At 40.2% G+C, this 72089-nt stretch overlaps 5 non-coding genes across 5 annotated transcripts; 2 read left to right on the top strand and 3 right to left on the bottom strand.

Moving 5' to 3' along the window:
• Positions 1-6523: 6523 nt before the first annotated feature.
• On the bottom strand, positions 6524-6597 carry TRNAI-AAU (transfer RNA isoleucine (anticodon AAU)). The gene has a single exon. It is a non-coding gene; the product is annotated as a tRNA-Ile (tRNA).
• A 10240-nt stretch (positions 6598-16837) lies between these two features.
• TRNAV-UAC (transfer RNA valine (anticodon UAC)) lies at positions 16838-16910 on the bottom strand. Its single transcript has one exon. It is a non-coding gene; the product is annotated as a tRNA-Val (tRNA).
• Positions 16911-26798: 9888 nt separating this feature from the next.
• TRNAV-AAC (transfer RNA valine (anticodon AAC)) lies at positions 26799-26871 on the top strand. The gene has a single exon. It is a non-coding gene; the product is annotated as a tRNA-Val (tRNA).
• Positions 26872-35776: 8905 nt separating this feature from the next.
• On the top strand, positions 35777-35849 carry TRNAV-AAC (transfer RNA valine (anticodon AAC)). Its single transcript has one exon. It is a non-coding gene; the product is annotated as a tRNA-Val (tRNA).
• A 29414-nt stretch (positions 35850-65263) lies between these two features.
• On the bottom strand, positions 65264-65336 carry TRNAV-UAC (transfer RNA valine (anticodon UAC)). The gene has a single exon. It is a non-coding gene; the product is annotated as a tRNA-Val (tRNA).
• Between the last annotated feature and the right edge of the window lie 6753 nt (positions 65337-72089).

The raw sequence follows: 72089 nt of genomic DNA on the forward strand, positions 1-72089 counted from the left end.
AAATAATGAAATTACAACATATACATTGTAACTCAAGTAAAATGTGGTAATGTTCTCATTACGACAATATGTTTCCTGTAATTCATATTACATAAACTTCTTACGCATTTTTCTCTTTATGAAATGGAAACAAATCTTTTCTGGCTTTCTATGAGATTTGAAAATTGTCAAGATATTGAAATTATCATATTCAAAAATTTATTGTATTAAAACTCTTGCTTTTAAGGCAGGTTATACAAGAATAAAATTAACTCTTCAACCCATTAAACAAGGAAAATTTTGTTTTATTAACAGCAAGAAATTAATTTCTTTGTTTTCTATGTTATTTGATATTTAATTTTTTTAAAATTCTCATGGATTAACTCATCAAACTTTAGCTTCAACAGTATAAGAACATGGACTACATCAAACAAATTCCTTCTTTAAGAAAACTTTCAAATTTCTTGCCTTTGTTGTATATTTCTTGCGTTATAATCCTTAAGTAGACAAGCACAAACCCTCAATACACATAAATATGTACTTTTTCTGTGGCATACTAGCTTTCTATTTGACCTTCTTTCAACATTCTATAATGTTGAATAATCATCTAAATTGTTTTTCCATGTTTTCATCTTTCTCATCTAGGTTACTTAAACTCCTTTTAATTTTCTACAGCTTTCCTCTAGCCTACTACAAGTTTCTATATCCATCCAAATTCTTTTTCTAAAAGACATTTCATATGTTTAATCTAGCCTTAGTTACTTAAGGATATGTTGGAAAGTGCTTTTAAGTTGACATATTACAAAATGTCAAAAATTGTGTCAGAATGAATTCATTTTCATTAATTCTCTGGAATATTAGAATTACTCAATTTCTATAAGTGCTCATTCACATCAAACCAATCAGAGAAAGTTCCTTGAAGAAATATAACCTAATTTAGTAATACCATATGGAGGTTAGAAATTATTATATTTTCATAACGTTGTCTTTGGCATGCACTATACGATCTTTAGAAAAATAATTTAGAATAATTTGTCCTTTTTTAAGGTCTTTTTTAAAGGAATTAAAATAATTTACTTTTTTAGGTGTGTTTTTAAATAGAGCAATTAATGTCAAAGTTTCTTAGGGTAACTACTAAAAGCCTAGATTATAAAACAGGAGTAAGAAGTGGTTTTTCCTGTAAGAGAAATGAGCTGAAATTTTAGAAAACCCTATGAAAAAGTTTAAAGTGTTCAACAGCGAACATGTCACTTTCACGATTAAGGTGCCCCTGACTAGCCATGATATTTTTCATTGCCTGATATGCATGTTTAGATGGATGGTTTTTATTTAGATTTTTTGACTAAAGCTGAAAATTAAACAAAAAGTTACTCAGAAGACAGAAAAGACACTTACAAATAGGATCTCATTTTCCCAGATTGATTCCTGGAATTCTAAATTAGTGCATTAAGACAGATTTTAAAAGGCACTTGAAAGAGAGGTTTATTTCCTAGTTCCTTTGAAAAGGAAGGAAGTTCAGTCAGCTTTGTTATCAGAAGCAAAGAAGGAGGAGCCTTTGGCAATGAAACAGAGGGGGTAGGAATTGAAATTTAACCCTGAAATTCTTTATTCTGTTTAGTAATTAAGAGACAGTGTCTTGCAAGAAAGGAAAAACCAAAAGAGCAAAACCTGTCTTTAAGGAGCTCAAATAAAAATCCAAATATAAACTTTTGCTTGCAAGAATCAAAACAAGAACCAAAAAAACTACACAAGGACCAAACAAACAATAAAAATCGCAAGAACCAAAACAAATCTACAGTAAAACTCAAAAAACTTTGACGCAAGCAAGCAGAGTTCATTTTCAAGAGTTTATTTAGGTTAAGCAGACTCTGAGAAATTATGGAATTGGAGACCAGAGTCTCGGTCCTCAAATTCTTTGGTGTGTGAAAGATAATGGAACATCAAATCCCACTTGTGACACCGAATACATCAAAGTGCAAAACTAACAAGAAATCTGTAAGGAGAGAAATGGTAGATTTTATTGTAGAATAGAAAACAACCCAGTTTGGGGATAGCACTGAGAAGGGCTCTTGTGTTGCGGTACCACTGGGAGGTGCTCCAAACTCTGAAAGGGAGGAAGATTTTTATGCATGAGGACTGGGTGTTACACATGTGTTGCATATGAGTGACATATCAGTTAACACATCAGTTAATCATCATAGATTTTCTGTGAGCAAACTGTGTACATAAACAACTTTCTATGGAACATTATGATCATTACCTTCCCTGAACATTCTATTGCTTCCTTATTCGTGAACTACAACTTTGCCATACATCAGTTACAAGTGTTTTTCCTGAGAACAAAACATATTTATCATAGTATGAATACGTACTTGTTCACTCAAGATGTGAAGGGTGCACGTATGCTGAAAGCAGAAGAAAAAGGGGATATAAGACAAAGGGAAGTTTCGATTCAAACCTGAGTCAGACAGTCATGTCAAGCATCTCAGTTTTAATGTGTTCTTTTGCAAGCCTTTATTTATTTATTAGAGTGAGAGAAGTGTGTTTTGGCTTCTCTTTCTTGCAGTGAATTGGGAACACGCATGTTCTTTTTTTTTCATTGAACTTTAGATGAAGGTTTACAGAACAAACTAGATTCTCTTTAAACACTTAGTACACATATTGTTCTATGACATTGGTTAACAACTGCATGTCATGTCAACACTCTGCCTTCTCTACCTTGGGTTCCCTATTGCCAGCTTTCCTGTCCCATCCTGCCTTCTAGTCCTTGCCCCTGTGCTGTTGTGCCCCTTTAGCCCTGTTTTGTTTTCTGAGCCTGTCTAATCTTTGGCTGAAGGGTGAACCTCAGGAGTGACTGCATTACTGAGCAAAAAGATTTCCCGGGGATCATACTCCAGGGTTTCTTCAGTCTCTGTCAGGTCAGTAGGCCTGGTCCTTTTTTGTGAGTTACAATTTTGTTCTACATCTTTCTCCAGCTCTGTCCCAGATCTATTGTGATCTCTGTCAGAGCAGTCAGTGGTGGTAGCCGGGCATCTTCTAGCTGTACTGGGCTCAGTCTGATGGTAGATGTGGTCCATTAGTCCTTTGGACTAATCTGTCTCTTGTATGTTTAGTTTTCTTCATTCTTCATTCTTCCTTGCTCCCGAAGGGGTGAGACCAGTGGAGTATCTTAGGTGGCCGCTCACAGGCTTTTAAGACCCCGGACACTACTCCCCAAAGTAGAATGTGGAACATTTTCTTTATAAACTATGTTATGCCAATTGAGCTAGATGTTCCCCGAGACTATGGTTCCCACAGCCCTCAGCCCAGCAATTCGGTCCCTCAGAGAGTCTGGATGTGTATGGAGCTTCCATGACCTTGTCACAGGCCATTTTTGAAGGCCACCTTTACTCTAATAAAATGGGATGATGGGATTTAAGAGGTGAAGTAACTCCTTTTTTAAAAGTCCCTTTGCCTATTCTGTGGAGAATATTTTTTATGGAGAAAAGAATAGATTCGACGAGATCTCTTAAGTCCCTTTGCTCATGCTACATGTCAGAAATGCCAATGGCTTGAATATGACACCCCACCCCAAAAAAGTCAAACTTTTTGCTATTGAGTTTAACTGTCCCAGTAAGGTTTCCAAGGAGTGCTGGTGAGTTCAAACTGCTGAGCTTTTGTTTAGCAGCCATAGCTATTATCCACAGCTCCACCAGGGTTCTTGAGGTTAGAGGACCTTAAATTTATATAGGTGCCTGGCCAGAAGTAGTGGGGCTGAAGTAAGGTCCAGGGGCTAGAATCTATTTTTATACAAAAGTTTGTTAAAGAGTAATAGTTAAAGCTGGAATCCATTTGGTGTGAACATTTGTTAAAATCATTATGAATAGTTCCAGAAAGAAATGAGAGTACACACTGAAACTCATGGTTTCATTTTTTCTTATACCTAGGGGAAGGATTGTCCATAAAGGGAACTTTATCTTAGCCAACAAAGAGGCTATGCTACAGGGAAATTATGGTCTCACAAAGGAGCATATTGCAATTTCCTTGTGACTGACCTGACAACCCGTTCCAAGCCACTAAGCCTAGAGTGGATATTGCTGGGTTGTTCCTAAGGAACCATCCCTGTAGTAACTAAGTGGCACATAACCAACATAGAATCCTTAAACCAATCATGTATCCCCATATGTTATGTCTTCTGCCTTTGACAATAGTGTAATTTTTATTAATTTACTTCCTTCTGTAATACTATATTAGAGACTCTCTGATTGTGATTCCAGGGATTCTGCTACTCCCTTGTGTCTTGTGTACACTGGCAAATCTCTCCTGGCAATGATCATCTTTGTCTTTGCTCTTTTGATTAAATTTGATTCTGGGGTCTTTTACCCCCATGGCAGACAAGATGGTGACTGTCAAGGTGGTGAGAAGTAGTCAGAGACTGGATATATTTCGAAGACAGAGAGAAGAGAAATTCCTGACAAAGTGGATATGAGATATGAGAGAAAGAGTGAAATAAATGATGATTTTAAGTCTTTTTTTGCCTGAAAGAGAGAAAGAATAGGGTTGACATTAACTGAAACGGGGAAGATTGGATATAGTAAGATTATTATAGAAAAATGGGAGTTCAGTTTTAGACATGATAACTTTTAGATGCCTAGTTTAAAACATCAAAGTGGTAATGCCAAGGAATCAGTTATATATACAAGACCTGAGGTTAATGGAGTGGTCTAGTCTGCAGATACACATTTGTGGGTTGTAGGCATAGAAACCAAAAAACCAGTTTTAGTCAAGCGGTTAAGGGCTTGTCTCCTACCCGCAGGGTCACCAGCTCAAAGCCACCAGCCACTCCATGGGAGAAAGATGTGGCAGTCTGCTTCCATAAAGAGTATAACTTTGGAAACCCTATGGGGCAGCTCTACTGTGTCCAATAGGGTCCCTATGAGATAATGTAGGCATACTGATGATGTAAACCATGCGAATGAGTGAGATTACCAGGGAGTGTATATAGAGAAACAGTTCAAGGACCAATCCGTGAGATAGTCTACTAGAGAACAGGTGAGGAGAGGGGAAACAAACAAAAGCTATTAAGAAGGATGAGCCAGTAAGGTAGAAAGAGGGTCAGTACAGCAGTGTCTTGGAAGTCGAATTAAAAAAAAATTTTTTTTTAAGACAGTAAGTGTGTTTATTGACTCTGATAAGTTGTCTTACTTCCTTACCACTACTGTAACAGAAATACCACAGTTGTTTTCTTTAAGGAACAGAAACTGATTTTCTCACAGTTTAGGAGGGTGAAAGTCCAAATTCAGGGCACAGCTCTAGGGGAATTCTCTCTCTCTCTGTTGGCCCTGGAGAAAGATCCTTGCCTCAGTTTCCATAACCTCAGATTTCCTGGGGTCCTTATTGATCCTTAATGTGCTTCTGTCTTCCTCAGTTTGTCCTCCCTTGTCTCAGTGCCTAATCTGTTCTTTTTGTATCTCAAAAGTGATTATATTTAAGACATATCCTACACTGATAATGGCCTCATAACATAACAAAGAAAACTGATTCATAAAGGGGATCAAATCCCCAGGTATAGGGGTTTGGGTTTCAACACAAATTTTAGGGGGACACAATTGAACCCATAATAAAAGTCAAGGAAGAGAAGATCTTGAAAAAGTGAGAAGTCATTGGTGATCTTGACAAGAATTTTCCGTGAACTAGTAGTGTCAAAAAAACAGAATATAGTGGATTTCAAAACAACAGGAAAGAAACCGGAGATAGGAAATCTGGATAACTCTTTAGAGGAGATTTTGTTATAAAGCCATAGGGATATGTTGAGTCAAGTGAAACCTTTTTAAGATAGGAGACAAAGAGCATGTGTGAATGTTCATGGGAGTAACAGGATAGTTAGGAGAAAATCCAGAGGTTTCACACATTCACTCTGACTTTGGCACCTTTCTAGGTCCTGGAGATCCAGAGGAAAAAAAACAAAACAAAACCTGTCTTCACGGACAGAAATTATACTGGAAGCCAACCCGTAGTTAAAAAAAAAAAAAAAAAAAAGGAAAAGAAGAAAATGTGCGTTATATTTGACTGTCCATATTTTAATAACTAGCAATACCATGTTCAAGGGTAGGAAAGTGCAGTGTAAGGGATGAATAGACACTGAGGTAGAGGAGATAATCAGGTAGATAAAGCGCTTGACGGCCACACGGAGACACAGGGAGCTGGACCCTGAGGAAGGGATAAGGAGAATGAGATGCTCAAATGGACAGCAGCCATCAGAAACACACCCCATCTCCAAGACCATCCCGACTCCTAGCTGGTTTTCTTCACTAAAATTTCTATCTTAAGGCTTTAAGTCAGTTGTTCCAAAAAAAAAACCTTTTTTCTTCCTCTGCCCTCCCCTCCGCCTCCGAAAGAAGAACAAAGAAGTTTTAAGTGTCACTACTGAGGATTAAGGAGATAAAGACGACGTTTGATAGAGATTTGATGTCACAGAGGCTATTTTCAAAGTGCATCAGGGGTGTAAAACGAGGACACCAAGATTTTTTTTTTTTTTCCTTAATGAAAAAGGAACTTCTTTCCGTGGCCCGTACGGGGATCGAACCCGCGACCTTGGCGTTATTAGCACCACGCTCTAACCAACTGAGCTAACCGGCCGGCCGTATAACATCGGCCTTTATATTTAGGAAGTGCATTGCTCGCTCTTCACTAATTCAAAAGATGCTCGGTTTTAAATAATCTTCAAACCAAACAAACCCACTGCCGTCGAGTGGATTCCGACTCATAACGACCCTATATGCCCCATAGAGTTTCCAAGGAGCGCCTGGCGGATTTGAACTGCTGACGTCTTGGTTAGTAGCCGTAGCGCTTATCCACTAAGCCATAATCATAAAGAAAATAGCTGTGATTAAACGACACTATTTTTTCAAGCTTCTCTGTATTTTTTCTATTTCCCCTTTCCTCAATCCCGCAAGAAGAAAAAGAAACACAAAATCTCTACCTCCAGCAGAGGTGAATTCGCTTCTTCTATGGAAAATAAGACTTACTGGAGCTCTTTGATTTCGTCCCAAGAGAAACATTCACTAGAGAGGGCTCCTTCATCCCACTCCAGGAAGACTTTGAGAACCATTCGGACACCCCCTCCTCCCCCACCCCCCCGGGAAGGATCTGGTGGATTTGGTCCCCGCTCACGTCGTGAGAATTTCCCACCAGAAAGGAAAGGAAAGTCCCGGGTGGATCTTCCCTGCCTGTTCCTAAATCCTGGCCAGATGCCCCTTCTCTGCATTCCGTGAAAACGCCCTGCCGCGTGGATCTCTGTGGGTCCATTTTGTGATTTTATTGTCATTAAACGCTCATTTCCCTCTTTCCTTTCCCTGAGGCTGAGGACTGTGTTGTCTAGTTCTTTACTCCTCTGGTATCCCTGGTGCCCACACAGCATGGTGGGTTGCTCAATAATTTCAGTTCACGAATGGGAAAAAGCGTACAGAATATCATCTTTGCTGAGGATCAGGTTATAGAAAAATAAACGAAGGCTCTAGATTTTGCTAACTGGCCAATATATTCTTTTAATCATTACCTACAATATTCAAACGGTGGAGGTGATGACGCTCTGATTCCTTCGGAGGTTTCAAGCTGCTCTCTCTGTCCCAGCCATCTCCAGAAAAAATGGACTGCGGAGTGAAGACGCGCAGACACTGCCATCTTCTCCCTATTGACCTGGGAGCAGCTGCCACCTCTAAACTAAGTACAGAGTGTGTGGATCGGCTATACCAGGCAGAACCTGGAAAAAAGCAGCTCTCTCCCAGCTAAGCAAAAAAAAAAAAAAAAAAAAAAAAGGAACGTTAAGGGAAGATAGTGAAAACGGAGGGAGGAAGAAAGAAAAGAAAAATATAGTTTTCCTTCTCCTCCAGTAAATCAATTAAATGTAACAACAAACTGCAAACAAATTTCATATAATTAGGCACGTGGGAAGCCAAACATGAAGGTGTGTGATGTCCCAGGGCTGGACAATGTAGAGTCCAGTCTTGAAATTCACCCCCACCCAATGTATCTAGGCTTCGGCTTGACATTACAGGGTCACATCCCTGCTGCTGCCCGGCCCCTAGAGAGACCTACGGGCTTCCAGAGTTCGGTCCTGAGGGCCTGGGCTCCTGGATCCTTAAGGATAATTTTCTTTAACTAGAGAGGTATACACATGGGACAATATTGAGGAGTTTCTTGAAATCAAATGATCCCTTCCCTCTCGCCAGCCTGCCTGTGTTTGTAAAGGAATCCGGCCCATGAGGAAAGACTTTGATTGTTATGAAAGGTGGAGTTCGGTAGTTTATTTTAATACGAAGAAAGTATGAGTGAAAGAAACGTACCATCACTGTGACTATTTCCTGGAGGAAAAGACAGGTTTGAGATTATCCAGCTTGGGGCATGTAGAAAAACTCTATTCTGTAGAGGGAACTTGCGACTGAAGGCTAGTTTCATCGTAATTGCGGTGATTCGGTTTGTCCAATATAGGAAAGACCTTGCTATGAAACAGGATGGGAAAACATCTGTTTTTTGAACTTAGAAATGAACTAATTTTATAGGGGAGATTGTCCCTGCTAACCCAACATATAAGAACGTATATATTGTGACCAACGCAGGAACTCTCCTGCCCTCTGTGTGGTCCTGGGCTAGAAAGCAGTACATCTTGTCCCTAGATTCGCTGAAACTCTGGTCTTCCACCCGCCCCCCAGCGATTGCAAGCTCCTCTCCTGCCCGGTTACTCTGTTTCGGTGGTTTCCAAGCGGGCGGAGGCGGGTCTCAAGAGAAGATGGTGCCCGCCCCATAGATCCCCGTCTGCATGGAGCCGCTGGACCTGGCTCCCTCCAGATTCAGAGCGTGGGATTTACAGGTTTTTTCGGTCAAGTGAGGATTTCAAATGCTTAGAAGAAAACGGCTCCGCTTTGAAATCGAGCACCAAGGCCTCGGTGTCAAGTGTCATCAGAGGTCTCCATCAATTTGCTTCATCTTTCCAAAGGTCTTGTTCATCTGGTTTAATTAACATGATGTCGTTAATATGTTAATTCTTAAAAGTGAATGACTTTAGAGGAATTATTTATATAACTAATGTAAGGCTAAATAAAGTAAATTTTTAAAAATTTAGATGAAAATATTTTTAAAACATAATGATTAACGTTAATTTCAGAGACCTTCTGATACAACATATAATAATCCTGGAACATAATATTAAATAGGACATACATCCAAGGTTGTATCAAGATTATTAGGTTTTTTAACTTCTGAATAATAGTAAAAAATTTCATGGGTAAACAATGTGGATTTCCCAGTTAAAACACTTTCGTGACTCTTTGGAAAGAAAGTGTCCACATTTTGGGGATCTTAGGATTCTTGGAAGGGGACTTTCCCACTGAAAGCATTTGCTGCCCTTCAGTGGGGGTTGGTGTAATGCTGAAAAATGAGAGAAATGTTCTTGGGAGTATTCACTAAGGTGGGAGGTTTAGGTATGAGGCAGTGCATCCAAGAAGTCTGGCTGGGTCAAACCTTTGTCTCTTTTGGCTTTTGTATAGCAAAGCAAGTCTTATAAGCATATTTATGGATTCCTGCGTGTGATAGGGAGCCCTGGTGTTTTTGGGTTGTGTGTGTGTGTGTGATATTCGAAAAATCAAGGCAACTAGATGGATTTTGCAGCTTGTGTTGGATCGTGTGTTGCCCACAAATTATGTATGAAAATTCGTGACTCAAAAAGTAAATTCAGAGACTTCTTGATTCAACATGACTGAAAACACATAGCATCTAATTTTTTTTTCAAAGAACAAAGTAATCATGTCTTGAAAGGCAAAACTATTGACACTGAGGATGTTAGATTTAAAGGAAGCAGTAACTTTATCTAAGTCAGCAACTGAAATAATAAAATCATGACATACAAATTTTAACTCAAAGAAAATTTGGTAATCTCAATTTGACAATGTGTTTCATGTAATTCATAACATAGTAAAGAAACTTTTCTGGTATTTTTCTCTTTATGAAATAGAAACAAATCTTTTGTGGCTTTCTATGACATTTCAAAATTGTCAGGTGTTTATCATGTCTGGGAAATTATTGTGTTAGAACTCTTACTTTGAAGGCAGATTGCACAAGAATAAAACCAACTCTTTAACCCAGTAAACAAGGAAAAGTTTGTTATTTTAACAGAAGAAACTCAATTCTCTCTTCTGTTTTTTGATATTAAAGGTTTTAAAATTTCTCATGAATTAACTCATCAAACCATCAGCTGTAGCAATATAAGAGCTTTGACTATATCAATCAAATTCATTCTTTTAACAAGCCTTTAAAATTTCTTGTCTTTTTTCGTATTTCTCATTTCATAATCCTTCAATACACATGCACAAACTCCCAACACACATAAATATACCCCTTTTAAGTGGCATACTAACTTTCTATTTGACAGTCTTTTAACTTTCTATAACTTTGAGTACCCATCTAAATTCTTTTCCCATGCTTTTCTTTTTCTCATCTCAGCTACTTAACCTCCTTTCATTTTTTTACAAGTTTCCTCTAACCTTCTACAACTACCTATATCCATCCAAATTCTTTTAAGAAAACACATTCCATATGTTTAATCTAGTCTGAATTACTTAAAGACATGTTGGAGACTGCTTTTAATTTGACATATTAAGAAAATGTTACATATCATATGAAAGATTTTGTCAGAACAAATTCACTTTCACTAATTCTTGGCGGTATTAGGACTACTCAATTTCTATAAGCACTTTTTATCATTTTATAATTTAATGTCTTACAATAAGGTCTGTGACCCATTGAGTTAATGTTTGTGAATGCCTTGAGATAAGGCTCTAAATTCAGCTTTTTGGGTGTGGTTATCCAATCGCCCCGGCACTATTTGTTGAAAAGACAGTCCTTTCTGTGTTGAATTGCCTGAGGATCGTTGTTTAAAATAAAACAATAATCAATTTCCTCTGATCAGAAGATTCTGTGTTTGACTCTGACTGCCTAAATATGTTACAGAAAAAACAACTTGTATTTTTCATTTACAGAAATTTATTTAATTTTATAAAATAAATATTTTTGGTTGTAAAAAATAGCATTAACCTGATTTTGTTAATATTTTTCTCTTTGTTTTATCCTTTAAAATGTTCCTAAAATGTCTCCCTGAGAACAACGGAGTCCTACAGTCTGGGGAAACAGGTTCTGCTTTAGACTTTGTCCTCAAAACTGGTTTCGTTCACAGTCAGACAGATCTCCTTTGCACCACTGGCCCTGACTAAGGGCTACTTATTCTTCTTTGTGGGAAAAGAAGCTATTTAAAAGAATATTGAGGAATAGTAATCTCTATCAGTTTATACGGAAGCAAGCCAGTGGCACAGTAATCAGTTCATCTAGTACCACCTTCATCTAAACCTGTTATCTTAACACCATAACTTCTATGTTTCAAAGTTATAAAGAAAGTCATAGCTTGATTATACTTATAGGGATTATAATTTTCTATTTTAATTACCTATGAGCATTTCAAGAATTGGATTAGTGGTAGAATTTCTAATTTCATTCCCATTATTTTTGAGTATGAAGATTCATGTGCATATTAATTATAAACTAGATATAATGTTGTTCTATGACTTACCTATTCTCTAAAATTAAAAGCAGTACCATGAACTACATTTCTCACGTAGGCATCACAACCTTTCTTCCTGTTAGGATGTCCTGTCGGTGCCACTTCAAAATGATGCAACATTCTCGACCCCTGAGCTGCTACCAATCTGGCCCAAACTACCTGCATCTCTTCCCTGAATTACTGCAGTAGCCTAACAACCTTCCTACTGCTGGTTAGCAGCTGTCTGCTAAGCCTGCCTCCAACCTTGTTCTCTGTGTTGTGTGCTGGGTTGTGCTACCAGATCCCCTCCTTTCAGGACCAAGGCATTCTTTTCCCCAGCTGCTAGAAGTGTTGCTTCCTCATAGCACAAAGTGGAGGCCCTTTCAAGGAATTGCCCTCAGCTGAAAGGAACTGCCTCAAATTCATCCCCCCTCTCTGAAAGCAGCCCACCATAATGACTGCTTAATACGTGCCTATAGAGGTCTGACTCTCCTGCCTCAACTCTGATGGGCCATCCCATTTCCAGAGATCCTCATGGGATCACCTCTGGCCTCTGTTGCTTCCTGCCAACTTTTCCCCTTCTAATCCTGCTTCCCTCACTCCCTCACAGTTACTGTTCCCATAATATTCCCTAATAAACTTCCTGAACACAAATATCTAATCCATGTGAATACAGATTGTGTCAGGAGTAGTCCAAGGAGCCTCACACTAAGTGGGGTTTTGTAGTTGGCTTACTCTCCATTCATATGACAGTGAAGACCGCATTCCTAGTGGTAGGTAGAATATGGATGTCCTCAGCATGTCGTAGTACTGCAATTGTTAAGACATGCATCCGTGTCAAACTGAGATAGGATGCCAATGGATCCAGTGGATGCAATAATGCAGACATTTAAGAGCTCTGGGGAAGTAGGACTGATGGCTCTCCTCGAATGTCATTGAACCACTAAGAAAAAAAAAAAAAGAAAAGCTAAAGTTGATTAATTTCTAATTTATAGCAAAATAAAATAGGCAGAGTACCTCTGTGAAGGCATATAAACAGACTTTTATCTCCTAAGCCTTATATTGTCCATGGATGTTTGGACTGTCAGGACATCTGTATAGGATAACAGTATATTAATAAAAAATTAATACATCATGTTAATTAGACCAAATGGACAAAACTTTTGGAAAGAAGAAAAGAAAAAAATGATGGAGACTCCTTATGTCTACCTGCAGGGCCAGATACATGGGGTGCAAGTGGTTTGCAAGACTAGACTCTATACAGTCCATCCCTGGGACATCCAACATCCTTATATTCTGCCTCACACATGCCTAACTCTTTGCAGTGAGGCAGGGAAGTTAAACTCTCACAAAGGAATGTATTGCTATTTCCTCGCGACTGAACTGAGAAGCAATTGCAAGTCGCTAAGCCAAGAGCAGGTATTGTCAGGTTGTTCCCAAGGAAACCTTCCCAGAGTAACTAAATGGAACCTAGACAACAAAGACTCCTTAAACCAATCATGTATTCCCATATATTATGTTTCCCACCTTTGACAATGATGCAATTTTCCTTAATTTACTATTTTCTGTAATAGTATATTAGAGACTCCCTGATTATTATTCTGTGGATTCAGCTAGTCTCTTGTGCCCAGTGCACACTGGAAGATACTTCATTGCAATCATTGTCTTCATCTTTGTTTTTTCTTAATAAAAATCTCTTTTGATTCAATTTGTTTCTGGGGTCTTCTATGGTGTAGAAGGTGGTGACAGTCAAGGTAGTGAGAAGTAGTCAGAGTCTGCATATATTTTAAAGATAGAGACAAGAGAAATTTCTGACAAAGTCGATGTGAGGTGTGAGAGAAAGAGTGGAATCAATGATGACTTGAAGTTTTTTTGCCTGAGACATTCGAAGAACTGAGTTGCCATTAATGGAAGTGGATATAGCAGGATTTTTAAAGAAATATTGGGAGTTCAGTTTTAGACATATTAACTTTTATATGCCTAGTATAAAACATCCAAATGGTAATGCAAAGGAATCAGTTGTATATACAAGAATGGAGTCTAATGTAGGCTGCACCAGGAGCTGTTTGTTGTCTCCTTCTTCACTCATCCAAAGGAGACTCTCATTAACCTAATCTTAACTATGACTAAACGACAGTATTTTTTTCAAGCTTCTGTCTATGTTTTGTAATTCCTCTTTTCGCACTCCCACAAAAAGAAAAAGAAAAGAAACTACCTCCAGAACAAATGAACTTCTCTGCTCCATTGCAAAATAAGACGTTCTGGAGCTTATCTATTTCATCCCGAGAGAAAAAGTCACTAGAGAGGGCTCTTTGTCCTGACTACCCCAGGAAGACTTTGAGAAGATACTGAGACCTGGGAAAGCATCAGGTTGATCAGGGCATGAGGATTCTTCTCCGGATGGGAAGGAGGATCTCTGGTGGATCTGCCCTGTGTATTCCTAAGTCTTGGGGAGATGCCTCTTCTTTGTGCTCCGTGAAAGGCTAAAGTTGATTAATTTCCAACTTATGGCAAAATGTAAAGGCAGAGTACCTCTGTGAAAACATCTAAAGATACTTCTTACCTCCTGAGCCATACATGGTCCGTGGATATTTAGAGTGTCAGGACATTTGGAGAGGATAACATTGTTTCACTATTTTAATGACATATAATTCATTGGCATATCAATAGAGAGTGATCCAGCTCCAAAATCCCATTGTGTGTATGGTTTCTTGAACACTCCTGGCACAAGCTGCATTCACGTGGATTAGATATTTGTGTGCAGGAAGTTTATTAGGGAATGCTATCAGAACAACACCTGTGAGGAAGTGAGGGAAGCAGCTGTTGGGGGCAGCAACAGAGGCCTGAGGTGACTCCCTAAGGAGCTCTGGAAATGGAATGGCCCTTCAGAGTTGAGGCAAGAGAGTCAGACCTTTATAGGCATGTAGTGAGCAGTCATTACTGTGGGCTGCTTTCAGAGAGGGGACAAACCTTGAATGAGACAGTTCCTTTCAGCTGAGGGCAATTCCTTGAGAGGGCCTCCACTTTGTGCCATGAGGGAGCAACACTTCTGGCAGCTGAGGAATTGAATGCCTTGGTCCTGAAAAGGAAGAAATCTGGGTGGCACAAGCCAGCACCCAAAACAGAGATCAAGGTTGGAGACAGGCTTAGCAGGCAGGTGCTAACCAGCAGTGGGACGGTTGTTAGGTTACTACAGTAATCCAGGCAAGAGATGCAGGTAGTTTGGGCCAGACTGGTAGCAGTTCAGGAGTTAAGAATTTTGTATCATTTTGAAATATCACCGACAGGACATCCTGACACAGAGAAATGTTGTGATGACTATGTGAGAAGTGTATTTTGCTGTCCTAGTTTTGATTTTAGAGCATAGGTAAGTCATAAAACAATATTGTACCCAATTTATAATTGATATGCACATAAATATTCATACTCAAAAATAATGGAAATGAATTCAGAAATTCTACCATTTATCCAATTCTTGAAATGCTCTTAGGTAATGAAACTAGAACAATATAATCCCTAAAATTATAGTCATCCTATAACTATTTCTTTTATATAGAATTTGCAAATATGGAAGTTATTTACTATATTAAAATAATATTTAAGTAAATGTGGTATTACATGAATTAATTACTGTGGCAATGGCTTGCTTTTATTTAAAATGTAGAGATTAATATTCTTCTATATTATTTGAAATGGCTTCTTTTCCCAAAAGGAAGAATTAGTAATCCTTAATTGGGGCCAGTGGTGCAAAGGAAATCCATGTGACTGTGGATGAAATCAATTTCGAAGACAGTGTCTAAAGCAGAATATGTCCCAACAGGCTGTAGAACTCTGCTGTCCTTAATGAGCTACTTTAAAAATATTTTCAAGATTAAAACAAAGAGAAAAATATTGAGAAAATTAAAGTGGTGCTATTTGTTATGACCCAAAATATTCATTTTAGAAAATTAGATCAACTTCTATAAATGAAAAGTAGCAACTAATTTTTTTTTTTCTGTAAGATATTTGGCCAGTGAGAGTGAAACATAGAATCTTCTGATTCGTAGCCAAGTGATGGTTTCTGACTCATCGCAATCCATTTCACAAAAATACCCAGGTAATTCAACACAGAAAATGTAGCTTTTTCAACAAATATTGCTGGGACAATTGGATATCCTCACACAAAAAGATGAATTTAGAGCCTTACCTCCAATGGTACACAAACATTAACTCAGAATGGATCATAGACCTAAATATAAGAGCTTAAATTATAAAACTTTTAGGTGAAAATGTTGGAAAAAATCTTTGTGACACTGGGTGAGGCAGAGTTCTTAAATATAACACCAAAAGCACTATCCATTAAGGAAAAAATTGACAAACTGGACTGAATCAACATTAAAATCTTTTGCCCTTCAGAAGACACCATTAGGGAAATGAAAAGAGAAACCATAGGCAGGGAGAAAATATCTGTAAATCATGCAACTCATGAAGGACTTGTATCCAGAATACGTAAAGAACTTTTACAAATCGATAATAATAACATAAATGACCAAATTTAAAACACACAAAATATTTGAATAGACATTTCTCCAAAGAAGACAAAAATGGCTAATAAGGACAAGAAAAGATGTTCAGCATTACAGCCATTAAATCAAAAAAAAAAAAAAAAAAAAAAGCCTAAATCCGTTACTGTCGAGTCAATTCCAACTCATAGGGACCATAGGACAGAGTTGAACTGCCCTATAGGGTTTCTAAGGAGTGGCTGGTGGATTCAAACTGCTGACCTTTTGGTTAGCAGCTGTACCTCTTAACCACTATGCCACTAGTGCTCCTCACAGTCAACATGCACGCACAAATGAAACCACAATGTCTATAGCAAGTAGGTGTAGGCAATAACCTGTGTTGCCAAGGATGTGGAGAAATTGGCACTCTCATACAGTGCTGGTGGGAATGGAAAATGACACAGCCACTTTAGAACAGTTTGACAGCTTTATAAAAGGTTAATTATAATTTTAATGTATTGTTACAGATTGAATTGTATTCTCCAAAAATATAGGTAGTAAATTCTAAACCCTATACCTGTGGATGAAATCCCATTTGGGAATAGGGTTTGTTTCTTGGGTCAGGAAAGCCAGATCAGTGTAGGGTGTGTCCTAAGCCTACTAACATTTGAGATAAAAACAGCAGATCAGACACAGAGAAAAAGGAGCACACTCTGGGGGAAGACAGATGCTACCAGAAAACAACAGAAGGAGGTGAATCTATAAGCAAGCACAGGAAGTAGAAGGATTCCAGGCTGCTAAAAGTTTAGGTTGGTTCCACTGGGGATTGAACCCAGGATCTTCTGCGTGTAAAGCAGATGTGCTAACCACTACACCATGGAACCACAGGAAATATACTGCCATGGACTGTCAGAGGAACTAACAAATCTGTCTTGGAAGAAGTAGACCCAGAATGCTCATTAGAACCAAGAATGGCAAGACTGCATCTCACACACATTGGACACATTATCAGGAGGGACTACTCCTGGGAGAAGGGCATTATGCTTGGTAAATTAGAGGGTCAGCGAAAAATAGAAAGACCTTCAACGAGATGGACTGAGGCAGTGGCTGCTACAATGACCTCAAGCATAACAACAATTGTGAGGATGGTGCAGGACCTGGCAGCGTTTCGTTCTGTTGTAGGGTGTGCCATGAATCAGAACCAACTCCACAGCACCTAAAAAAAAAAACAGAAAGCTGAAATAGAAGAGAAAGGACCTCCCCCTAGAGACACACCTAGAATTTGGCCTTCTAGACCCCTGAACTGTGAGAAAGAAAAAAACCATTCTGTTCTTTAAGCCACACACTTGTAATATTTCAGTCACAGCAGTAATAGGAAAGTAAGACATCATTATGTCAGTATGTCAGGAACCACTTCTGTTTTGCTACCTTTGTATTGGCAGTGACTGGCAGACAATAGTACATCAATACCCGTTGTCATCAAGCCCAGTCACTGCTCCGCAGGGTTTCTATGCAGCAGCTGACATTTTAGTTTTGCAGCTGAGCTCTTAACCACTACACCACCAGTATTCCTAGTACATCAATGTCTCAGCTAAACATTGCAGGAAACCCTTCAGCTGTCTTGGGGAGGTGAGATAGACACAAAATTTTAGTGTGGTATGAAGCCCATGGAGATGTGGCTAGTCTAAAGATTAAATCTTTCCCTCAGGAGCGACTCTCTGCAGGGCCAGTCTTCTCTCAGAATCAGTTCTTCACTGATTTGAAAACCCATTTAAATAAACTTATCATTGGTCTGGGACAGTGTCTTTACCCCAAAAGTATGAAGGACAAGTATGTAAGCTGTTGGATTTAAAAACCAGCAATATCTGGATGGAATTATGTTTTTATATTTATCTTGTCTGGAAATGCAGAAATAAATTGTTCATACTGGATTATTGTGAAATCCAAATCTTTCAGAAGGATGATGGGCCATCCCAAGTTTTGTAATGAGTTCCTGTGCTAATCAGGCCTCCTTGTCCTCATTTACCCCAGAACTGAACTCAATCTGTTTAAGTTGTATTTCCAACACCCTGAAAACTTTGATGCTTATCTCGTGCACTTTTAAGTCAAAGAATCTGTGAGTTTCTTATGCATGGGATGCTGATTCAGGCTAGCCTCCCCACATGGTCCAGTCTGCATGTTCAGAAATGCTGGATGTCATGTGAGGAAGTTGTTACTTGATAAGTGCTGATGGGAAAGCTGATCCCAAACAGTGTGAAGGAAAAAAAAGTTAAAAACCTATCTTTGTGATAATAGAAACTAACCTGGAAGTGAGGGCTTTCCTGGGGTAAAATCACCACAAAGGTATAATAAAGCAAGAAGAAAGTGTCTGCTCCGCAAATGTTCAAAGAGGCAAAAATGGGAAACAGACAAGCATAATGCCAGAGCCATGTCTGTCCAAGTACAAGGAGTGTTACAGAATCATCAGTATATAATAACATTACAAATGAGTAAAATCATTAAAGGTTTCACCTTTTCAGATTGAGGAAAAATGGCTGAGTACAAGTGATTCTACATTTTCAATTGTCTTTCTTAGTAATCCTTGGTTCTGGTTTGAGTAATGACGGTCAGGAAGGTCTTAGCTAGTCCAAGAAATCTTGCTATTTACTAAATGCTAGTAGACAAGGATAACAGTGGAAAATATGTGGGTCTTTTGTGCTCTGTTTAAGAATTGTTTATGTGAAAGTTTCCCTATAAGATGTTTTCTAGGTTTTCCTAACTATTGTTTTTATATCTCAGGAACCCAGTTGATGTGTCCTTGTGAGTCCACCTATAGCTAGGTCACATTCTTCATATTCAAGGACAGAGAATAATGGCTCCAATTTTAACTTCTAGATCAAGAGGACCCCATCCCCTTCACCTCTTCTGCCAACACATTCAGCTATGATAACCATGGTTCAGTAAAAGGAACCCGAGGCATGAAATCCAGTTACATCTGTTTCAATATAAGTTATAATATATTGTTACAGGAAAGGGAAAATCAGTAATCATCTAGATCGCATTTTCTTCATCTCCTAGGTGAGAAATTTAAGCCAGAATGCTCCTTAGAATGGAAGATGGTAAGACTTTGCCTTACAGGTTTTGAACACGTTACCAGGAGAGACCCTGAACGAGATGGATTGACAAAGTGGATGCAACACAGGGCACAAATATTGTAAGGATTGTGAAGATGGTGCAGGACCAGGCAGTGTTTCCTTCTGTTGTATGTGCGGGTGTTATTTGATGGCACCTAACAACAACAACACTCTGTGCCAAGGATTGTTTTATTTACAAAGGCTACAGTAGTAAACAAACACAAACGGAAGTCTGCCCTCATAGACCTTACATTTCAGTGATAAAGAAACACAGTACACAAAATGATTTAGTAAATTACATTTTTGTTGTTGTTAGGTGCCATCAAGTCGGTTCTGACACCTATGGACCCTATATACAACAAAATGAAACACTGCTTGTTCCTGAGCCATCCTCACAATCTTTGTTATACTTGAGCCCCTTGTTGCAACCACTATGTGAATCCATCTTGTTGAGGGTCTTCCTCTCTTTCACTGACCCTCTATTTTACCAAGCATGACATCCCTCCTCAGGGACTGACTAACCCCTCCTGAAAACGTGTCCAAAGTATATGAGACACAGTCTCACCATCCTTGTTTCTAAGGAGCATTCTTGTTGTTCTTCTTACAAGACAGATTTGTTCATTCTTTTGGCAGTTCACAGCTTATTCAACATACTTCACCAACACCACAATTTAAAGGCAACAATTCTTCTTTGGTCTTCCTTATTCATTGTCCAGCTTTCGAATACATACAAAGCAATAGAAAACACCATGACTTGGGTCAGGTGCAGCTTAGTCTTCAAGGTGACTACTTTACTTTTCAATACTTTAATGAGGTTTTTTGCAGCAGATTTGCCCAATGCATTGTGTCTTTTGATTCCTTGACTGCTGCTTCCGTGGGTGTTGATTGTGGACACAAGTAAAATGAAATCCTTGACAACTTCAATCTTTTCTCCGTTTCTCATCATGTTGCTTATTGGTCTAGTTGTAAGGATTTTTGTTGTCGTTATGTTCAGGTGTAATCCATGCTGTAGGCTGTAGTCTTTGATCTTCATCAGTAAGTGCTTCAAATCCACTTTACTTTCAGCAAGCAAGGCTATATCATCTTTATAATGCAGGTTGTTAATGAGTCATCCTTCAACCTTGATGCCCTGTTCTTCATATAATCCAGCTTCTCATGTTATTTGCTCAGCATACAGATTAAACACGTATGGTGAAAGGATACAACTCTGATGCACACTTTTTCTGACTCGAAACCACTCATTATCCACTTGTTCCGTTCAAACGACTGCCTCTTGATTTATGCACAGGTCCTCATGAGCACAAATAAGTGTTCTGGAATTCCCGTTCTTCACAATGTTATCCATAATTTCTTATGATCCACACAGCCAAATGTCTATGCATAGTCAATAAAACACAGGTAAATATCTTTCTGGTATTCTCTGCTTCCAGCCAGGATCCATCTGACATCTGCAATGATATCCCTGGTTCCGTGTCCTCTTCTGAATCTGGCTTGAACTTCTGATCGTTTCCTGTTGATTTACTGTTGTAGCCACTTTTGAATGCTCTTCAGCAAAATTTTACTTGTGTATCACATTATTGATATTTTTCAACAATTTCTGTATTCGGTTGGATCACCTTTTTTGGGAATAGGCATAAATATAGATCTCTTCCAATTCGTTGGCCAGGTAGTTGTCTTTCAAATTTTTTGACACAGGTGAGTAAGCACTTCCAGTCCTCCATTTGTTTGTCAAAACATCTCAGTTGGTAGTAGAGTCGGCCTTAATGACGTGGATGGACTCAATCTTTCGGGGCCTTCATTTGCTGATGTGAAATGACTCAAAAATAAGAAGAAACAGCTGCAAACTTCCATCAGTACTCAGAACGTGGAATGCAAGAAGTATGAATCTAGAAAATGAGAACTCATCAAAAATGAAATGTAACACACAAACATTGATATCCTAGGCATTAGTGAGCTGAAATGGACTGGTATTGGCCATGTTGAATTGAACAATCATATGGGACACTATGCCAGGAATGACAAATTGAAGAGAAATACTGTTGCATTCATTGTCAAAAAGAAAATTACAAGATCTATCCTGAAGTACAATGTTGTCAGTGATAAAAATCCATACTGAAGAAACTGAAGAAAATTAGAATAAATCCTCAAGAGCCAAAGTACGACCTTGACTATATCCTACTGAACTTAGAGACCATCTCAAGAATAGATTTGATACATTAAAAACTAATGACCGAACACCAGACGAGTTGTGGAATGATAACAGGACACCATACATGAAGAAATCAAGAGGTCATTAAAAAGACAGGAAAGAAAGAAAAGACCAAAATGGATGTCAGAAGACACTCTCAAACTTGGTCTTGAACATCAAGTAGCTAAGGCAAAAGGAAGAAATGATGAAGTAAAAGAGCTGAACAGAATATTTCAAAGGGCAGTTCGAGAAGACAAAATAAAGTATATAATGATGTGCAAAAGCCTGGAGATAGAAGACCAAAAGGAAAGAATAAGCTCATTATTTCTCAAACTGAAAGAACTGAAGAAAAAATTCAAGCTTTAAGTTGCAATAGAGAAGGATTCCACGGGGAAAATAGTAAATGACGCAGGAAGCATCCAAAGAAGATGGAAGGAATACACAGAGTCGGTATACAAAAAAAAAAAAAAAAAAAAAATTCAACCACTTCAGGAGGTGGCATATTATCAGGAACCAATGGCACTGAAGGCATTGATGAAAAACAAGGTTCCAGGAATTGACAGAATTTCAAGTAAATGACATAGTTCATTAAAAGCAGAGAAGTGTTATTCAGAAGAAGATGGCTTTTGATGGTTATGAGGGTGGGGAGGGAGGAAGAGGGGTATTCACTAACTAGATAGTAGAAAAGAATGATCTTAGGTGAAGAGAAAGACAACACACAAAACAGGGGAAGTCAGCACAACCGAAACAAACCAAAAGCTAAGAAACTGCCTGAATACAACCAAACACTTCAAGGGACATTGTAGCAGGGGCTGGGGTCTGGGGACCATGTTTTTAGGGGACATCTAGGTCAACTGGCATAGAAAAGTTTGTCAAGAAAACATTCTGCATCCCACATTGGTGAGTGACATCTGGTGTCTTAAGAGCTAGCCAGTGGCCATCTAAGATGCATGAATTGGTCCCAACCTGCCTTGAACAAAGGGCAACAAAGAAGACCAAAGAAACAAAGAAAATATGAGCTCAAGAGACAGAAAGGGCCACATAACCAGAGACTCCATCAGCCTGAGACCAGAAGAATTAGATGGTGCCCGGCTACCAAGGACCGCTCTGACAGGGAACACAACAGAGAGTCCCTGATGGAGCAGGACAAAAGTGGAGTGCAGAACTCAAATTCTTGTAAAAAGATCATACTTAATAGTCTGACTGAGACTGGAGGGACCCTGGAAGACATGGGCCCTGCACTCCCTGTTAGCCCCAAACTAAAACCATTCAAGAAGCAAACTCTTCAGACAAAGATTAGACTGGACTATAAGACAAAATGATACTCATGAAGAGTGTGCTTCTTAGTTCAGGTAGATACATGAGACTAAATGAGCAGTTCCTGTCTGGAGGCAAGATGTGAAGGCAGAAATGGATAGGAACTGGTTGAATGGACACAGGCAATCCGGGGTGGAAAGGAGAAGTGTGCTGTCACATTACTGGGAGACCAACTATACACATAACAATGTGTGTATAAATTTTTGTATGAGAAATTAACTTGAACTGTAATCTTTCATTTAAAGCACAATTTAAAAAAAAGTAGAGAAGTGTTTTAGAGAAAAAATCACAGATGAGAATAAGGAGTTCAGGAGTAGTGGAAATCAGGAAGTTCAGGCTATCTTCACTAATAATGTGATATTTGAAGAAGTAGAGTTAGTTATATACTAAGCATTACAACCTAAGGGAAAAGTCAGTGCAAAGGCCCTGAGGCAGAAGGAAGTCTAAAGTGCAGCAAAAAGTCATTGTAACTGTAGCAGCATGAGCAAGGGGAAGAGCAAATTGAGTGGGGAACAGGGAGCTTATGCAGAGCCTTGTAGGTCATTACAAGGATTTTGACTTTTTTTTCTTTCTGAGTACAGTAAGAAGCCAAGCTGAGAGTAAAACAAGGATTAATTGTTGGGTTTTAAATGTCCTGTAGAAAGTATCTTATTTAAGGAAATGGAGGCAAACTCAAGACATATTAAGAAGCTTATAATATTCTGGAACCCTGGCAGCACAGTGGTTAAGAGCTCAGTGCTAACCAAAAGACCAGCAATTTGAATCCACCAGCCGCTCCTTGAAGACCCTATGGGGTCACTACGGTCAGAAATGACTCCACAACAGGTAATCATATTCCACATCGGAGAATATTATGTCATGGGCCAGGCTGTTAGGACTGAAAGTGCTGAGAAGTGGCCATATTCCAGATATATTTTGAAGATAATGCAAAAGATGTTCTGAATGATTAGATATGGGGAACACAGCAAAAACAGAGTCAATGAAGTCTCAAATTCTTTGTCATAAACAGCCAGAAGGAAGAATATGCAGTTAAATGAGATAGGAATCAACATGGTTAAAACATTTTCAGAGGATAGCTATGAATTCCACCTTGGGATATGTTAAGTTTAAGATGTTTATTGTAAGACTTCTAAAAGGAGATGTCCAGTAGGCTAAGAGATACATAATGGTACCCAAAGACCATGTAAAATATAAACCATGAGATGATAAGTTTAGGCAGGTAAATAGAATAAATATAGAAGAGAAGAGGCCTAAGGATTGAGCTCTGAGACTGTCCAATGTTTACCCAAAAGCCAAAGAGGTCTTTGGATCAAAATGGGCAAAGTCATGTTCCTCTTTAAAACAGTCACTTCTTTCCTACTCATCACATTCAGATGAAAATCTAACCTCCATAGTGTGGAGGACCCTCCTTGACCTCCCTGATCCTGCACCTGTTATTCTGCTTACTTTCTCTTCTCTGCCCACTCTGATTCACATCTACAACTGAAGCTCCCCACACTCCACTTGCTCTCAATTCCATATTCCCCTAGGCCAGAATCCCCCCTCCTTTCAACTACTCTTCAACCTCCTCACGTTTTTTTAAATCACCTAAACTATTTTTTTTTAAACTATAAGTTAGCCACCAATTTCCCCAGCAAGTCCTGATCATTAGGATTGGGTGTGTTGCCCCTTTTCTGTGCTCCTGTGAGAAAATCCTGTGATTTTTACCTGTAATTCTACTAAGCAATTTTATTGTAACTAAATCAGTTTGGGAAAATTTGTCATAATGATTGGTTTAGGTGCCCTTTCCCTCTTTCTACTTTGCCATTTCCCTAAGGACGTCAGGTACTTCCACTGATCACCATGAGATTGGGCTGCTCAAAAATTTCTTTAAAATAAATATTCAGCCAAAGTTTGACAAAGATTAACAAAAATATGTGCTAAATGGAATCGTTGTTTATCCTGTTGATCTGATTTCAAAACAAAGAGGGTGAGGCTAGGGATTCTGCTAGTGAGAAAAGTGTTTTTCCCATGTTTACACACAATATTGTTATCAGGTACCCGACCTTTCTCAGAGTCTTAGAAGGCTCTCTTTTGTCACGAGTTTCTAATACTTCGGGAAAAACACATTTTGGCTGCTGAGCATCTTTAACCGGACTCAGCCTTATCAAAATTTAATTTTAGAAAGTAGTAGACAACAGATTGTTTCCAATACCCCAGGTAAGGACAGTGACTTAAGACAGTTGAGATGGAATTAATAACAAAGAAGAGTCTTTGGCGGGGGGACCTTAACTAGACTTTACTGAAAACGGAAAACCGGGCGAACCAAGGGTTATGTACAGGACTGTGGACTCGTAGCAAAACAAAAAACGAGGGAGGGTATCGCCAGCAGGGAAGGAGAGAGCGAGAGCAAGGAGAGGGGGGTGCGGGCTCCCCCTCCCCATTTCATTAAAAAACCAACACAAGAGAAGACACACGCACACAATCAACGTTTGTTCCCGAGTAGAAACATAAATAGGGAAGAATTAAACACTCTGTTTTTCTCTTTTCCAAAGACAAAAACTAACAAACAAACAACTAAAGGAAAAGGGAACGCAAGGTTGCGGCTGCGCCTCGGCGGAATCCGGCCTTGCGGCGGTGTACAAAGGGGCTACTGGGGCGCCCTGGCTTCTGCCACACAGGGCGGCCACTCGCGGGTTTCAGAGGCAACTCGAGGGCTAGGGGTCAAGCGTTCGCCCCCCGGGAGCGGGCGATCCAGCCTGTCGATTCCGAGGCGCCCTCTCCAAGTCCGGGGCACCCTGGGGACATCTCGGGGACCGAGCCCTCTGCAAGTCCTGGGCGCCCCCTCCAAGTACCCTGAACCCACCGGAGCTCCTAAGGTCCGTGCCCTTTCCGGGTCCAGGGCGCCCACGCCCCCATTCCCGAGCTTGCCTCTTAGGGTGTGGGGCCGCACATGAGCCCCTCTGGTGGGCTCATTACCAAGGCACCTGGTGCTGGGAAAGTATCTTCCAGGCGCTATTGACGTGAATGTGGGCCTTCTGCTTGAGCCCAGCCACCTGCTCGCTCAGCAAGGCTGGCCATGGACGCCAGCTTCGTGTTCTGGCTATTAAGCGTCTTCACTTTCTCCTAAAGCAGCGAGATGCGCTCCAGCTTGCGCTTGCAGTACTTGGAGGCAGCGAAGGGATGGCGCAGCCGTTTGCGCTCTGCCTTGATGGGCACTTGCGTGTTCCTGTCGATGGGCGACTACTGCCGGCTCTAGTCGAAGCTGGGCACCACCGGCACCGCCTGCGGCTGGTCTTTGGCCCCTGTGAGGCATGGCAGCCGCCCCAGCGCGCCCGGTATCAGCGGCGGAAGGGCACGAGCTCGGAGGCGGCGGCGAAGGCCACTATGGGGGCGCCACCAGCTGCGGCCAAGGGGCCCATGTAGCTGCTGGAGTTTACACGTTCCAGAGCAGAAAATATGAATCTTATAGATCCCATTAAAAAAAAAAAAAAAAAAACCCAAGCCCACTACCGTGGAGTCGATTTCGACTCCTAGCGACCCTATAGAACAGAACTGCCCCATAGAGTTTCCAAGGAACAGAGCACCTGGCGGATTTGAACTGCTGACCTTTTGGTTAGCAGCCGTAGCAGTTAACCACTATGCCGCCAGGGCTTCCTCTTTTAGAACAGAGGAGTTCATTTGATGTCTAATACATTCACTTGCCACACATTTCCACTTCCATAAGATTCCCACCACGCCCACGACCTTCTCTTGACAGACAGCTGGGCACAGGCCTACAACCACACTCTCTCCCCTTCGGTGCCTCCCGCTAGTGCCAGGGCACAAAGTGGAGAAGGCATGCTGAGCTCGGCCCGTTTGTCCCAGTCCCTAAAGGATCAAGTCCAGTCATCGGGAATTAAAGATCACAGCGTCTTACACCGGCAGAGAAACGAGCCTAGTGTTTCTCAAAACATTTCTTGAAACTTGACCTAGATGTCCCTACCTGGTGTTTGTGAAGGAACTGGGACCCTGTGAGTAGCATTTCTTGGCTATGATTCATTTTCTGATACTGTTCTAAGAATCGGAAAGTGTAAGGGGGAAAAAAAAAGCTCCTCAACCATAAAAATGTCCTGAAGAAAAGCAGAAATTTCAGATGAATCAACTTTGAAACTGAATGTTGCTTTCAAGTGCAAGTTTCCGTGGTGTAGTGGTTATCACGTTCGCCTAACACGCGAAAGGTCCCTGTTTCGAAACCGGGCAGAAACAAATTTCTCATTCTTTTTGTGAATTCTGAATTTACCTCCAGAAACTCTTCATCTGAACTTGCTTCAACCAAGCCCCTAATCTTTACGCTCCATTTGTAGCGCCAGAATTTAAATTAAAAGTATAATGTAGTTGACTTGCCTCCTAGCCCGTCCCCAGATGCTTGTCAGGTACTTCATTTTCCATTGGGTTAGAAAGTTTCTGCAGCCGCTAGAAAGGCGAGGTCTCCATTCTCTTCCGGCACAGGATTCAGAGTGAAGAGTTCTGAGACAATAGTGTGCCTGCTGTACGCAAAACAAACAAACAAAAAACCATATCGTCCAGTCAATTGTGACTCACAGTGATGGTATAAGACAGCATAACTGCACCATTGATTTTCCCAGAGCGGCTCGGGGACTCATACTGCTGTCCTTCTGCATAACACCTCAGCTGTTAACCACATCGCCACCAAGGCTCGGGATATGGAAGAAACCAAAAAACAAACTCGTTGCCGGTCCAGTGGATTCCAACCCATAGCGACCCTAGAGTACAGGGAAAAGTGTCCCATAGACATCCAAGAAGCTGCTGGTGGATTTGAACTGCTGACCTTGTGGTTAGGAGCCATACCTCTTAACTACATTACCAAAAAAAAAAAAAAACCTATTGCCCTAGAGTCAATTCTAACTCATAGCAACCTTACAGCAGAGTGGAGATGTCCCATACGGTTTCCAAGGAGCACCTGGTGGATTCCAACTGGTGACCTTTTGGTTAGCAGCCATAGCATTTAACTACACTCCCAGGGTTTCCAAAAATGAAACAGCTGATCTTAAAAGATATACAGGTGCAGGGGCAGAAGTAGTGAGGCTAAAGCAGGGCGCATGTACTAGAATTGATTTTTACATACAAGTTTGGTAAGGGGTTACAGTTAATGGTGGAAACCATTATGTGTGAGGATTTGTTAAAATCATTATGAAAAGTTCCAGAAAGGAATAACAGTACAAGTGGAAACTCATTGTTTCTTTGTTTCCCTACCTAGCGTTAGAATATTCCATGAAGGGTTCTCTACCTTAACTAACAAAGAACTATGCCACGGGGAAGTTATGCTGTCACAATGGAGCATATTGCAATTTCTTTTTGACTGAACTGAGAACCCATTCTAAGTCACCAAGCCAAGAACAGATGTTGCCAGTTTGTTCCCAAGGAAACCTTGGCTTCATAACTTAATGGAATTTAGCCAAAAAGAAACCTTAAATCAATCATGTTTTCCCATGTTATCTTTCTCACCTTTGACAATAATGTCATTTTTCTTAATTCACTTCCTTCTATAATAGTATGTTGGAGATGCCCTGATGGTGATTCAGTGGATTCATCTAGTCTCTTGTGCCCAGCGCACGCTGGCAAATCCCTCATTGCAATAACCATCTTTGTCTGTGCTGAATAAAAATCTCATTTGATTAAATTTGATTCTGGGGTCATTTTCCCCCATGGCAGACAAGATGATGGCTGTCAGTGTAGGCAGAAGTAGTCAGAGTCTGGATATATTTTGAAGAAAGAGAAAAGAGAAATTTCTGAACAACCGGATGTGAGGTATGAGAGAAAGAGGGAAATAAATGATGACTTTTTGTTCAAGGTTTTTTTGCCTGAAAGAGTGAAAGAATTGAGTTGCAATTAACTGAAATGGGAGTTCAGCTTTATACATGCTAATTTTTAAGATGCTTAGTATAAATCATTCAAGTGGTAATGCCAAGGAATCAGTTGTGTATACAAGACGTGAGGTTAATGGAGTGGTCTAGACTGCAGATTACAAGTTTGTGAGTTGTACACATATAAAGCAAACCCATTTTCATCAAGTAGTTAAGGGCTTGGCTACCAGTCAAAAAGTCACCAGTACAAACCCACCAGCCACTCCACAGGAGAAAGATGTGGCAGTATGCTTCCGTAAAGATCATAGCCTTCAAAACCCTGTGGGGCAACCCTGCTCTCTGTCCTATAAGGTTGCTATGGGATGATGTGGGCATGCAAAAGATTTAAATCATGAGAATGGGTGAGATTACCACGGAGTGAGTGTATATACAGAAGAGATTCAAGGACCAATCTGTGGGACATTCTACTATAGAATGGGTGAGGAGAGGCAAAACAAACACAGGATATTGAGAAAGATGAGCAAGTGAGATAGAAAGACAGTCAGGACAGCAGTGTCTTGGAAGTAAAAAAAAAAAAAGTTTTAAGACAGCAAGTGTGTTTATGGACACTGAGAAGTTGTCTTAATTTCTTAGTGCTGCTGTAACAGAAATACCGCAAGTAGTTTTGTTTAAGGAACAGAAATTTATTTTCTCACAGTTTAGGAGTCGGGATTCAGGGCCAGCTCTAAGGGAATGCTCTTTCTCTGTTGACCCTGGGGGAAAATCTTTGTCTCAGTTTCTATAGCCCCAGGGTTCCTGGGTTCCTTGGTAATCCTCACATGGACTTCTGTCTTCTTCCCTGTTTGTTCTCCCTTATCTCAGTGCCAAACTGTTATTTTTTTTATCTCAAAAGTCACTAAAGAAATATCCTACACTGTTATGGCCTCTTTCACATAACAAAGAAAACTGCTTCCAAAATGGGATTAAATCTCCAGGTATAAGGGTTTGGATTCCAACACATATTTTGGCAGGACCTAATGGAATCCATAACAAAAGTTAAGAAGGATAAGGCCTTGAAAGAGGGAGAAGTCATTGGTAATCCTGACAAGAACTTTCCATGAACTGGTTGTGTCAAAAAAGCAGAATGCAGCGGATTTAGAAACAGCAGGAGAGAAACATTAGACAGTAAATCTGCATAACTCTTTAGAGGGGATTTTTTATAAGACCATCTGAGAAATAGGATAGTAGCTAGAGGGATATGTTTGGTCAAAAGAAACCATTTTAAGATAGAAGGTGAATAGCATATTTGAACGTTCATGAGAATAACTGGATAGGACCAAATTGAGAGGTTTACACATTCACTCTAACTTTGGCACTGGTCTAGATAATGGTAAGGGGGGCGGGGGATGGGGGGAATCTCCCTTCATGGGCAAAAATTATACTGAAAGCCAACTGGTAGTTAAAATTAAAAAAGCAAAATATGTATTTTGTCTCACTGTGATTATTTTAGCAACTAAATATCAATTTCCACAGCACTTAAGGGCAGTGCAAGGGGTAAGCAGACAGTCAGGTAGAGGACATAATCAGATAGAGAAAGTGATTGACGGCCACACGGAGACACAGTGTGCTGGACCCTGAAAAAGGGACAAGGAGAAAGGGATGCTCAAACGGACAGCCACCATCAGACGCACACTCCATCCCCAAGACCATCACCACTCCAAGTCTGGTTTTCTTCACTAAAATTTCTATCTTAAGGGTTTATGTCACTCATTCCAAAAAAACTGTTTTGCCTTCTTTTCTCCCACCCCCGTTAGAGGGGGAGCAAGGTGGGTATAAGTGTGACTACTGAGGATTAAGGAAATTAAGTCGACATTTGATCCAGATTTGATGTCACAGAGGCTATTTTCAAAGCTCAGCTGAGTGCAAAGGAAGGACAGCAAAATCTTTTTGATGGAAAAGCAACTTCTTCCTTGGCCCTTAGGGGGATCGAACCGGCAAACTCGTCCTAGACACAGTGTACTGGACCCTGAAAAAGGGAGAAGGAGAAAGAGATGCTCAAACGGACAGCCACCATCAGAGGCACACCCCATCCCCAAGACCATCCCCACTCCAAGTCTGGTTTTCTTCACTAAAATTTCTATCTTAAGGGTTTATGTCCCTTGTTCCAAAAAAACTCTTTTGCCTTTTTTTCTCCCACCCCCGTTAGAGGGGGAGCAAAGCCGGTATAAGTGTGACTACTGAGGATTAAGGAAATTAACTCAACATTTGATCCAGATTTGATGTCACAGAGGCTATTTTCAAAGCTCAGCTGAGTGCAAAGGAAGGACAGCAAAATCTTTTTAATGGAAAAGCAACGTCTTCCTTGGCCCCTACGGGGTTCTATCCCCTTAGGGGCCAAGGAAGAACTCAGCTTTACCACCAACACTCTAGCTAGCTGAGCTAAGCAGCCACCCGTGCAATGTTTCCTCCACATTCAGAATGCACAAAGATTGCTCCTTCTCTCTTCACTCATCCAAAGGATACTCTCTTTTACATAATCTTAACTATGACTAAATGACACTATGTTTTCAACCTTCTCTTTATGTTTTCTATTTCCCCTTTCCGCACTTCCGCAAGGAGAAAAAGAAACACAAAAACTGCCTCCAGCAGGAATGAATTCGCTCCCTCTGTGGAACATTAGATGTTCTGGAGCTCGTGGATTTCGTCCGGACAGAAACATTCACTAGAGACACCCCCCCCCCCCCCCCCGCCACCGAAGGATTTGGTTGATTTGTTCCCAGCTCAGGGCGTGAGAATTTCTTTCCAGATGGGAAGGAACCTCCTAGGCGGATCTGCCCTGCTGGCTCCTGTATCCTGGGGTGATGCCACTTCTCTGTGCTTCCTGAAAACGTCCTGCGGTGTGAATCTCTGTTGGTCCATTTTGCGATTTTATTGTCATTAGCTGCTTACGAGGACTGTATTATCTCGTTCTTCACTCTTATGGTATCCCTGGTGCCTGCACAGCAGGGTTGTTGGCTCAATAAATTAAGTTCACAATGGGGAAAAAGCGTACAGTAAATCATGTTTGCAATGATCAGGTCCTAGAAAAATAAAAAAAAAGGCTCTAGATTTTGCTAAAAAGAAAATATATTCCTTTAATCGTTAACTGCGATTTTCAAACAGTGGAGTTGAAAACACTCAGATTATTTCGGACGTGTCAAGCTGCTCTCTCTTTCCCAGGCACCCCCAGAACAAACAGGGACTCTGGGGTGGAGAAGCACAGATGCCACCATATTCTTTCGGCTGATCTGGGGGCAAATGCCATCTCTAAACTCAGCACAAATGTGTGGGTCAGCCATGCCAAGCGATGCTTAAGGCAGAGCCTGGAAAAAGGCAGCTCACTCTTAGCTAAGAAGAAAACAAAAGGTCTGTTAGGGGAAAACTGATTCCAAAATGGGATTAAATCTCCAGGTATAGGGGTTTGGATTCCAACACATATTGAAAAGGAAGGGGAGAAGAAAGAAAAGAAAAGTATATCAGTGTTTACATTCTCCTCCAGTAAATCAAATAAATGGAACAAGGAAACCTCAGGCATATTTCAAAGAATTAGGCGTGTGTGAGGCAAAATATGAGGATGTTTGATGCCCCAGGTCCGGACAGTACAGAGCCCAGTCTTGCAAACCACCTAAATCCCACGTATCTAGCCCTGTAGCTTGTCATTCTGGGGTCATATCCCTGCAGCTGCCCAGCCCCAAGTGCTGACCTACAGGCCTCTAGAGTTCAGTCCTAAGAACCTTGTACACTGGCTCCTAAAGGATCATTTTCTTTCACTAGAGAGCATACACAGGAGAAATTGCCATGGGACAGTATTGAGGAGTTTCTTGAAATCAAATCCTCCCTTCCGCCATGCCAGCCTGCTTGTCTTTACAAAGGAACTGGGTACTTGAGTGAAGGCTTTGACTATTATGAGTAATGGAGTTTGGTTAATTTTAACACACAAATAGTATGAGTGAAAAAATCGCACCATCTCTGTGACAATTTCCTGAAGGAAAAGGCTTTGAGATTATCCAGCCTGGGACATCTAGAAAAACTCTAGTTTATCCTGTGCAGGAAAGTTGCAACTGAAAGCAAGTTTCCTTGTAAATGCGGTTATCAGGTTTGCCCAATGCAGGAAAGGTCTTGCTTTGCAACTGGGTGGGAAATGTCTGTTTTTTGAATGTTAGAACTGAACTCATTTTGTATCAGAGATCCTCCCTTCTAACCCCACCAATAAAAACCAAACCAAATCTGTTGTGGTCCAGGTGATTCTGACTCATAGTGACTCTATAGGGCAGAGTAGAACCGCTCCAGAGAGTTTCTAAGTAGCGCCTGGCGGATTTGGTTAGCAGCCTCAGCATTTAGCCACTTTGCCACCAGGGTTTCCACCCAGCATCTGAGTGTATGTATTTTGATCAGCCTAAAAAAAACCTCATGCCCTCTCTGAAGTCCTGGGCTTGAAAGCAGGGCAGTGTGTCCCTAGAGACATTGGTACCCAGGTGATCCCTCCACCCCCAGGGCATTCCAGCCCCTCCCATCCCCCCAATTGTCTTTGATTCCCTGGACTCCAAGTGGGGGGAGGTGGGTGTCAGCAGAATGAGGTGCCTGCCCCAGGAATCCCAGGCTGCAGGGGCAGTGGATCAGGCTCCCTTCAGAATCCAGAGAGAGGGATTTACTGCTTCATGCCAAGTGAAGATTTCAAATTCTAGAAGGAAAGAGCTCCTCTGAAGTGGAACACTAGGGCCTCCAGAGTCAAGACCAATGTCATTAGGAGCCTCCACTGATTTTTTTCTTCTCGTCAAATGTCTTGTTCATTTGCTGTAATTAACATGGTGTTATTAATATTGTGAGAAGGATGTCTGGTGCATTATATACCAGAATGATGTCCGGTGTACATAAAGTAGAGCAGAAAGTCAATAGTAACTGCAGCACAGTGCAATGGGGAGAGTAGTAGGAGAAAGGGCCAGAGAGGAAATTGAGTGGGGAGTAGGGAGATTACGTAGCACCTTGCACGTTATTATAAGAATTTTCACTTTTTCTTTCTTTTTTATTTTATTTTTTTGAGTGCAGTAAGGAGCCATTGCTGGATTGTAAGCAGTGAGTACAATAAGGAGTTCTTTTGGGGTTTTAAAAAGGATCCCCCTAAACGTTCTGTAGAAAGCATCTTTTTAAAGCAAATGGAGGCAACCTCAAGACATATTAAGAAATACTAATAATACTCCAAATCCGAGAATATTACGGCTTGGGGAATGCTAGTAAGAATTAAAGTGTGGAGAAGTGGCCAAATTGCAGATATATTTTAAAGATAAAGCAATGAAAGTGTTCTGAGTGACTGGATCTGGGGAATAGAGCAAAACTGGAATCACTGAAGATGCCAAATTCTTAGTCCTAACCAGCTGGAGGAATAGAGCTGCAGCTAAGTTAGACAGGGATCAATACGGTTGGATCAGTTTCAGAGGATACATATGAAACTCGGTTTGGGATATGTTAACTATAAAATGCTTATTGTAAGACTTCAAAGAGGAGATATCCATTAGGCTAGAGGTACACAACGGCACTCAGATGAAGACCATGGGAAATGTAAATCATTAGACAATGAGCTTAGCCAGGGGCTTACAATAAATGGAGAAGAGAAGAGGCCTAAGGATTGAGCTCTGAGACATTCCAGTGTTTAATCAAAAGCCAAAGAGGTCTTTGGATCAAAACAGGCAATGTCATGTTCCTCCATAAAACAGTCACTTCTTTCCTACTCACCACATTCAGATTAAAATCTAACCTCCCTACTGTGAAGGACCCTCCCTGACCTCCCTGTTCCTGCACCTATTATTCCACTTAGTTTCTCTTTTCCGCACACTCTGATTGAAACCTACAACTGCAGCTTCCCACACTCCAGTTACTCTCTATTCCATATTCACCCAAGGCTTGAATTCCCCCTCCATTCAACTACTCTTCAACAACTTTACTTATTTTTTAAATCCAATAAAGTATAGATTAGCCACCAATTCGTCCAGCAAGTTGTGATCATTAGGACTCGGGATGATGCCTCTTTTCTGTGCTTCTGTGAGGAAACCCTGATATTTGTATCCGTCATTCTACTCAGCAAGTTTATTATAACTAAATTACTGTGAGAACATTTGTCATAATGATCAATTGAGGTATCCCTTCCCTCTTTCTAGTTTGCCATTTCCCTAAGGACATCAGGTACTTCCAGTGACTACGATGGGATTGGGCTGCTCAATAAAAAAAATTATTTCTTTAAAATAAATATTAAAGCAAATTTTTGAGAAAAGTTAACAAACTAACATGTGTGTTAAATGGAATCTCTGTTTATCCTGCTGATTAATTTCAAAAAAAAAAATAGGCAGGCTTGAGATTGTGCTAATAAGAAAGAAACATGTTTTTCCCCTCCTTTACCCACAATACTTTCATCAGTTCCTGGTTTAGCTGCCACAGAAGGAGACATAATGTGATCTTTCTTAGAGGCTGAGAAATCTCTCCTATCAAGAGTTTCTAATACTTCCCGGACAAGCACATTTTTCCTGGCGAGCACTTTCACCAAGATTCTGCCTTCGGAAAGTTTAATTTAGAACCTAGTAGAAAGCCGATTGTTTCCAACATCCGGGTAAGGACAGTGATTTAAAAAAAAAAAAAAAAAAGTGATTTAGGACAGTTGAAATGGAGTGAAGAACAAAGAAGAGTCAAGTACATCACGAAGGTCATTTACCCGCTATAAAACAGATTAAAAGGTATCGGACACCGAGTTCATCAGATATGAGTGAGACAAAACTGAAGAGAAGTTCATTTGGCGAATAATAGGCTCACTCGCCACAGATTTCACTTCCACAAAGCCCACACCACGGCCACGACACAGAACTGGGCACAGCCTGATACCATACCCTGTGGGCCTCAATCGCTCCCGCTACTACCAGGGCACAAAGTGCAGAATCCCTACTGAGCTCAGATGGTTCGTACTAGTTCCTAAAGGTTCCAGTTCGGACAGCCGGAGATGACGATAATTACGCCTTGCGCCGCCAAAGAAGTGAGCCTAGAACTTATCAAGAAATTCCTTGGAACTCGCCCTCGATTTTGCTACCTGGTGCTTGGAAAGGAATTGGGTCATTGGGAGTAGCGTGTGCTTGGCTATGATTTATCTTGTTCTGACATTGGTGATTGTAAGCATCGGAAAGTGTGAGGGGGAAAAAATGCCCTTCAATCATGAAGACACATCCTAATACAAAGGCACAAATTTCAGATTCAGCATCTTTCAAGCAAAAAGGTATCAACACAAAGAGGTTTCCGTAGTGTAGTGGTTATCACATTCGCCTAACACGCGAAAGGTCCCCGGTTCGAAACCTGGCGGAAACAGACGGGTCCTTCCTTTTGTGAATTCTGAATTTGCTCCAGAAACTCTTCATCTGCATATGCTTACGTTTCAACCAACCCCATAAGCTTCACGTTGCCCTTTCAACCCCCGACTTTAAATTACCAGAATAACATAGCCCACTTGCTTCCTTGTCCTCCCACAGCACTTTGTCAGGTCCTCGGTTTTCTATTCGGTTAGAATGTATTGTGCACCCGCTGCAGTAGCTAGCCATAGGAGGAGGCGAGGTCCCCATCAGTTCTGGGCACAAGATTCAGAGTGAAGGGTCCTGAGACTGCAGTGTGGCTGCTGTATGCAGGAAGGATCAAGAAGCCAATTGTAACTGCGGCAGAGTGAGCAAGGTGGAGAGAGTACTAGGACCAAACAAATCCAGTGGATGCTTGTTAGGTCTGTCAAAGCGTCAATGTAAGGAGAATTTTCTAAGAAGAGAAATGATAGTGTTTTATTGCGGAATAGGTAACAACAACAACAACCCAGGTCAGTGAATCACTGGGAGGTCTTCAAATTCTGAAAGAAGAGAAGCATTTTTATGCATGAGGGCTAGGGACCACAGATGAGATAGGTAAACCTGTTGTTGCGAAGTTGATTCAGACTCAGGACGACCTATAGGACAGAGAACTGTCCTGTAGGATTTCCAAGGAGGGGCTGGTGGATTCTAACTGCTGACCTTTTAGCTAGCAGCCAAGGTCTTTCCTTTTTTGAATTTTTTTTTTTTGTGTGCTTTAAGTGAAAGTTTACAAATCAAGTCAGTCTCTCATACAAAACCTATTATACTCCTTGCTATATACTCCTAGGTGCTGTCCCAGTAATGAGACCGCTCACTCCTTCTCTCCACCGTGTGTTTCCATGTCCATTCAGCCAGCTTCTGTCCCCCTCAGCCTTTGCATCTCCCCTCCAGACAGGAGCTGCATGCATAGTCTCATGTGTCTACTTGATCCAAGAAATCCACTCCTCACCAGTATCATTTTGTGTCTTATAGTCCAGTCCAATCCCTCTGTCTGAAGAATTGGCTTCAGGAATGGTTCCTGCCTTGGGCTAACAGAAGGTCTGGGGACCGTTACCTCCATGGTCCCTCTGGTCTCAGTCAGACCTTTAAGTCTGGCCTTTTTATAAGAATTTGAGGTCTACATCTCACTGATGTCCTGCTCCTTCAGGGATTCATTGTTGTGCTCCCTGTCTGGGCAGGTATCGGTTGTAGCCAGGCACCATCTAGTTCTTCTGGTCTCAGGCTGATGTAGTCTCTGATTTATGTGGCCCATTCTGACTCTTGGGCTCACACTTACCTCCTGTCTCTGGTGTTCTTCATTCTCCTTTGCTCCACGTGCTTGAGACCAGCTGTTGTCTCTTAGATAGCCACTTGCTAGCGTCTGAGACCCAAGACGCCACACTCCAAAATGGGATGAAGAATGTTTTCTTAACAGATTTTATTATGCCAGTTGACCAAATGTCCCCTGAAACCATGGTCCCCAAACCCCAGACCCTGCTTTGCTGGCCTTTAAAGCATGCGGTTTATTCAGGAAAGTTCTTTAGCAGCCAAGTTCTTAACCACTTTGCCACCCAGGCTCCATGAGACACATATGAGGTGTAAATAAACCTTCCATAATGTCAATTAATGATCACAAATTTGGGGAGACAAATGGCATGCATAAACATCATTTCAGGGAATATTCTCATCTTTTCCTTTCTGGAACATTCTTATCACTTGCTTATGCATAAACCACAATATGGTCATACCTCACTTACAAGCGATCTTTCTGAGATCAAAAATTTTTTTTTTCATATGATTACATAGTTGTTCACTTAAGGTGGGGTTCACATATTTTGAAAGCAGAAGAAAAAAAGGCATAAAGCACAAACGGAAGTTTCAATTCAAACCTGCGCCAGTCAGTCATGCCATTAACCCCAGTTTTAAGGTGCTCTTTCACAAATAACTCCTCTGATCATGAATCTCCACAGAGACTTTGTGATACCATTACATTAATGCTTTTTTTTCCATGGACCCCTGGTGGTGTAGTGGTTAAGAGTTTAAATGGTCAGCAGTTTTAATCCACCAGCTGCTCCTTGGAAACCCCATCAGGTAGTTAGACTGTGTTCATAGGGTTGCTATAGGTCAGAATCGACTCAACAGCCATGGGTTTGGGTGCTTCTTGTTTTCTTTTCTTTTCCATGGATGTACTCTATGGATGTTTTCCTTCTGTACTTTAAACATCATATACAGACGGCCTCTTTTACCATGCCATACCTCATATTCTCTGCTTCTGTAATCATCTGGTTGGGGGCACATATAAAGCAAGGCCAGATTTGAAGGAATAACTTGGCATTTTCAAAACACTAACTCAAGGTTTGAAACTAGAGTCCCTACAAATTTGGCTTTCGTAGGGATATTAAGAAAAGGCATATCAGGGATAGGAGACACTGAATGAAGTTAAGTAGCTTTTTGGAGAATTTTTCTGATATGTTGTTGCATGTCTCCCTGCCGCATTTACCTAGTCATAATAAGAAGTATTAAAAACGGCACAGATAAATACTAAACAAAATCCTTAAAATTCAGCAATGTGCATGAGGTCTCATTCCTCGATGTGAAGTTGTCTACTTCAGATCTAGTCAGCTTCTGGCCACTGGGGCCTTTGGATAGAATCTTGAAGTCCCCAGAAGGATGGTGTGTCCAAAGAGATGTTTTTGGCTTTCTTAAGTTGAGATAAAAAGATTTAAGGTTTAATTTTTGGAGTTTCCTTGTACATGGAATGGTGAGGAGAACTAATTATGGTCCTTTTCATAAGTACAATATAGTCGAATATATCTTAATATTATGGTCAAACATTTTCAGGGAAAAGTAAAATTTACTTGCAAATGACAAACTTAAAAATGCTTACGGATGACTTATTATAATAATTCTAAAAAGTGATGGACTTGATGGAAACATATTATATAACTAATGTAAGGTTAAATGAATTCAATTAAAAAATTCTTTAGATGAAACTATTGTTAATCATAATGATTAATGTTAATTTCAAAGAGCTTTAGATATATAATCATCTTGGGAAAGAATACTAAATAGTTAGGATATACCAAGAATATACCAAGATTACTAAGTTTTTTTTTTTTTAACAGTATCTGAAGAGTAATAAGAAATTTCCCGAATAAATAATGTGAATTTCCCAGTTAAAACCCTGTCATGACATGTGGACCAGAACCTGCCCACAAATATTTTCAGGATCTCAGGTTTCTTGGAAGGATAATTTTCCCACTGAAAGTATTTGCTGTCCTCCAGTGGGGGCCTGATCAATGTTGAAAATATGAAAGAAAAGATCTTTGGTAAATATTCACTAAGGTGGGAGGCTTAGGTAGGAGGCAGTGGTAACAGAAGTGTGACTGGGTCAAATTCTTCTCTTTTTGGTTTTGTATGACTTCATAAGTGTAGATGGATGGATTTTATTTAGATGTTTTGACTAAAGCTGAAAATTAAAGAAAAAGTTGCTCAGAGGAAAGAAAACACAGGTACAAATAATCATTTTCCCAAAGAGATTCCTGAAATTCTAAATTAGTGTATTAGGACAGATTTTAAAAGGCACATGAAAGAGAGATTTATTTCCTAGTTTCTTTGAATAGAAAGGAACTTGAGTCAGCTTTGTTATCAGAAGCAAAGAAGGAGGAGGCTTTGGCAATGAAACAGAGGGGGTAGGAATTGAAATTTAACCCTGCAATTCTTTAATCTGTTTAGTAATTTAGAGATGGTGTCTTGAAAGAAAGTAAAAACCAAAAGAGCGAAACCTGTCTTTAAGGAGCTCAAATAAAAATCCAAATACAATCTTTTGCCTGCAAGAATCAAAACAAGAACCAAAAAAACTACACAAGGACCAAACAAACTATAAAAATTGCAAGAACCCAAACAAGTCTACAGTACAACTTAAAAAACTTTGATGCAAGCAAGCAGAGTTTGTTTTCAAGAGGTTATTTAGGTTAAGCAGACTCTGAGAAATTATGGAATTGGAGACCAGAGTCTGGGTCCTCCAATTTTTGGGTGTGTGAAAGATAATGCAACATCAAATCCCACTTGTGACACCAAATACATCAAAGTGTAAAACTAACAAGAAATCTGTAAGGAGAGAAATGGTAGATTTTATTGTAGAATAGAAAACAACCAAAACAACAACCCAGCTTGGGGTAACACTGAGAATGACTCCTGTGTTGCATTAGCACTGGGAGATGCTTCAGATTATGTAAGCGGGGCGGGGGGGGGGAGAGTTTTATGCATGAGGACTGGGTGTTACACATGTGTTACATATGAGTCAAAAGTAAACTTTTCACAAGGTCAGTTAATCATCAGATTTTCTGTGAGCAATGTGTGTACATAAACACCTTTCTATGGAACATTATGGCCATTACGTTCCTGAAACATTCTATTGCTTGCTTATTCATGAACTACAACTTTGTCATACATCAGTTGAAAGTGTTCTTTCTTAGAACAAATCATATTTATCATAGCACAAACACATAATTGTTAACTCAAGGGGTAGAGGATGCACATATGCTGAAAGCAGAAGAAAAAGGGGATATAAGACAAGGGAAGTTTCGATTCAAACCTGAGTCAGTCAGTCATGTCAAGCATCTCAGTTTTAATGTGTTCCTTCACAGGCCTTTATTTATTCATTCATTTCATTTATTGAAATGAAAAAAGTCTGTTTTGGCTTCTCTTTCATGCAGTGAATTGGGAACATGCATATTCTTTTTTTTTTTTTTTATTGAACTTGAGATGAAAGTTTACAGAACAAACTAGTTTCTCTTTAAAAGTTTAGTGTACATATTGTTCTATGACTTTGGTTAACAATGCACACGATGTCAACACTCTGCCCTCTCCTCCTTGGGTTCCCTATTGCCAGCTTTCCTGTCCCATCCTGCCTTCTAGTCCTTGCCCCTGTGCTTTTGTGCCCCTTTCGTCTTGTTTTCTTTTCTGGGCCTGTCTGATCTTTGGCTGAAGGATGAACCTCAGGAGTGACTGTATTACTGAGCTGAAAGAGTTCCTGGGGGTCATACTCTCAGGGTTTCTCCCGTCTCTGTCAGATCAGTAAGTCTGATCTTTTTTGTGAATTTCAATTTTATTCTACATTTTTCTCCAGCTCTGTCCCAGACCCTCTATTGTGATCTCTTTCAGAGCAGTCAGTGGTGGTAGCTGGGCATCATCTAGCTCTACTGGACTCAGTCTGGTGGTAGATGTGGTCCATTGGTACTTTGGACTACTCCGTCTCTTGTAAGTTGAGTTTTCTTCATTCTTCATTTTTCCTTGCTCCTGAAGGGGTGAGACCAGTGGAGTATCTTAGATGGCTGCTCACAGGCTTTTAAGACCCCAGCCACTACTCCCCAAAGTAGAATGTAGAACATTTTCTTTCTAAACTATGTTATGGCAATTGAGCTAGATGTTCCCTGAGACCATGGTTCCCACAGCCCTCAGCCCAGCAATTCGGTCCCTCAGAGAGTCTGGATGTGTATGGAGCTTCCATGACCTTGTCACAGGCCATTTTTGAAGGCCACCATCACTCTAATAAAATGAGGAGATGATGGGATTTAAGAGCTGAAGTAACTCCTTGTGACCTGTTTTCTTCAAAGTCCTTTGCCTGTTCTGTGGAGAATATTTTTTACAGAGAAAAGAATAGATTGAAGGAGATCTGTTAAGTCCCTTTCCTCATGCTACATGTGAGAAATGCCAATGGCTTGAATATGACACCCCCCCAAAAAAGTCAAATTTTTTGCTATTTTTGCTATTGAGTTTAACTGTCCCAATAAGGCTTTCAAGGAGTGCTGCTGGGTTCAAACTGCCGAGCTTTTGTTTAGCAGCCATAGCTATTAACCACAGCCACACCAGGGTTCTTGACATGATGTAGAGGACCTTAAATTTATATAGGTGCCTAGCCAGAAGTAGTGAGACTGAAGTAAGGTCCCGGGGCTAGAATCTAGTTTTATACAAAAGTTTGTTAAGGGGTAATAGTTAAACCTGGAATCCATTTGGTGTGAACATTTGTTAAAATCATTATGAATAGTTCCGGAAAGAAATGAGAGTACACACTGAACTTATGGTTTCATCGTTTCTTATACCTAGGGGAGGAATGGTCCATGAAGGGTACTTTATCTTAGCCAACAAAGAGGCCATGCTATAGGGAAATTATAGTCTCACAAAGGAGCATATTGCAATGTCTGACAACCTGTTTCAAGTCACTAAGCCAAAAGTGGATGTTGCCGGGTTGTTCCCAAGGAAACATCCCCATAGTAACTAAATGGTACATAACCAACATAGAATCCTTAAACCAATCATGTATCCCCATATGTTATGTCTTCTGCCTTTGACAATAGTGTAATTTTTCTTAATTTACTTCCTTCTGTAATAGTATATTAGAGACTCTCTGATTGTGATTCCAGGGATTCTGCTAGTCTCTTGTGTCTTGTGCACACTGGCAAATCTCTCGTGGGAATGATCATCTTTGTCCTTGCTCAAGAAAAATCTCTTCTGATTAAATTTGATTCTGGGCTCTTTTATTCCTATGCCAGACAAGATGGTGGCTGTCAAGGTAGTGAGAAGGAGTCAGAGACTGGATATATTTTGAAGACAGAAAGAAGAGAAATTCCTGACAAACTGGATGTGAGATATGAGAGAAAGAGTGAAATAAATGATGATTTCCAGGGTTTTTTCCCTGAAAGAAAGAAAGATTTGAGTTGCCATTAACTAAAACGGGGAATATTGGATATAGTAGGATTATTATAGAAAAATAGGAGTTCAGTTTTAGACATGCTAACTTTGAGATGCTTAGTATAAAACATCCAAGTGGTAATGCCAAGGAATCAGTTGTATATACAAGACCTGAGGTTAATGGAGTGGTCCAGTCTGCAGATACACATTTGTGAGTTGTAGGCATAGAAACCAAAAACCAGTTTTAGTCAAGTGGTTAAGGGCTTGTCTGCTAGCCGCAGGGTCACCAGTTCAAAGCCACCAGCCACTCCATGGGAGAAAGATGTGGCAGTCTGCTTCCATAAAGATTATAACTTTGGAAACCCTATGGGGCAGCTCTACCGTGTCCAATAGGGTCTCTATGAGATAATGTAGACATACAGATGATGTAAACCATGCAAATGGGTGAGATTACCAGGGAGTGTGTGTATATAGAGAAAAGGTTCAAGAACCAATCTGTGAGATAATGTACTATAAAATAGGGGAGGAGAGGGGAAACAAACAAAAGCTCTTGAGAAGGATGAGCCAGTGAGGTAGAAAGAGAGAGAGTCAGGACATCAGTGTCTCGGAAGCGAAATTAAAAAAAAAAAAGTTTTAAGACAGTAAGTGTGTTCATTGACACTGAGAAGTTGTCTTACTTCCTTAGTGCTACTGAAACAGAAATACCACAGTTGTTTTCTTTAAGGAACAGAAGTTAATTTTCTCACAGTTAAGGAGTGTGGAAGTCCAAATTCATGCCACAGCTCTAGGGGAATTCTCTCTCTCTGTTGGCCCTGGGACAAGATCCTTGCCTCAGTTTCCATAGCCTCAGAGTTCCTGGGGTCCTTTTTGATCCTTAATGTGCTTCTGTCTTCCTCAGTTTGTCGTCAGTTGTCTCAGTGCCTAGTCTGTTCTTTTTGTATCTCAGAAGTGATTACATTTACGACATACCCTACACTGATAATGGCTTCACTAACATAACAAAGAAAACTGATTTCCAAAGGGGATCAAACCCCAGGTATAGGGGTTTGGATATCAACACAAATTTTGGGGGGACACAATTGAACCCGTAACAAAAGTCAAGGAAGAGAAGGTCTTGAAAAAGTGAGAAGTCATTGGTGACCTTGATGAGAAGTTTCCATGAAATGGTAGTGTCAAAAAACCACAATACAGTGGATTTCAAAATAACAGGAAAGAAACTGGAGACAGGAAATCTGGATAACCCTTTAGAGGAGATTTTGTTATAATGCCATAGGGATATGTTGAGTCAAGTGAAACCTTTTTAAGGTAGGAGACAAAGAGCATACATGAATGTTCATGGGAATAACAGGATAGTTAGGAGAAAATCCAGAGGTTTCAGACGTTCACTCTGACTTTGGCACCTTTCTAGGTCCTGGAGAGCCAGGAAAAAAAAAAAATCTGTCTTCACAGACAGAAATTATACTGGAAGCCAGCCAGTAGTTTAAAAAAAAAAATGAAAATATGTGTTATATTTGACTGTCCTTATTTTAATAACTAGCAATGCCATGTTCAAGGGTAGGAAAGCACAGTGTAAGGGATGAATAGACACTCAGGTACAGGAGATAATCAGAGAAAGCGCTTGACCGCCACACGGAGACACAGTGAGCTGGACCCTGAGGAAGGGATAAAGCGAATGAGATGCTCAAATGGACAGCGGCCATCAAACACACACCCCATCTCCAAAACCATCCCGACTCCTAGGTGGCTTTCTTCACTAAAATTTCTATCTTAAGGCTTTATGTCAGTTGTTCCAAAAAAACCTTTTTCTTCCCCTGACCTCCGCCCCCGCGCAGCACCCCAAAGAGAGAAAACGGAGAGGTTATAGGTGTTGCTACTGAGGATTCAGGAAATAAAGACGACATTTGATACAGATTTGATGTCACAGAGGTTATTTTCAAAGTGCGTCAGGGGTGTAAAACGAGGACACCAAGATTTTTACTTTTATTTTTAAGTGAAAAAAACAACTATCCTTGGCCCGTATGGGGCTCGAACCTGGGACCTTGGCGTTATTAGCACCACGCTCTAACCAGCTGAACTAACCGGCCACCGGCGCGGCAGTGTTCTTCGTTTCTGAAAGTACAAGAATTGTTCACTCTTCACTCATCCAAAAGATACTTGCTTTTGAATAATCTTAAACCCATTAAAAAATCTTAGCTATGATTTCTTAAACGACACTATTTTTTCAAGCTTCTCTTTATTTTTTTCTATTTCCCCTTTCCTCACTCCCGGAAAAAGAAAAAGAAACAAAATTTCTACCTGCGGCGGAGATGAATTCGCTTCTCCCATGGAAAATAACACTTACTAGAGCTCTTCGATTTCGTCCCACGTGGAAGATTCACTAGAGAGGGCTCCTTCATCCTACTCCAGGAAGCCTTTGAGAACTCTTCAGACTCCCCCCGGGAAGGATCTGGTCGATTTGATCCCTGATCACGTCGTGAGTATTTCCCTCCAGAAAGGAAAGGAAAGTCCCGGGTGAATCTTCCCTGCCTGTTCCTAAATCCTGGCCAGATGCCCCTTCTATGTGTTCGGTGAAAACGCCCTGCCCGCGTGGATCTCTGTTGGTCCATTTTATGATTTTATTGTCATTAACAGCTCATGTCCCTGTTTCCTTTCCTTGAGGCCAAGGACTGTGTTGTCTCATCCTTTACTCCTCTGGTATCCCTGGGGCCCACACAACATGGTGGGTTGCTCAATAATTTCAGTTCACGAATGGGAAAAAGCGTACAGAATATCATCTTTGCTGGGGATCTGGTTTTGGAAAAATAAACAAAGGCTCTAGCTTTTGCTAACTGGCCAATATATTCTTTTAATCATTACCTGCAATATTCAAACAATGGAGGCCACGACGTTCTGATTCTTTCGGAGGTTTCAAGGTGCACTCTCTGTCCCAGCCATTCCCAGAAAAAATGGACTATGGAGTGGAGAAGTGCGGACGCCACCATCTTCTCCCTACTGATGTGGGGGCAACTGCCATCCCTAAACTAAGTACAGAGTGCGTGGGTCAGCTATACCAAGCGATGCTTAAGGCAGAACCTGGAAAAAGGAAGCTCCCTTCTAGCTAAGTAAAAAAAAAAAAAAAAAAAAGAAAGAATGTTAAGGGATGATAGTGAAAACTGCGGGAAGAAGAAAGAAAAGAAAAATATATCATAGTTTTCCTTCTCCTCCAGTGAATCAAATAAATGGAAGAAGAAACTACAGGCACATTTTATAGAATTAGTCACGTGTGAAGCCGAACATAAAGGTGTGTGATGTCCCAGGGCTGGATAATGGAGAGTTCAGTCTTGAAATCTACCCCCATCCCATTTATCTGGCCTGCAGCTTGACATTACAGGGTCACATCCCTGCAGCTGCCCGGCCCCTAGTGAGGACCCACGGACTTCCAGAGTTCAGTCCTGAGGGTCTGGGGCCCTGGTTCTTAAAGGATAATTTTCTTTCACTAGAGAGGTATATACATGGGACAATATTGAGGAGTATCTTGAAATCAAATGATCCCTTCCCTCTCGCCAGCCCGCCTGTGTTTATAAAGGAATGGGGTCCATGAGGGAAAACTTTGTTATGAGTAGTACAGTTTGGTTGTTTATTTTAATACGAAAAAAGTATGAGAGAAAGGAGCGTACCATCACTGTGAGAATTTCCTGTAGGAAAAGATGGCTTTGAGATTATCCAGCCTGGAGCATCTAGAAAAACTCTATTCTGTAGAGGGAAGGCCAGTTTCATCGTAATTGCGGTTATCGGGTTTGCCGAATATAGGAAAGGCCTTGCTATGAAACAGGGTGGGAAAACATGTGTTTTTGAACTTAGAAAGGAACTAAGTTTATACGGGAGAGTCTCCCTGCTAACCCAACATATAAGATCCTATATATTGTGACCAACGCACGAACTCCCCTGCCCTCTGTGTGGTCCTGGGCTGGAAATCAGTACATCTTGTCCCTAGACTGGCTGAAACTTTGGTCTTCCACCCGCCCCCAGCGACTGGAACCGCATCCCCTGCCGGGTTCCTCTCTGTTTCCGTGGTTTCCAAGCGGGTGGAGGCGGGTCTCAGGAGAAAAAGGTGCCCGCCCCATAGATCCCAGTCTGCGTGAAGGCGCTGGACCTGGCTCCCTTCAGATTCAGAGCCTGGGATGTCCAGGTTTTCTGTCAAGTGAGGGTTTCAAATGCTTAGAAGGAAAGGGTTCCGCTTTGCAATCGAGCTCTAGGGCCTCGTTGTCAAGTGTCATCAGAAATCTCCATCATTTTTTTTCATCTTTCCAAAGGTCTTGTTCTTCTGGTTTAATTAACAGGATGTCGTTAATATGTTAATTCTTAAAAGTGAAAGACTTTAGAGGAATTATTTATATAACTAATGTAAGGCTAGGTTTTTTGTTTTGTTTTGTTTTAAGGCTAAATAAAGTAAATTCAAAAATTTTTAGAGAAAATGTTTTTAAAACATAATGATTAACATTAATTTCAGAGACCTTCAGATATAACAGATAATAATCTTGGAACATAATATTAAATAGTTAGGAAATACCAAGATTATATCAAGATTAATAAGTTTTTGAACTTCTGAATAGTAGTAAAAAATTCCATGGGTAAACAATGAGGATTTTCCAGTTAAAACACTTTCATGACAGGTTGGAAAGAAAGTGTCCACATTTTGGGGATTTTGGGATTCTTGGAAGGGGACTTTCCCACTGAAAGCATTGACTGCCCTCCAGTGGGGGCTGGTGTAATGTTGAAAAATGATAGAAAAGTTCTTGGGAATATTCACTAAGGTAGGAGTTTTAGGTATGAGGCAGTGCATCCAGGAAGTCTGGTTGGGTCAAACCTTTGTCTCTTTTGGCTTGTGTACAGCAATTTGCAAGGTAAGTCTTATAAGCATATTTATGGATTCCTGTGTGTGATAGGGAGCCCCGGTGTCTTTGGGTTGTGGGTGTGTGTGCCTGTGTGTGTGTGTATGTGTGTGTGTGATATTTGAAAAATCAATGCAACTAAATGGGTTGTGCAGCTTGTGCTGGGACATGTGTTGCCCACAAATTATGTATCAAAACATAAATTCAGAAAGACTTCTTGATTCTACATGACTGAAAACACACAGCATCAAAATTTTCTTCAAAGGACAGAGTAATCATGTCTTGAAACACAAAACTATCGATGTTCATGATACTAGATTGAAAGGAAGCAGTAACTATCTAAGTCAGCAACTGAAATAATAAAATCACAACATACAAACTTTAACTCAAAGAAAATTTGGTAATCTCAACTTGACAATGTGTTTCATGTAATTCATAACATACTAAAGAAATTTTGTAGTATTTTTCTATTTATGAAGTATTTGTGGCTTTCTATGAGATTTCAAAATATTCAGGTGTTTATCATGTTTGGGAAATTATTATGTTAGAACTCTTACTTTGAAGGCAGATTGCACAAGAATAAAATCAACTCTTTAACTCAGTGAACAAGGAAAAGTTTGTTATTTTAACAGAAGAAACTCAATTCTCTCTTTTTTTTTCATATTAAAGTTTTTAAAAATCCTCATGAATTAACTCATCAAATATAAGAACTTTGACTATATCAATCAAATTCATTCTTTTAACAAGCCTTTGAAATTTCTTGTCTTTTTTTCATATTTCTCATTTCATAATTCTTCAATACACACACAACCCCCAATACACATAAATATACCCTTTTTATGTGGCATACTAACTTTCTATTCGACCTTCTTTTAACTTTCTATAACTTTGAGTATCCATCTAAATTCTTTTCCCATGCTTTTCTTTCTCTCATCTCAGCTACTTAACCTCCTTTCGATTTTCTACAAGTTTCCTCCAACCTTCTACACCTACCTATATCCATCCAAATTCTTTTAAGGAAACACATTCCATGCATTTAATCTAGTCTAAATTACTTAAAGACATGTTGGAGACTGCTTTTAATTTGACATATTAAGAAAATGTTACATATTATGGGAAAGAATTTGTCAGAACAAATTCACTTTCACTAATTCTTGGCAATATTAGGACTACTCAATTTCTATAAGCACTTTTTATCATTTTATAATTTAACGTCTTACAATAAGGTCTATGACCCATTGAGTTAATGTTTGTGAATGGTTTGAGATAAGGCTCTAAATTCAGCTTTTTGGGTGTGGTTATCCAATCGCCCCAGCACTATTTGTTGAAAAGACAGTCCTTTCTGTGTTGAATTGCCTGGGCATCGTTGTTTAAAAAAAAAACAAAAAAAAACTCAATTGCCTCTGATCAGAAGATTCTGTGTTTGACTCTGCCTAAATATCTTACAGAAAAAAAAAAAACTTGTATTTTTCATTTACAGAAATTAATTTAATTTTCTAAAATATTTTTGGTTGTAAAAAATAGTATTAACCTGATTTTGTTAATATTTTTCTCTTAGTTTTATTCTTTAAAATGTTTTTAAAATATCTCACTAAGAACAATGGAGTCCTACAGTCTGGAGAAAGAGATTCTACTTTAGACTTTGCCTTTAAAACTGGTTTCGTTCACAGTCAGACAGATCTCTTTTGCACCACTGGCCCTGACTAAGGGCTACTTATTCTTCTTTGTGGGAAAAGAAGCTATTTAAAAGAACATAAAAAAACACAGAGGAATATTAATCTTTATCAGTTTATACGGAAGTAAGCCAGTGGCATAGTAATCAGTTCATCTAGTACCACATTCATCTAAACCTGTTATCTTAACACCATAACTTCTAAGTTTCAAAGTTGTAAAGAAACTCATAGCATGATTATAATTTTAGGGATTACAATTTTCTATGTTAGTTACCTATGAGCATTTCAAGAATTGGATCAGTGGTAGAATTTCTAATTCCATTCCCATTATTTTTGAGTATGGAGATTCATGTGCATATTAATGATAAATTAGATATAATATTGTTCTATGACTTACCTATCCTCTAAAATCAAAAGCAGTACAATGAACCACATTTCTCACGTAGGCATCACAACATTTCTTCCTGTTAGGATGTCCTGTCGGTGCCACTTCAAAATGATGCAACATTCTCGACCCCTGAGCTGATACCAATCTGGCCCAAACTACCTGCATCTCTTCCCTGAATTACTGCAGTAGCCTAACAACCTTCCTACTGCTGGTTAGCAGCTGTCTGCTAAGCCTGTCTCCAACCTTGTTCTCTGTGTTGTGTGCTGGGTTGTGCTACTAGATACCCTCCTTTCAGGACCGAGGCATTCATTTCCCCAGCTCCTAGAAGTGTTGCTTCCTCATGGCACAAAGTTGAGGCCCTCTGGAGGAATTGCCCTCAGCTGAAAGGAACTGCCTCAATCAAACTCATCCCCCCTCTGTGAAAGCAGCCCACCATAGTGACTGCTCAATACATGCCTATAAAGTTCTGACTCTCTTGCCTGAACTGATGAGCCATCCCATTTCCAGAGCTCCTCATGGAATCAGCTCAGGCCTGTGTCGTTTCCTGTCAACTTTTCCACTTCTCATCCTGCTTCCCTCACTCCCGCACAGGTGGTATTCCCATAGTATTCACTAATAAACTTCCTGCACACAAATATCTAATCCATGGGAATACACTTTGTGCCAGGAGTGGTCCAAGGAGCCACACACTAAGTGGGATTTTGTAGCTGGCTTACTCTCCATTCATATGGCAATGAAGACACCATTCCTAGTGCTAGGTGGAATATGGGTGTCCTCAGTATGTTGTAGTAGTGCAATTGTTAAGACATCCATCTGTGTCAAACTGGGATAGGATGCCAATGGATCCAGTGGATGCAATAATGCAGACGTTTAAGAGCTCTGGGGAAGTAGGACTGATGGCTCTCCTCGAATGTCATTGAACCACTAAGAAAAAAAAAGAAAGAAAAGCTAAAGTTGATTAATTTCTAATTTAGAGCAAAATGGAATAGGCAGAGTACCTCTGTGAAGGCATCTAAAGAGACTTTTATCGCCTCAGCCTTATATTGTCCATGGATGTTTGGACTGTCAGGACATCTGTAGAGAATAACACTATATTAATACATCATGTTAATTAGACCAAATGGACAAAACATTTGGAAAGAAGAAAAAAAAAATGATGGAGGCTCCTTATGCCTACCTGCAGGGCCAGATATATGGGGTTTGGATTGGTTTGCAAGACTGGACTCTATACAGTCCATCTCTGGGACATCCAACATCCTTATATTCTGCCTTACACATGCCTAAATCTTGGCAATGATACAGGGAAGTTAAGCTCTCACACAGGAACGTATTGCTGTTTACTCGTGACTGAACTGAGAAGCAATTCCAAGTCGCTAAGCCAAAAGCAGGTATTGCCAGGTTGTTCCCAAGGAAACCTTCCCAGAGTAACTAAATGGAATCTAGCCAACGAAGACTCCTTAAACCAATCATGTATTCCCATATATTATGTTTCCCACCTTTGGCAATGATGCAATTTTCCTTAATTTACTATTTTCTGTAAGAGTATATTAGAGACTCCCTGATTATTATTCTGTGGATTCTGCTAGTCTCTTGTGCCCAGTGCACACTGGAAGATACTTCATTGCAATGGCTATCTTTGTTTTTGTTTTTGCTTAATAAAAATCTCTTTTGATTAAATTTGTTTCTGTGGTCTTCTCCTACGATGTAGAAGATGGTGACAGTCAAGGTAGTGAAAAGTAGTCAGAGACTGCATATATTTTATAGATAGAGACAAGAGAAATTTCTGACAAAGTAGATGTGAGGTGTGGGAGAAAGAGTTGAATCAATGATGGCTTGAAGGTTTTTTGCCTGAAAAAATCAAAGAACTGAGTTGCCATTAATGGAGATGGCTACAGCAGGATTATTAAAGAAATATTGGGAGTTCAGTTTTAGAAATATTAATTTTTATATGCCTAGTATAAAACATCCAAATGGTAATGCAAAGGAATCAGTTGTATATACAAGAATGGAGCGTAATGTAGCGATATAGACTATAGATACAACTTTCTGATTTGTAGGCATATAAACGAAAAAAACAAACCAGTTACTGTCAAGTGGCTAAGTGCTCGGCTGTAATGAAACAGTCACCAGTTTGAACTCTCTGGCCATCCCATGGGAGAAAGATGTGGCATTTGGCTTCCATAAAGATTCAAACCGTACCAAACCCATTGCCGATGAGTCAACCCTGACTCAAACTAAGCTATACGACAGTGTAGAATTGCCCCATTGTGTTGCCAAGGTTGGTGGACTCCGAACCCCAACTTTCTGGTTAGCAACTAAGCTCCATAAAGTTTACAGCCTTGGAAACCTCATGAGGTAGTTCTACTCTGTCCTATAGGGTCACTATGAGATGATTTATGCATATAGATGAGTTAAACCATGAGAATGGGTGAAATTACCAGGGAGTAAGTGTATATAGAAAAGAAGTTCAAGGACCAATCTGTGAGACACTCTACTATAGAACAGGTGGAGAGAGGCAAAAGACTCAAAGAATGTTGAATAGGTTTTGCCAGAGCGGTAGGTTGAAAGACTGTCAGGACAACAGTGTCCTGGAAAGAAAAAAAAAAAATGTTTTAAGACAGTAAGTGTGTTTATTGACACTGAGAAGTTGTCTTAGTTTCTTAGAGCTGCTGTGACAGAAATCTCACAAGTGGTTTTCCTTACAGAGCAGAAATCTATTTTCTCACAAGTTTGAAGGCTGGAAGTCCAATTTCAGGGCATAGCTCAAAGGAAGGTGCTCTTTCTCTGTCAGGCCTGGGGAAAATCCTTGTCTCAGTTTCTATAACCCCAGAGTTCCTGGGTTCCTGGATGATCCTCACATGTGCTTCTGTCCTCTCAGTGCCTAATGTGTTCTTTGTGTATCTCATAAGTGGTTACATCTAAGACACACCCTACACTGATATGGCCTCATTAACATAACAAAGAAAACCCAATTCCCAAATGAGATTAATTCCACATTAGAGGGGTTTTCATTCCAACATGTATTGAGGGGGCACAACTGAATCCATAAGAGAAGTCAAGGAAGAGAATGTTTCCATGCACTGGGGGTGTCAGAAAGGCAGAATGTAGTGGATTTCAAAACAGCAGAAGGGAAACAGAGATAGCAAATCTGGACAACTCTTTAGAGGAGCTTGTTTTATTAAAGTTATCTGAGAAAGAGGGCAATACCTAGAGGGAAATGTTGGGTCAAGAGAAGCATTTTTAAGATAGGAGACAAATGGCATATTTGAACAATCGTGGGAGTAGCACAATAGTCAGGAGAAAATCAAGAGGTTTCACACATTTACTCTGACTTTGGCACTGTTCTAGGATCTGCAGATCCAGAAAAGGAAAAAAGAAAATTTGTCTTCATGGACAGAGATTATATTGGAAGCCAAATGATAGCTGAAAAAAAAGAAAGACGGAAGAAAAATATGCAGTGTATTTCACTGGGATTACTATAAAACTAGAAGTATCTATTTCAGAGGTAAGAAAAGGCCTTGCAAAGGAGGAGGAGACAATCAGGTAGAGGAGATGATCAGGTACAGAAAATACTTGACACTCACATGGGGACACAGTACTTTGGACCCTGAAGAAAGGACAAGTAGAAGGATCATACACACATCCCATCCCCAATGACATCCCCACTACTAGCCTCCTTTTCTTTACTAAAATTTCTATCTTAAGGTGTTATGTCACTTGTTCCAAAAACTGTTTCTTCTCTTCACCACACTCACCTTTGAGGGGGAGCAATCAGGTAGGTGTCACTACTGAGGATTAAAGACATAAAGCTGACATTTGATCTAGATTTTACATCAGAGTATCTATTTTCAAAGTGCAGCTGGGTGTGAAGTGAGTGCAGCAAAGCTTTGTTTTCTTTTTCAAAAAATCTGTCATGGATTGAATTGTATCCCCCCAACATATCTGCCAACTTAGCTAGGTCATGATTCCCTGGTATGGTTGTCTACCATTTTATATTCTGATGTGATTTCCCTATACATTGTAACTCCTATCACTCTGATGTAATAAGATGGATTAGCGGCAGTTATATTGATGAGGTCTTCAAGATTAGTTAGAGTCCTAAGCCAAACTCTTTTGAGATATAAAAGAGAGAAGTGAGCAGAGAGACATGGGATCCTCATACCACCAAGAAGTCTGTGCCAGGAGCTATGTTTGTTGTCTCCCTCTTCACTCATGTGAAGGAGACTGTCATTAACCTAATCTTAACTATGACCAAATGACACTAGTTTTTTCAAGCTTCCCTCTATGTTTTCTAATTTCTCTTTTTGCAGTCCCACAAAAAGAAAAAGAAAAGAAACTACCCCCAGCACAAACGAACTTCGCTCCTCCATTGCAAAATAAGACATTCTAGAGCTTATCTATTTCGTCCCAAGAGAAAAACTCACTAGAGAGTGCTCCTTCGTCCTGCCTACCCCAAGAAGACTTTGAGAAGGATATTGAGACCTGGGAAAGCATCAGGTTGATCAGGGCATGAGGATTCCTCCCCAGATGGGAAGGAGGATCTCTCTGGTGGATCCACCCTGTGTATTCCTAATTCCTGAGGAGATGCCTCTTGTTTGTGCTCCGTAAAAGGCTAAAGTTGATTAATTTCCAACTGATGGCAAAATGTAAAGGCAGAGTACCTCTGTGAAAGCATCTAAAGAGACTTTTTTCCTCCTGAGCCATACATGGTCCATGGATATTTAGAGTGCCAGGACATTTGGAGAGGATAACATTGGTTCACTATATTAATGACATAGGATTCATAGCCGAATCAATAGTGATCCAGCTCCAAAATGCCATTTACTGTATGGTTTCTTGGACACTCCTGGCACAAGCTGTATTCACGCGGACTAGGTGTTTGTGTGCAGGAAGTTTATCACGGAATGCTATGGGAACAATACCTGTGAGAGAGTTAGGGAAGCAGTATTAGAAGGGGAAAAGTTGACAGGCAGCAACAGATGCCTGAGATGATTCCATAAGGAGCTCTTGAAATGGGATGGCCCTTCAGAGTTGAGGCAAGAGAGTCAGACCTTTATAGGCATGTAGTGAGCAGTCATTACTGTAGGCTGCTTTCAGAGAGGGAACATGACCTTGAATGAGACAGTTCCTTTCAGCTGAGGGCAATTCCTTGAGAGGGCCTCCACTTTGTGCCATGAGGGAGCAACACTCCTGGCAGCTGAGGAATTGAATGCCTTGGTCTTTAAAAGGAAGAAATCTGGGTGGCACAACCCAGTATCCAAAACAGAGATCAAGTTTGGAGACAGGCTTAGCAGGCAGCTGCTAACCAGCAATAGGACGTTTGTTAGGTTACTACAGTAATTCAGGCAAGAGATGCAGGTAGTTTGGGCCAAATTGGTAGCAGTTCAGGAGTTAAGAATTTTGGATCATTTTGAAATAGCAGCAAGAGGACATCCTGACACAGAGAAATGTTGTGATGGCTACTTGAGAAGTGCATTTCACTGTCCTGGTTTTGATTTTAGAGCATAGGTAAGTCATAAAACAATATTGTACCCAATTTATAATTGATATGCACATAATCTTCATACTCAAAAATAATGACAATGAATTTAGAAATTCTACCATTGATCCAATTCTTGAAATGCTCTTAGGTAATGAAACTAGAAAAATATAATCCCTAAAATTATAATCATCCTATAACTATTTCTTTTATGTAGAATTTGGAAATACGGAAGTTATTTACTGTCTTAAAATAATATTTTAAGTGAATGTGGTATTAGATGAATTGATTACAGTACCAATGGATTGCTTTCATTTAAAATGTTAGAGATTAATATTCCTCTGTATTATTGGAAAAGGCTTCTTTTCCCACAAGGAAGAATAAGTAGCCCTTAGTCGGGGCCACTGGTGTAAAGGAAATCCATGTTACTGTGGATGAAATCAATTCTGAAGACAGTGTCTAAAGGACAATCTGTCCCAATGGCTGTAGAACTGTGTTGTCCTTAATGAGCTATTTTAAAAATATTTTCAAGACTAAAACAAAGAGAAAAATATTGAGAAAATTAAAGAAGTGCTATTTGTTATGACCCAAAATATTCATTTTAGAAAATTAGATCAATTTCTATAAATGAAAAGTAACAACTAATTTTTTTTCTGTAAGATATTTAGCCAGTCAGAGTGAAACATAGAATCTTCTGATTCATAACGGAGTGATGGTTTCTGACTCATCGCAACCCATTTCACAAAAATACCAAGATAATTCAACACAGAAAATGTAGTTTTTTTCAACAAATATTGCTAGGACAATTGGATAGCCACACACAAAAAGATGAATTTAGAGCCTTACCTCCAATGGTACACAAACATTAGCTCGGAATGGATCATAGACCTAAATATAAGAACTTAAATTATAAAAGTTTTAGGTGAAAACAGTGGGAAAAAACTATGTGACGTTGGGTTAGGCAGAGTTCTTAAATATAACACCAAAAACACTATCCATAATGGAAAAAAATTGACAAACTGGACTAAATAAAAATTAAAATCTTTTTCCCTTCAGAAGACACCATTAGGAAAATGAAAAGATAAAACATAGGCAGGGAGAAAATATCTGTAAATTAGGTGCCGGGGGCCAGCCTCAGCAATGAACAGGGTTACCAGAGGAGGGGTAGAGTTCGGCGAAAAAAGAATGAGAGGTAGTGTGTCTTATATTTTCATTTTGCAGAAAAGGAAGGCTCTGCTCTTTATTTTTTACATGGTCTTTTATATCATAAGCTTACAAAAGCATAACATCGCATGATCAATAAAGGGGCAGTACAAGATATAATCATAAACATTATTTCCCAGAGACATAATTTTCCAAGTGACACATAGTACAGTTCCGCATACATACACAAGTACAATGAGTTTTTTGTTTAATTGAAGAGAATATTTTGTTGATATATTTTTACACAAAATAATAATTGACTTCATATTGCTTTACACTTATGCTTAATCTTGCAATACCTTCCACAGTTTTTATAACAATTAATCTTTTTGCAAAATCATTGTTACATAGGCTTTGTCCATCTTGTCCAGGGTGGTCAAGTTCCTGAAGCCCAGCCACTTTGGGTTACGTCATATTGTCCACGATTATGCCAAGGACAATTAGCCCAATCTCTATACCCAAAGACCAGTCAAGCGCAGCAGTGAGCGGGGTGGACGAGAAAGTTGACCTGTAATTGGCTGAGAGATTGGCTGAGAGAACTCACTGCCTTTTGTTTTTCCACTTTTATGGGGTCATGTGTGGGTGGTGGTTTAATCACAAAAAAGGGCCTTGGTAAATACCAGGATTTCACCATCCTATTCTTGTTTTCCATAGTCGAGCTATTTGTTTTTCCCCTAAGACAACTTCATGTTGATCCCCAAGTAACACACGGGCTGTCCCTACCCGAGATTTCACCAGGGGATTATGAGTAGGACGCCCCCCGTCCAAAGGTCCCTAAATCTATAATGGAATTTTATGCTTATACATTCTGCTATATACAGGCTGAAAATGAAATAGAAACATAACACAGATGACAGAGATATTCCTGACTTTTCAGGAATTCTTCGATGTTTATGCTGGGGGCAGTGGGTGCAGAGGGGCTGCCCTTGCAGCCTGGCTCTTCCTGACTTTTCAGGGATTCTTTGATGTTTATGCTGGGGGCAGTGGGTGCAGAGGGGCCGCCCTTGCAGTCTGGCTCCCAGCATCTCCCCCTTTTTTATTTTTTAATTTCGCTAGATGAAGATCTGAAGCCACCTTTTGGATAGCTTGATTTAAGATTCGGAAGATGATTGGAAGAAAGAACAACAAAATCAAGAATAAACATAAAGAAATACCCGTGTTTAACAGAATGTTTTTAAGACTATGTTTTTGAATAAAGGAATTTAAGGAATCAATAAATTGTTTGGCTGTTTGAGAAGAGGAAAAATCTTTTTTTGCATTTGTAATATCTTGTATTTCCATATGTAATTTGTCAATATTAAAACTCAAATCGGAATGATTCCATATGCCCTGGATATGATTTTTGATTTTTTCCCAATTATGTATGGTAGTATTTACAGGCAGTGGAGTAACACAAATCCATTTGAAACTTACATGGCATCTCAAAGTAAGTCAAACTTTGAGATTAGTGATTTCTTGTCCTATATATAGAATTGCTTCTTTAAGGGCATTAACTTCTTGTTGTAATTTTCTATCAATGGCTTCTTGTGTGGCTAAGGCTAAAGTAATATTTTTACTTAAATTATTTACATAGTTTGCAGTATGAATCTGTTGTGTTAACGCCATAGCAGAAAGTGAAAGAGAAGTTGTTAAAGCTATGAGAGCAGAAATCCCCAGTATTAAAGCTGCTACAAACCGTTTGGCTCGAGATAAAATAGCAGAAGCTTGTTTTAAGGCTTCTAGGCCTGAATCATCATACCAATCTTCTTATAAATGTACAGGAATCATAATATATTTTGGCTGTTGTAAAATCATCATACTTTCGACAGGAATTGCAGGATTTATACAACTGGTCAGTATACAATTTTCACAAGAACTAACATAATGTGTTTTCTTGTTTTCTATAACAATACTAGAGTGATTGTTGCGGCTAATTAATAACACATATGGAGCAGGTACACAAGCTTGAATATCAAAACTCTCATTATTAAAAGGACGGGACAAAGTGACATTGCCGGCAGCAGTTGCCAGTCTCCACAAAGATGGATGTATGTTACCCGTGAAGGTAGAAAGAATAGGGGGAACCCATCCATTTATATGCCAACGATTAACTTTTTGTGGGAGAGGGACTAAGGTATCTTGCCAATTAAAACGATATCGAGCTGATTGTAAAAATAGACGATAATCATCTTCAGGATTTAAAATACTACAATCAATAAGACGTGCAGACATTTCAGGCAAAGCATATACAACTTGTGAATTATACATACAATTTCTCCAAATAGGAAATCCTTTTGAAGGGTCAATCATAGCCCAATCTTGATTGCTCTTAGAATCCTCAGGAGGCGACTTATCACAGGTAGGAAAAAGAGGAGTGTGTACTTTTGGGATACCTTTAAGAAAGTCAGTTTTTTCTGGAAGGATGAGGCGTAGAGCCCATAATAATCTGTAAGGCTGTTGGTTTTAATTTCCATTAGGTGAGTCAGTAATCATTGATTTAAAGCCAAAAGGAATACAGCCAGGGATAGTTTTTTGCAAATTTCTTAATTGAATACAAATAGGAGGATTATCTGATATACCAGAATAGGAATAATTAGAATTAAAGCCCTGAGGGTTCCAAAATATGGTTTCGCCCCCCAGTAATGCAGAATTATTAGTAAATACAGAGGGGGAAGGATCTTCCCAGGTGACGGGATGAAATATAGGAGGTTTTGGGACATAAGCCCAATGTATATCAGCCGTAACAACACATACCTGGCAGGAAATGATAGCGAGCATTGCCACAAAAAGAGTACCCGCATTTACGGGAATATGTTGATCCACGGTTAAGGTGTGAGCCAGATGAGTAAGTTTTTTGAGTTGGCCCCAAGTTGGGGGCTCAGCCGCAATGGTTTGATGGGTTCTTGAATAGGGAGTATGTCTCCGGCTTCTCCACCGCACTTTGTCTCGAGATGAAGAGTTGTTGAGGTTTGTAGAGGGTTGTATAAAGTCAGTGAGAGGGGGTGGAGTAGAAGATGAAGAGGAGGAACTAGAGACAGGCAAAGGTGGGGGTGTAGATGGAGCATTTTCAAGAGACAGGTTTCTCAGAAGAGTCGTGGGAGGTGTTAGGTTTGTGAGCAGTGAGGGAGGAAGTGTTGGAGGATTTTTGGTGGGTTTTGGGTCTTGCATGTCTGATGAGTCTGTCAGGTATCCACAAAGGGGAAGTTTTGTCCTGTGGGAAAACACAAGCATAGCCTCTTCCACAAGAGATTAATGGGTCAGGTCTTTTCCATTTTCCATAACAAGAAACTACCCCCTGGTAAGCAGGTTTTTGCCAGCTGATACCAATCATAAGGAGTCATCCAGCTGGTTGACAGAATATCTATTAACGACAATGTGTATGGAGACAGGGGTCCATATTCTTTGCAGGCATTTTTAACCTCCTTGAGGAATTTATAAGAAAGAGGAGTCCATTCTGCATCCTCATCAAATTCCCCGCTATAATGTACTGGAAAGCACAAAGGGAGGGTAACGTCTCCCTCAGACAAGCCTTGTTTTAAGGCTGCTTTGATTTTTGATTTTCCTGCCAGAGAAGGAGGTGGGGGAGGTAAAGGTACTCTATTTCGAGGAGTAAAGGTCAATGATTTAACCTCATACTTTGGAGGCTGTGACTCAATTTGCAACTTTCGTAAAGGAAGAACAATATCCTCATCTTGATGATATCTAGCAGCCTCCTCCTCTAGATCGACTTGCTCCTCCGGGCTCAGAGTGTCATTTGTGATTGGATTAGACAGACCAACAAAGGGAGGGGCTGAAGGGGTAGACGCTACAGAAGGATGTTTCTGAAGCAGAGGTGTTTCTTCCTCCTCTAAAGTGGGGTCAGAGTCAGGATTGTCTAGTACTTGGAATGCTTTAACAGAATCGGGAGTTGGGTCAAGAGTATCTCTGATAAGCATCCATAATGCAAAAGCATCAACAGGCACCCCCTCAGGACCACATCTAGTATAATGTTTTTGTAGCTGTTCTCCCACAGCTTTCCATATGTCCAAATTAACCGAGCCTCCCTCTGGGAACCAGGGGCATTGTTCCTGAACAAAATGTAAAAACCGAGCTACTTGGCTTCTAGTCACTGCGGTTCCCCTTTTTTTGAGCATACACGTGATGATATCAATAAACAGTTTTCTTTCTGCAGAGGATGTTTGTCCCATAGTGTTTTTCTAGTATTCTCCTGCTTATACAGGGGTCTAACAACTTCTCATATGTTTTGCCTATCTTTCCTTTCCTATCCCCGTCCTCTCTAACGACGGGGTGGCTAAAGGGAGCTTTTCTCCTTTCTTATTTAGCTCTAGGCAACAGCCCTATCTACCCCGAGACGACAATGCTTACCTTCAGGTCCCTGTTCGGGCGCCAGTTGCCGGGGGCCAGCCTCAGCAATGAACAGGGTTACCAGAGGAGGGGTAGAGTTCGGCGAAAAAAGAATGAGAGGTAGTGTGTCTTATATTTTCATTTTGCAGAAAAGGAAGGCTCTGCTCTTTATTTTTTACATGGTCTTTTATATCATAAGCTTACAAAAGCATAACATCGCATGATCAATAAAGGGGCAGTACAAGATATAATCATAAACATTATTTCCCAGAGACATAATTTTCCAAGTGACACATAGTACAGTTCCGCATACATACACAAGTACAATGAGTTTTTTGTTTAATTGAAGAGAATATTTTGTTGATATATTTTTACACAAAATAATAATTGACTTCATATTGCTTTACACTTATGCTTAATCTTGCAATACCTTCCACAGTTTTTATAACAATTAATCTTTTTGCAAAATCATTGTTACATAGGCTTTGTCCATCTTGTCCAGGGTGGTCAAGTTCCTGAAGCCCAGCCACTTTGGGTTACGTCATATTGTCCACGATTATGCCAAGGACAATTAGCCCAATCTCTATACCCAAAGACCAGTCAAGCGCAGCAGTGAGCGGGGTGGACGAGAAAGTTGACCTGTAATTGGCTGAGAGATTGGCTGAGAGAACTCACTGCCTTTTGTTTTTCCACTTTTATGGGGTCATGTGTGGGTGGTGGTTTAATCACAAAAAAGGGCCTTGGTAAATACCAGGATTTCACCATCCTATTCTTGTTTTCCATAGTCGAGCTATTTGTTTTTCCCCTAAGACAACTTCATGTTGATCCCCAAGTAACACACGGGCTGTCCCTACCCGAGATTTCACCAGGGGATTATGAGTAGGACGCCCCCCGTCCAAAGGTCCCTAAATCTATAATGGAATTTTATGCTTATACATTCTGCTATATACAGGCTGAAAATGAAATAGAAACATAACACAGATGACAGAGATATTCCTGACTTTTCAGGAATTCTTCGATGTTTATGCTGGGGGCAGTGGGTGCAGAGGGGCTGCCCTTGCAGCCTGGCTCTTCCTGACTTTTCAGGGATTCTTTGATGTTTATGCTGGGGGCAGTGGGTGCAGAGGGGCCGCCCTTGCAGTCTGGCTCCCAGCAATTAGGTAACTCATGAAGGACTTGTATCCAGAATATGTAAAGAACTTTTACAAATCAATAATAATAAGATAAACTACCAAATCTAAAACTCACAAAGTATTTCAATGGACTTTTCTCCAAAGAAGACATACAAATGGCTAATGAGGACTAGAAAAGATGTTCAACATCACAGTCATTAAACAAACAAACAAAAAAACCCAAATTCATTGCTGTCCAGTCAATTCGAACTCATAGGGAGCATAGGAAAGAGTTGAACTTCCCTATAGGGTTTCCAAGGAGTGGCTGGTGGATTCAAACTGCTGACCTTTTGTTTAGCAGCTGTAGCTCTTAACCACTATGCCACCAGTGCTCCTCATAGTCAACATGCATGCACAAATGAAACCACAATGAGATACTATTACACACCTACTTGTATGTTGTTACCCGAAAACATAGACGATTACCTGTATTGCCAAGGATCTGGAGAAACTGGCACTCTCATACAGTGCTGGTGGGAGTGTAAAATGACACAGCCACTTTACAAAACAGTTTGACAGCTTTTTAAAAGGTTAATTGTAATTTTTTTGTATTGTTACAGATTGAATTCTATCCTCCAAAAATATGGGTTGTAAATTCTAAACCCTATACCTGTGGAAATGGAACGCATAAACATTGATATCCTAGGCATTAGTGAGTTGAAATGGACTGGTATTGGCCATTTTGAATCAAACAATCATATAGTCTACTATGCTGGAAATGACAACTCGAAGAGGAATGGTGTTGCATTCATCGTACAAAAGAATGTTTCAAGATCTATCCTGAAGTACAACGCTGTCGGTGATAGGATAATATCCATTCTCCTACAAGGCAGACCAGTTAATACGACTCTTATTCAAGTTTACGCACCAACCACTAGGGCCAAAGATGAAGAAATAGAAGATTTTTACCAGCTACTGCAGTCTGAAATTGATTGAACATGCAATCAAGATGCATTGATAATTACTGGCGATTGGAATGCAAAAGTTGGAAACAAAGAAGAAGGACCAGTAGTTGGAAAATATGGCCTTGGTGATAGAAACAATGCCGGAAATCGAATGATAGAATTTTGCAAGACCAACGACTTCTTCATTGCAAATACATTCTTTCACCAACCAACATAAACAGCAACTATACACACGGACCTCGCCAGATGGAACAGACAGAAATCAAATTGACTACATTGGTGGAAAGAGGCAACGGAAAAGCTCAATCTCATCAGTCGGAACAAGGCCAGGAGCCGACTGTGCAACAGACCATCAATTGCTCATATGCAAGTTCAAGCTGAAACTGAAGGAAATCAGAGAAAGTCCACGAGAGCCAAAATATCACCTTGACTATATCCCATCTGAATTTAGAGACCATCTCAAGAATAGTTTTGATGCACTGAACACTAGTGACTGGAGACCAGATGAGTTGTGGAATGACATCAAGGACATCATCCATGAAGAAAGCAAGAGGTCACTGAAAAGACAGGAGAGAAAGAAAAGACGAAGATGGATGTCAGAGGAGACTCTGAAACTTGCTCTTGAGCATTGAGCAGCTAAAGCAAAAGGAAGAATTGATGAAGTAAAAGAACCGAACAGAAGATTTCAAAGGGCGTCTTGAGAAGACAAAGTAAAATATTATAATGACATGTGCAAAGAGCTGGAGATGGAAAACCTAAAGGTAAGAACACACTCGGCATTTCTCAAGCTGGAAGAACTTAAGAAAAAATTCAAGCCTCGAGTTGCAATAGTGAAGGATTCCATGGAGAAAATATTAAACGATGCGGGAAACATCAAAAGAAGATGGAAGGAATACACAGAGTCATTATACCAAAAGAATTATTCAATATTCAACCATTTCAAGAGGTGGCATATGATCACGAACCGATGGTACTGAAGGAAGAATTCCAAGCTGCACGGAAGGCACTGGTGACAAACAAGGCTCCAGGAATTGATGGACTATCAATTGAGATGTTTCAACAAACAGATGCAGCACTGGAGGTACTCACTCCTCTATGCCAAGAAATATGGAAGACAGCTTCCTGGCCAACTGACTGGAAGAGATCCATATTTATGCCTAGTCCCAAGAAAGGTGATCCAACTGAATGTGAAAAATTATAGAACTCTATCATGAATATCACATGCAAGCAAAATTTTGCTGAAGATCATTCAAAAACGGCTGCAGCAGTATATCGACAGGGAACTGCCAGAAATTCAGGCTGGATTCAGGAGAGAACGCGGAACCAGGGATACCATTGCTGATGTCAGATGGATCCTGACAGAAAGCAGAGAATGTCAGAAGGATGTTTACCTGTGTTTTATTGACTACGCAAAGGCATTCAACTGGATAACACGGCAAAGAATGGGAATTCCTGAACACTTAATTGTTCTCATGAGGAACCTTTACATAGATCAAGAGGCAGTTGTTCAGACAGAACAAGGGGATACTGATTGGTTTAAAGTCACGAAAGGTGTGCGCCCGGATTGTATTCTTTCACCATACCTATTTAATCTGTATGCTGAACACATAATACAAGAAGCTGGAATATACGAAAAAGAACGGGGCCTCAAGATTGAAGGAAGATTCATTAACAACCAGCATTATGCAGATGACACAACCTTGCTTGCTGAAACTGAAGAGGAATTGAAGCACTTAGTAATGAAGATCAAAGACCACAGCCTTCAGTATGGATTACACTGCAACATAAAGAAAATAAAAATCCTCACAACTGGACCAATGAGCAACATCATGATAAATGGAGAAAAGATTGAAGTTGTCAAGGATTTCATTTTACTTGGATCCACAATCAACAGCCATGGAAGCAGCAGTCAAGAAATCCAAAGACGCATTGCATTGGGTAAATCTGCTGCAAAGGACCTCTTCAAAGTGTTGAAGAGCAAAGATGTCACCCTGAAGACTAAGGTGCACCTGACCCAAGACATGGTATTTTCAATCACATCATATGCATGTGAAAGCTGGACAATGAATAAGGAAGACTGAAGAAAAGTTGATGCCTTTGAATTATGGTGTTGGCAAAGAATATTGAATATACCATGGACTGCCAAAAGGACGAACAAATCTGTTTTGGAAGAAGTGCAGCCAGAATGCTCCTTAGAGGCAAGGATGGCAAGACTGTGTCTTACATACTTTGGACATGTTGTCAGGAGGGATCAGTCCCTGGAGAAGGACATCATGCTTGGCAGAGTACAGGGTCAGCGGAAAAGAGGAAGACCCTCAACAAGGTGGACTGACACAGTGGCTGCAGCAATGAGCTCAAGCCTAATGACGACTGTAAGACTGGCGCAGGACCGGGCAGTGTTTCCTTCTGTTGTTCATAGGGTCGCTATGAGTCGGAACCGACTCGACGGCACCTAACAACAAAAACAACATACCTGTGGATGAATTCCCATTTGGGAATAGGGTTTGTCTCTTAGGTCAAGGAAGCCAGATGAGTGTAGGGTATGTCCTAAACCAACTAACACGTGAGATAAAAACAGCATATTAGACACAGAGAGAAGAGAGCACACTCTGGGAGAAGACGGATGCTACCAGAAAACAAAAGAAGGAGGTGAATCTGTAAACAAGCACAGGAAGTAGAAGGATTCCAGTCTGCTAAAACTAGGTTGGCTCCACTGGGGATTGAACCCAGGATCTTCTGTGTGTAAAGCAGATGTGCTAACCACTACACCATGGAACCACAGGAAATATACTGCCATGGACTGTCAGAAGAACTAACAAATCTGTCTTGGAAGAAGTACAGGCAGAATGCTCACTAGAACCAAGAATGACAAGACTTTGTCTCACATACTTTGGACGTGTCATCAGGAGGGACCAGTCCTTGGAGAAGGATATTATGCTTGGTAAATTAGAGGGTCAGAAAAAAACAGAAAGACCTTTGACGGGATGGACTGACGCAGTGGCTGCTGCAATGACCTCAAGCATAACAACAATTGTGATGATGGTGCAGGACTGGGCAGCATTTTGTTCTCTTGTAGTGTGTGCCATGAGTCAGAACCAACTCCACGGCACCTGAAAAAAAAACAACAGAAAGCTGAACTAGAAGAGGAAGGACTTCCCCCTAGAGACACACATAGAATTTGGCCTTCTAGACCCTGAACTGTGAGAAAGAAAAAGAAAATTTCTGTTCTTTAAGCCACGCACTTGTGATATTTCAGTCGCAGCAGTAATAGAAAACTAAGACATTATCATGTCATTATGTCAGGAACCACTTCTGTTTTCCTACCTTTGTATTGGCAGTGACTGGCACACAATAGTGCATCAATGCCTGTTGCCATCAAGCCCAGTCACTGTTCCACAGGGTTTCTATGCAGCAGCTGATATATTAGTTTTGCAGCTGAGTTCTTAACCACTACACCACCAGTGTTCCAACTACATCAATATCTCGACTAAACATTGGAGGAAATCCTGCAGCTGTCTTGGGGAGGTGAAGCAGACACAAAATTTTAGTGTGGTATGAAGCCTATGGAGATGTGGCTACTCTAAAGATTAAATCTTTCGCTCAGAGGCGATTCCCTGTGGGGCCAAGCATGGTCCAATCTTCTCTCGGGATCAGTTCTTCACTGATTTGAAAATCCATTTAACTAAACTTGTCTTTGGTCTGGGATAGTGTTATTACCGCAAAAGTATGAAGGACAAGTACCTAAGCTTTTGGATTTAAAAACCAGCAATATCTGGATGGAATTATGTTTTTATATTTATCTTGTCTGGAAATTCAGAAATAAATCCTTCATACTGGATTATTGTGAAATCCAAATCTTTCAGAAGGATGGTGGGCCATCCCAAGTTTTGTATTGAGCTCCTGTGCTAATCAGGCCTCCTTGTCCTCATTTACCCCAGAACTGAGCTCAATCTGTTTAAGTTGTATTTCCAACACCCTTAAAATTTTGGTTCTTATTTTGTGCACTTTTAGGTCTTAGAGTCTGTGAGTTTCTTATGCACGGGGTGCTGATTCAGCCTAGCCTCCCCACATGGTCCAGTCTGCATGTTCAGAAATGCTGGCTGTGATGTGAGGAAGTTGATACTTGCTAGCTGCTGATGGGAAAGCTGATCCCAAACAGTGTGAAGGGAAAAAAAAGTTAAAAACCTACCTTTCTGATAATAGAATCTAACGTGGAAGTGAGGGCTGTCCTTGGGTAAAAATCACCACAAAGGTATAATGAAGCAAGAAGAAAGCGTCTGCTCCGTGAACTTTCAACGAGGCAAAAATGGGAAACAGACAAGCGTACTTCCAGAGCCATATCTGCCTGAGTACAAGGAATGTTACAGAACCGTCGGTATATAATACCATTAAAAATGAGTAAAATCATTAAAGGTTTCACCTTTTCAGATTGGCTAAAAACTGCTGAATACATGCGATTCTACATTTTGGATTGTCTTTCTTAGTAATCCTTGGTTCTGGTTTGAGTAATGACAGTCAGAAATGTCTTAGGTGGTCCAACAAACCTTGCTAGTTACTAAATACTAATAGACAAAGGGAAACCCTGGTGCCATAGTGGTTAAGTGGTACAGCTGCTAACCAGGAGGTCCTTAGTTCAAATGTACCAGGTGCTCCTTGGAAACTCTATGGTGGCAATTCTACCCTGTCCTATAGGGTCACTATGAGTCGGAATCGACTTGACGGCAGTGGGGTTTTAAATGGACAAAAATAACAGTGGAAAATATGTGGGTCTTTTGTGCTCTGTTTAAGAATTGTTTATGTAAAAGTATCCCTAAAAGATGTTTTCTAGGTTTTCCTAACTATTGTTTTTATATGTCAGGTCCCAGCTGATGTGTCCTTGTGAGTCCAGCTCCAGCTAGGTCACATTCTTCATACTCAAGGACAGGGAATAATGGCTCCAATTTGAATTTCTAGGTTAAGAGGATCCCATTCCCTTCACCTCTTCTGCCAATACATTCAGCTATGATAACCACTGTTCAGAAAAAGGAACCCGAGGCATGACATCCAATTACATCTGTTTAAGTATAAGATATAATATATTGTTACGGAAAATCAATAATCATCTAGATCTCATTTTCATCATCTCCTTGATAAGAAATTGAAGCCAGAATACTCCTTAGAATGGAGGATGGTAAGACTTTGTCTTACAGGTTTTGAACACGTTACCAGGAGAGGCCCTCAACGAGATGGATTGACCAAGTGGATGCAACAAGGGCACAAACAGTAAGGATTGTGAAGATGGTACAAGACCAGGCAGTGTTCCCTTCTGTTGTACGTGAGGGTGTTATTTGACAGCACCTAAAAACAACAACACTCTGTGCCAGGGATTGTTTGTTTTTACTAACACTACAGTAGTAAACAAACACAAACAAGTCTTTACCCTCATAGACCTTACATTCCAGTGATAAAGAAACACAGTACACAAAATGATTTAGTAAATTACAGTATTGTTGTTGTTAGGTGGCATCAAGTTGGTTCTGACAGCTATGGGCCCTATATACGAGAAAACGTAACAGTGCTTGTTCCTGAGCTATCCTCACAATCTTTGTTATGCTTGAGCCCCTTGTTGCAGCCACTATGTCAATCCATCTTGTTGAGGGTCTTCCTCTTTTTCACTGACCCTCTACTTTACCAAGCATGACATCCTTCCTCAGGGACTGATTGATCCCTCCTGAAAACATGTCCAAAGTATTTTTTTTTTTTTTTTATATGAGAAGTAGTCTCACCATCCTTGTTGCTAAGGAGCATTCTTGTTGTACTTCTTCCAAGACAGATTTCTTCCTTTTTTTCGCGGTTCACGGCTTATTCAACATTCTTCGCCAACACCACAATTTAAAGGCAACAGTTCTTCTTCGGTCTCCCTCATTCATTGTCGAGCTTTCGAATACATATAAAGCAATTGAAAACACCATGACTTGGTTCAGGTGCACCTTAGTCTTCAAGGTGACTGCTTTACTTTTCAATACTTTAAAGAGGTTTTTTTGCAGCAGATTTGCCCAATGCAATGTGCCTTTTGATTCCTTGACTTCTGCTTCCATGGGTGTTGATTGTGGACACGAGCAAAATGAAAAATCCTTGATAACTTCAATCTTTTCTCCATTTCTCATCATGTTGCTTATTGCTCTAGTTGTGAGGATTTTTGTTTTCTTTATGTTGAAGTGTAATCCATATTGAAGGCTGTAGTGTTTGATCTTCATCAGCAAGTGCTTGAAATCCACTTTACTTTCAGCAAGCAAGGTTATGTCATCTTTATAGTGCAGGTTGTTAATGGGTCATCCTCCAATCTTCATGCCCTGTTCTTCTTCGTATAATCCAGCTTCTCAGACTATTTTGTTAGCATACAGATTGAATAGGTATGGTGAAAGGATACAAACCTGACGCACACTTTTCCTGACTCTAAACCATTCATTATCCCCTTGTTCTGTTTAAACGACTGCCTCTTAATTTATGTACAGGTCCTCCTAAGCACAATTAAGTGTTCTGGAATTCCCATTCTTCACAATGTTATCCATAATTTTTTATGATGCATTCAGCCAAATGCCTATGCATAGTCAATAAAACACAGGTAAATATCTTTCTGCTTTCAGCCAAGATCCATCTGACATCAGCAATGATATCCTTGGTTCTGTGTCTTCTTCTGAATCTGGCTTGAATTTCTGGTAGTTCCCTGTTGATTTACTGCGGTAGCCACTTTTGAATGATCTTCAGCAAAATTTTTCTTGTGTATAACATTAATGATATTGTTCAACAATTTCCGTATTTGGTTGGATCACCTTTCTTGGGAATAGGCATAAATATAGATCTCTTCCAACTGGTTGGCCAGGTAACTGTCTTTTTAAATTTCTTGGCATAGTTAAGTGAGCATTTCCAGGGCTGCATTCGTTTGTGGAAATATCTCAATTGGTAGTAGAGTCGACCTCAATGAAGTGGATAGTAAACCTTTCGGGACCTTCATTTGCTGATGTGAAATGACTCAAAATAAGAAGAAACAGCTGCAAACATCCGTTAATACTAGGAACTTGGAATGTAAGCAGTATGACTCTAGGAAAATTAGAAATCATCAAAAATGAAATGTTACAAACAAACACAGATATCCTAGGCATTAGTGAGTGGCAATGGACTGGTATTGGCCATTTTGAATTGAACAACCATATGGTACACCATGCTAATGACAAATTGAAGAGAAATGCTGTTGCATTCATTGTCAAAAAGAAAATTACAAGATCTATCCTGAAGTACAATGTTGTCGGTGACAATACCCACACTGAAGAAACTGGAGAAAATTCGAACAAATCCTGAAGAGCCAATGTACAACCTTGAGAATATCCTACTGAACTTGGAGACCATCCCAAGTATAGATTTGATGCATTAAAACTAATGACCGAAGACCAAACAATTGTGCAATGATAACAGGACACCATACATGAAGAAAGCAAGAGTCCTTTTAAAAGACAGGAAAGAAAGAAAAGACCAAATGGATGTCAGAAGAGACACTCAAACTTGCTCTTGAACATCAAGTAGCTAAAGCAAAAGGAAGAAATGATGAAGTAAAAGGGCTAAATAGAATATTTCAAAGGGCAGTTCTAGAAGACAAAATAAAGTATTATAATGACATGTGCAAAAGCCTGGAGATAGAAGACCAAAAGGAAAAACAAGCTCATTATTGCCCAAATTGAAAAAACTGAAGAAAAAACTCAAGCTTTAAGTTGCAATAGTGAAGGATTCCATGGGGAAAATAGTAAACGATGCAGGAAGCATCAGAAGAAGATGGAAGGAATACACAGAGTCAAAAAGAAGTGGCTGACATTCAACCACTTGAGGAGGTGGCATATTATCAGAAACTAATGGCACTGAAGGTATTGATGAAAAACCAGGTTCCCGGAATTGACAGAATTTGAAGTAAATCACATAGTTCATTAAAAGCAGATAAGGGTTTTGCAGAAGAAAACAGTTTTTAATGGTTATGAGGGTGGGAAGGGAGGAAGAGGGGTATTCACTAACTAGATAGTAGAAAAGAATTATCTTAGGTGAAGAGAAAGACAACATACAATACAGGGGAAGTCAGCACAACTGAACCAAACCAAAAGCTAAGAAACTGCCTGAATACAACCAAACACTTCAAGGGACCGTGTAGCAGGCGCGGGGGTCTGGGGACCACGTTTTTAGGGGACATCTAGGTCAACTGGCATAGCAAAGTTTATCAAGAAAACGTTCTGCATCCCACATTGGTGAGTGACGTCTAGTCTCTTAAAAGCTAGTCATTGGCCATCTAAGATGCATCAATTGGTCTCAACCTGCATTGAACAAAGGTGAACGAAGAACACCAAGGACACAAGGAATATACGAGCTCAAGAGACAGAAAGGGCCACATAAACCAGAGACCCGAGACCAGAAGAACTAGATGGTGCCCGGCTACCAAGTACCGCCCTGACAGGGAATACAACAGAGAGTCCCTGATGGAGCCAGACAAAAGTGGGGTGCAGAACTCTAGTTCTAGTAGATAGATCAGACTTAATAGTCTGGCTGAGATTGGAGGTACCCTGGAAGACATGGTCCCTGGACTCCCTGTTAGCCCAAAACTAAAACCATTCCAATAGCAAACTCTTCAGACAAAGATTAGACCGGAGTATAAGACATAAAACGATACTCATGCAGAATGTGCTTCTTAGCTCAAGTAGGTACATGAGACTAAATGGGTAGCTCCTGTCTGGAGGCAAGATGAGAAGGCAGAAATGGATAGGAGTTGTTTGAATGGACACAGGAAATCCGGTGTAGAAACGAGAAGAGTGCTTTCACATTACAGGGAGAGCAACTATGGTCACATGACAACGTGTGTATAAACTTTTGTATGAGAAACTAACTTGAAGTGTAAACTTTCATTTAAAACACTATTTTTTAAAAAGTAGATAAGTGTTTTGGAGAAAAAAATCAGAGATGAGAATAAGGAGTTCAGGAGTAGTGGAAGCCTGGAAGTTCAGGGTGTCTTCACTAATAATGTGCTATTTGAAGAAGTAGAGTTAGTTATATACATATACGGAACAGAGCATTGCAAGGTAAGGGAATAGTCAGTGCAAAGGCCCTGGGACAGAAGGATGTCTGATGTATTTAAAGTGAAGCAAAAATTTATTGTAACTGTAGCAGCATGAGCAAGGGGAAGAGCAAATTGAATGGGGAGCAGGGAGCTTATGCAGAGCCTTGTAGATCATTACAAGGATTTTGACTTTTTCTTTTTTCTAAGTACAGTAAGAAGCCAAGCTGAGGGTAAAATAAGGATTAATTGTTGGGTTTTAAATGTTCTGTAGAAAGTATCTTATTTAAGGAAATGGAGGCAAACTCAAGACATATTAAGAAGTTAATAATATTCTGGAGCCCTGGTGACACAGTGGTTAACAGCTCAGTGCTAAGTGAAAGATCAGCAATTTGAATCCACCAGCCGCTCCTTGGAGACCCTATGGGGTCATTATGGTCAGAATCAACTCCAGAACAGGTAAT

Source organism: Elephas maximus, chromosome 1 (genome assembly GCF_024166365.1).
Source record: "Elephas maximus indicus isolate mEleMax1 chromosome 1, mEleMax1 primary haplotype, whole genome shotgun sequence".
Taxonomy (NCBI): domain Eukaryota; kingdom Metazoa; phylum Chordata; class Mammalia; order Proboscidea; family Elephantidae; genus Elephas; species Elephas maximus.